This window comes from Papilio machaon, chromosome W, assembly GCF_912999745.1.
Source record: "Papilio machaon chromosome W, ilPapMach1.1, whole genome shotgun sequence".
In the NCBI taxonomy this organism is placed as follows: Eukaryota; Metazoa; Arthropoda; class Insecta; order Lepidoptera; family Papilionidae; genus Papilio; species Papilio machaon.
The window spans coordinates 7,571,695-7,643,783 of NC_060015.1; the positions used below are offsets into that span (position 1 = coordinate 7,571,695).

A 72,089-nucleotide genomic window follows, 5' to 3' on the forward strand; every position below is an offset into this window, starting at 1 on the left:
GTTAACGCGACCGCTCATTTCCATGGAGCTTGATCAGAGTAGCCTGCTTCAAGCTGTTGCTGACACTGCAGCTGCGGCCAAGGCGCTTGCTACTTCGCACCGTCATAAACATAAGATGGAATTGTTTCCTTTCGACGGAGACGCCTTAACATGGCTACATTTTAAACGTATTTTTGATTTAACCAAAAGCAATTTTTCAGATATTGAAAATATTAGTAGGTTACAAAATGCTCTTCGCGGCGCGGCCCGAGATGCAGTTGGGTCTCTGTTGCTGGCTACAGAGGACCCAAACGATATAATTAGAGCTCTGGAGGAGAACTTCGCTCGCCCGGAAATTATAGTATTTAAGGAAGTCTCCGCTCTTAAAAATTTACCACGTTTGGGAAATGACTTGAAAGAGTTAGTTACAATAACGAATAAGGTACGTAATTCTATATCTTCTTTTAAAATACTGGAACAAGTTGAGTACTTGCACTCTCCAGAACTATTTCACGCCGTCTTAGGAAAATTAAACCCGGTTACTAAAGTAAGATGGACGGACTTCGCTATGCAAGATACTACAGGGCGTCCTAAATTGGAGATTATGTCTGATTTTTTGAGGCGCGAGTTAGATCAACTTATTCGGTTCGGTTTATCACCGGAATCTTGCTCAATCCAACATTCACCACAAAACTCTCAAGTAAACAAACCGTATAAACGGGAAAACATTCACATAGTTACACACTTTAAACCTAATTCGAAGGTGGTGTCTATTCAAAAGCCTGAATGCGCGTTTTGCAAAAAAGATCACAATATTAAGTCATGTTCCGAGTTCAAAGCCTTATCTGTTGATGAAAGGTGGGTATGACTGCGTGAGGTAAAAGCGTGTTATAGATGTCTTAAGCGTTATTCACATCAATGGAAAACATGTAAAGTTAACCCTTGTGGTGTCGATGGGTGTTTATTACGTCATCATCCGTTACTGCATGGTAAACAACCCGCTTCTTCTATCAATACTACGTTCGACACGCAATCCGCCGAAAATGATCATTCGACTACGCAGCACGAGCCTACATCTGTCGAAAAGGTAATAATTTCTACCACGTCTACAGGTGTTCAAGAACCCAGCTCTATCTTAACTATGTGCCCACGTGTATTTCTGAAAATCTTACCTGTTACTGTCTCTGGTCCCTCAGGAAGTTGCAATGTTTACGCACTTCTCGACGACGGTAGCACTGCTACGCTCATCGACTCAAGTATTGCTGCTCAAATAGGTGCGACAGGGCCTCACCAGAAAATAACGGTCAATGGTATAGGTGGTCTTAGTAGAAACGCTACGATATCGTATGTAGATTTTCACATTAAGGGTAGGCACACACGAGACACATTTTTAGTGAAAAATGCGAGAGCTATGGAGTCTTTATCTCTGCGTCCTCAAACAATTAGGCAGGAAACTATTGCTTCTTTCGCACATTTAGCAGAATTACCTTGCAACGTAACTTACGAAGATGCTACTCCATCAGTTTTAATTGGGGCCGAGCATTGGCATTTGTCCATCAGCAGCGAGGTAAGGTGTGGTGGTAAGAATGAACCCGTTGCCTGTTTAACTGCCTTAGGCTGGGTGCTTTATGGAATCGCGAGCAGTAAAACTAAATTAGTGGAGTTTGTTAACCACGGTGTGTGTATCGAACCTTCCGATGACGAGAAATTAGACTCTCTTATTAGGGAACAATACAAAATTGATTCATTAGGTATTTCTAAAAAAGAAACTCTACATTCTAAGGCAGATAAACGTGCAGTCGAGATCTTAGAAAAAACTGCTAGACGTCTCCCCACTTCTGGTCGATTTGAGGTTGGTATGCCGTGGCGTGACGATATACAGCGCATTCCCGACAGCTACCCACAAGCCATGTCACGATTTTTAAGTCTAGAAAGGCGCATGGCTAAAGACGCTGACTTTGCAAAAGCATATGACGTGTTCATTTCAAACATGATAGCGAAAGGTTATGCAGAAGAATGTGCTCCTGAGTCATACTACGCCAACCACATTAAAGATAAACAATCTTCTTTTATGAGGCTCTATTTACCCCATTTTGGCGTGTACCACCCTCAGAAACGTAAGCTTCGTGTAGTTCACGACGCCGCAGCTACGAATGAGGGCGTCAGCCTAAACTCTTTGTTGTTACCTGGCCCAGACCTGCTTCAGCCTTTGTTAGGTATTTTATTTCGGTTTCGCGAGGGTCGTATTGCTCTCACTGCTGATATCCGGGAAATGTTCCCTCAAGTAAGGATCAGGGAGCAAGATAGGGACGCCCTCCGGTATCTCTGGAGGTCAAGCAGAGACCAACCAATAAAGGAGTTTAGGATGACAGCCGTCATTTTCGGTGCGTGCTGCAGTCCATTTATAGCACAATTTATTAAAAATAAAAACGCTTGTGAGCACGAAAGTTTATTTCCTAAGGCAGCTCATGCTATTTTGTACAATCATTATATGGACGATTATATTGACTCTCTCGATGACGTTCAAGAGGCAGCACAACTGGCGGCAGATATTGTTACCGTACACAACGATGCCTGTTTCGAAATACGGGGCTGGATTTCCAACGACCCATCAGCGATGAAATTTATTCCTGCTGATCTTAGGGCCACTCAACCGTCGTCGGAAATCAATGTTGGCAGCTGCTCTGCAAATAATATTAGAGCATTAGGAGTATTGTGGAATCCCACAACAGATAATTTAGGGTTCCGTTCAGGCTTAGGTGAAACATTTCCGAACCCTCTCACAAAACGCAAAGTTCTTTGTCACCTCATGCGTGTGTACGACCCGTTAGGCTTATTAGCTCCAATAGTTGTAAAGGGTCGAATATTATTCCAACAAACGTGGAGGTCTAATGTCGACTGGGACACCGAGTTCCAACCCACGGAAGCATTAAGGTGGTCTGATTTGTTTCAGGAGTTGTCAAAAGTAACATCTTTGGAAATTCCACGTTGGTATTCTAACTTTAAAAACTCTGAACCAACTCAAAGGGAGTTACACGTTTTTGCTGATGCAAGTGAGCTCGCGTACGCATGTGTCGCTTATTGGCGTCTTTTGTACTCAGACGGCAGCATCGAGCTTTCTCTCATCTCTAGTAAGGCAAGAGTTACACCCTTGAAACCTACCTCTATCCCACGTTTAGAGCTCCAGGCCGCTTTAATAGCTTCTCGTCTCGCGGTCACCATTAAGGACAATCATAGAAAACAACCGACACATACCTTCTTTTGGACTGATTCTATGACAGTCCTTCAGTGGTTACGTAGTGACGCGCGCTCTTTTAAGCCTTTTGTTGCCCATCGTTTAGGCGAAATTATTGAAAACTCTTGCGTCAGAGACTGGCGATGGGTACCAACAGACTTAAATGTTGCTGATGACGCTACCAGAACGCGATCAATTAACCTCGACGCGTCCCACAGATGGTTTCGCGGACCATCTTTTCTATTTAAATCCTTTGAGGACTGGCCTACAGAGCCGAGGTACGCCTCACCAAATACCGATGAACTCAAGACCAATAGTTTTGAGTTGGTCGGACTAACTTCCTTTGTCGAAGAGTTACCGACACCTGTCACAGCTATTTTTGCCAATTTTAGTAATTGACAGCGCTTATTACGTGCCACAGCCCGGGTACTTCAAGCTGCGGCAAAGTTTGGTGTAATTTTGGCTTCCTTTAGAAATTCTAAATTGAAAGGCGATGTTGTTTGTGCCCGCCATACTTCAGCGTCCACTACCCTACCGCCTCTTAGTGCAGATTTAATAAAGGCCGCTGAAAGGCAAATTCTGCAACGAACACAGCTCGAGGTCTTTTCCATAGAATTTCTTCATGTCCTGAATTCGAAGCCTATTCCTCCGAACAGTCGTCTTAGAAAACTGTCACCCGCTTTGGGAGAGGACAAATTACTACGGTTAGCCGGAAGAATTAAAGCCGCAGAAGGCATTGATCCTGACACACGCTTTCCCATCCTTCTTGACGGTCGTCACCCAATTGTACGTTTATTGGTACAGTTTTATCATCGAAAAGCGGGTCATGCAAATTATGAACTAGTCGTGAACGAATTAAGACAAAAATACTGGTTGTTAGGGCTGAGGAACACAGTGAGAACAGTAGCTAAAGAGTGTCTACTCTGCAGAATTAGAAAGTCCTTGCCGGTAAACCCGAAAACAGGAGATCTGCCACCTGAAAGATTAGCTCACCATCGACGGCCCTTTACTTTTACGGGCCTGGACTACTTCGGCCCCATAAGCGTCACTATCGGGCGCAGGCATGAAAAACGTTATGTGGCTCTTTTCCACTGTTTAACTGTCAGAGCCCTTCACCTGGAGATGGTACATAGTCTATCAACTGACTCAGCCATCATGGCTATTAGAAGGTTCATTGCAAGACGGGGCTCTCCAAATACTATTTTTTCGGACAACGGAACCTGCTTTGTTGGTGCCAATCGCATTCTCAGAGAGTTCTACGGGGTAAATGTCGAAGATTTCATGAGCACTCAAGGAATACGCTGGAAGTTCACCCCACCAGCAGCACCTAATTTTGGAGGATGTTGGGAGCGCTTGGTGCGATCAGTTAAAGTAGCTCTGAACGCAACATTAACCGAACGAGCTCCAAAAGAAGAAACCCTAAGCAGTTTACTAGCCGAGGCAGAAGCCATTGTCAATTCACGTCCATTAACTCATGTATCTACAGATCCTGACGACCCGACAACACTCACACCATTTCATTTCTTAATCGGTTCTTCGTCCATGCAGACCCTACCTACTGCCTTGAATGATCACTATTTGGTCAGCCGTTCTGAATGGAGGAAAGCATTGAGGCTAGCGGATCATTTTTGGTCACGTTGGATGCGCGAGGTTCTCCCGACACTACAACCACGTGAGCAGCCAAGAGGCAACCGCAGTTCAACAGCTCTTCAAGAGGGTGACATAGTGATCATAGCTGATTCTAACTTACCCCGTGGGACATGGCCACGAGGCCGTGTCGCGAAAACGTACCGTGGGAAAGATGAGGTGATAAGGGTAGTGGACGTAGCAACAGCAGGGGGTATGCTACGCCGACCCGTACGAAAGCTGGTTAGGCTCTCCACCTAAGGCCTTGACTGACCTTGGTTTGAATAACCAGTTTGTGCTTAGCTGCACGAGGGGGAGGATGTTGCGGACCTCTTTGCTTTTTTGATAGCCGATGTAGTTTTCTATTATTGACAATCACATTAGATATTTTTTCTTCTTGACGTTTGGCTGTCGATTACCCTTGTTCTTTCTATTTCTTAATTATTTGTTATTTTATTTAAATATAGTCATTTGCAGAGTTATTGGTTTGTTCAGTTCATTTTGTTCGTTTCATATACATTCAAAGTTTGTAAAAGTTTTACCATCAAGGGTTCAAAATAAAAAAAACGAATATGAGATGAAAGTTTGTACGGAAATATGTAAGGTTTATGTGAATGTTTTGTAAGTTTAATATGTTTTTTTGCAATCTTCTATAAGTTTAAGCTGATTATTTTAGCCTAAATAATTAAAAACGCAACCAGAAGACAGGATTTCACACGGACGAATTCGGGGACACAGCTAGTTGTATATAAATGAATATATGAAGGTTATCATTGCTGAAGATCGCAAACATGTTTCGAAACATGTTTGAATACTTACAGACCTGTGAAATATACTGTTTTAAAATGAATGCTAGTGCTAAATACTCACTTAAGTTTCTTAAACGAAAACCAACTACTTTCGTGAGGACGCCCAGTTTATTCAACAATGTGATATTCCTCGTTGCCTTCGAATAGTTTTCCATTCCCAGATCACTTGGGAATACGTTATTCCTCTTAACATCCGTAGATTTTTGGACACCTGCGATAGACGCCGCATTATACCTCGGTACTCCTTGTTCGTAGTATAAAACGTAAGCAATCTGCGTCAAATCTTTATGAGGTATATTAGCTGACGCTTTCTTTACCACTTCTATCGGTAATTGAAACTCTTCGTGTGTATCTTCTGGAACTTTCTCCAAATGTAGCCTCGGGTCAGTCGAATTACTATCCTGTCGTCTCTTTCTATGTCGATGGGAGCGTCTCTCTCTTAAACTTCGGTATGACTTGTCGAATAATATATCTGATGAAGCATATTCATCGTTGTACTTAGACTTGTCGTTTTTGTATAGAAATGGAGAGTAATCTAATTTCTCTGGGATCGTGGATGCGTCAGTTAGAGTTGCGTGTGATTCTACGTCATTAACGGGTTCGTCGGCAAGGGTTTCATGTTTAGCTTTCTCCGTGGCTTGGTCTGGGTCTGGTTTGGGTGCATCGTCACTGGCTGTTGTAAGCAGTTTGATATTGAAAGTGGATGGCGGGGTCGATGACAGATGAATAATTTCGCTAGTCACATTGATCACTGTTAAATTCAGCGGTTCGGACGGTACTGAAAAAAAAAAAAGAAACCGTTGTTTTTATTATTTAAAAATAATGATTCAGATATGTGTCATACATATAAAATGTACATATAACATGTGTTTCATTGTTAGTATCTCAAAGTACCTATCTAAGATAGTCTGAAGCCGCATGTGCAACTTTATATGCAAACAGTCGACAAGAATAAACTTCTACAGGTTAATTATCCACTTCCATTTGTTCAACATAACAATCAAACTTCAGACCAACAATAGAAATCTGCGAGCGCCCAAGGTTCAATTTCTCTACATTTCCGTTAGACTTTTGTTAAGAATTATAAACTGAAAGCGTACATCAAAAATGCCTCTTGCATATAAATAATCAAATGACATAGAAATGTTGTATTAATCTGCGGCAATTACCTTTTTATACTTTACACGCCAACATTAAAGAATGTAGGTATCAGTACAAAAATAAAAGGACTCCATTAACTTTATATATATCAAACTAAACATGTCTATATTTCAATAAGAAAACGATTTATGCTAGATGTGAGATCATTCAAACGGAAGTGCAGTGGCCGCAAGACTTGACTGCAATGTCAAAGTAATTATCAAGGGGAAGGAAAAGGAAGCTTCTCTTAATTTATTACTCTATATTTTATATTAACACAGACTAGTGATATCGTGTCTAGTCGCGTGACTCAGTGGTACTCTATCAATGAACTGGTATCGGTCACGCGACTCTGCATGTCTAATTAATGAATATTAAAAAGAAAGCTTCGCAGATTTCGGATTTGATAAAGCGTGCCAAGAGGCTAATAGGACACAAAAATCAATCAAATTTTTATATAGTTATCTTAGCGTAAAAAAACTACGAATCGATAATAGTTACGAACTATATTGACATAATACTATTTAGGATTATTGTGTTATTTTGTTTTATAAATAAATTTTTTAATATAACATACTTTTGAAGGAATGTAAAATAAAATAAAAGTAGGTAAAGTTATGTAAAAATAAAGAATGCCGACAAATAAATAGTTTTTATGAACCAAAAAAATACCCGGAAATAACCCGTATTTCAATTTAAAGTAAATTAAGTTATCGAACGCGATATAGTAACGTTGCAAAAAGCTGTCCATGCACGAATGCATCGCCTTGACCGTGAAAGGATCAAGGTTTTTATACACAACTAGTTGTGTAGCGTTGTTTCACTCGTTCTCGAAAACGCTTGACATAAATGTACAGAATATCACTTTGAGAATCACTGCTTCAACGTAACGTTTTTGCAAACCTTCCAAAGGTAAAACCAAAGATAATATGTTTTTATTCCGGTGTTTCGGCAGTGAAAACTCACGTTCAACATTACGATTATGTCGTCATAAATTATTACCTGACTGAACAAAAAAGACACAATCTAGATCTGTCAGCTTTAATGTCATACGTAATATCCAGAGCTGGGCATTAACTCGTTAATCCGTTAATCGTTAATTAACGAAGTTAACATTTTGCTTAACGGATTAACTTTTAAGTTAACTTCAAAAAGTGTTAACGCTTTTGTTAACTTCCGTTAAACTCAACTTCCGTTAATAAAAGTCCGTTAATCGTTAAATTAGAAACTTGGAGACGTGCTGTCATTTTGTTTAATAACGTGCCACACCACGCTGGTAAGTTCAACTATGTTGAGCGACTGTCGGCGACTCGAATGGTGAACGAACGAGTTGATAATTGATATATGTGAAGTTCGCGTGCAAGTGTGATGCATCAGAACGTCCGGGAAAGACGTGACCAACAGGACAAAATATAAAGAAGGCTCGAAATAGTATATTTCATTACGAGTATATAAAAGCAAGAGTATGTAATAGCCCACATTCCGTACGTTCTTCGTCCCTGCAATACCCTCCAATACCTTTTTGAGCAACTATATTAAAACATTTTTTTACTCGTGCTTTTTCTTTAGCTTTTCCAAACTCGTGCGTGCGTGCTATTAAAAAGAAAAAACCAACCACGAAGTTTTTACAAAAAAAATCATTGATGTTTTAATGATTCATGCAAATATTGCTAAAAAGAAGCTCCTAATTTATTACAATATCAGATTTAATGATTTTATTCAATTAGGTTAGGTTTCATTTTATTTCATCTCATTAAATTTCATTTTCATTTCATATCAATAAAAATAATCTACTGAAGACTTGGCCGTTTGGGCATAGTTCCCTTTGCCTACCCAGAATGGGTGAAGAAAACAAAAAAAAAATCTCTGTTTGTATTCTTTTACGGTTGGCCACTTTTTCAAACATTTTAGTCAGTTGAGTTTATTGTGTTTTTATTATTCTATTAAATTGCTTAATTTTTTCGCAACCGTATTAAAAATAGTTGTTCAGTGCACTTGCGGAACTGTCATGAGAACTTGTTCCAACTGTCAACCCTCACCTTCGGCTGCGCCTCGGCTCGGGTAGACATTATTTGTCGGAACTCTTTGCAATGACAGACTTTCCGCACTCGTAATGAAATATACTATAATGCATTCATACTTGTTTCTAATACTAATGTGTTATAGAATATATAGTCAAATTACTATTTTAAACAAGTGTCGTCACAAAAGTGTGAAATTAGTATGTATAATTTTGGTATGGTTAACTGTTAACGATTAACTTTAACTTGCGTTAAATTTTCGAGAATTTAACTCTTTAACGATTAACGAAGTTAATTTTTTAATTAACGAATTAACGATTAACGAAGTTAACTTTTCGATTAACTGTGCCCACCTGTGGTAATATCCATTCATAAACGCCGGTCTCGCAACTTCGTAGGGACGTAAAAAACGTGTTGTATCAACGATTAATTACATAACGTTTCATTAACATGAAACAAGTATCTTTGTACGTGTCGCATGTTTTTGTTCGGATTGCTTCCCATTGTGGGAATCAATACACATACAATGGTAGGGTATGTATGTTTTGTATGGCATAGGATTTTTTTTTCGCGTTCCATTTTTTCGCTCGGTTGCATGTCCTTTTATTCTACATTTTAATAAATGCATGCATGTTGTTATAAAATATATTCAAAAATATAGTCACTTTGAACTGTGTTATAGAACACGTTTTTTTACGAAAACTCTTATATTCCTAAACATTTCAGTTGAAAACAAATTAGCTAACTATTAAAAAAAAATCACTTCATTTCATCTGAAAAATTCAGAAAATAATTTTAAAAAAAATGAGCGTAGTGCTGCGTATGTCAAGAAAAACTCCAATTCATTGCATAGTGAATACTTTTATTCAATTTTCAACATTTCTAACGGTCAATTCTACTAGACGACTGTCTTTCCACTAGACGACTTATCACATCGACGGATATCCAACGACTGCCGAGCTCCTGACTCAATAATCAAAACGCTGTTTCAACCCCACCACTCTCAATCCATTCGCCGGAAGTTGTCACAAAAGAGTGGCGGGGTCGAGCAGTGCTGCCGTCTAAGAAAACTAAAACTACCTTTTATAAAATTATTACACGTATAATTTGAGGTTCCTATGTTCGCTAGATATCCTTATTTGTCTATTTAATCTTATAAGGATATTAACATTGATGGCGACAATCAAATAGGCACAAAATACAACTTCTTATAGCCTGTCCATGTATAGAGGTTAGGTATTAAAATCAGTTCACTTGTATAACTTGTATATCTACCTGGTATTGTATCCTCAGGCTGAGCTGGCTGACCAGCAGCGAGAGCAGCAGCGTGAGATGGAGGGCATCCTGGACGGTGTGCGAACTCTGCGCCGCGAGATACAGCTCGCAGACCTCGTACTTGACTCATACATACCCAAGGAGTATCAGGTAACATCAAGTTGATGTAACTTCAATTATAAGACCAACTAACGCCATCTAGTTTTATTTTTTGGTAAATTAAAAAAACCAGCCTCAATTATGACTCTGGAAAGCAAATTAAAAAAAAAGTCCTTGGTTTTCAAAATTTTGCGGTAAAAATGTAACTTACTTATTTGTGGACATTTTAAAGTAATTTGAACCGCTCCCAGGGCAAGAGTTTCTATATTCTCGGTTAGACTATACATATACACTTAGATAATCAAACACCATGAATGATGAATTAAAAAAAAAATCTAATCTACTATTTTCAGGCGTTGATCGACAAATTCGTGCACTGGAAAGAGCAGCTCGGTGAATGGCAGGTGAAGTGTGTCGCGTACACCGGGAATAATATGAACGCGCCGCACCAGCGCCAGTAAACATTGAGCGCGACTGTACACAACATATGTCACAATAAACTGTGCGCGATTGTACACAACACGTAAACATTGTGCGTGACTGTACACAACATATGTCACCATACACTGTGCGCGATTGTACACAGCACGTAAACATTATTGTATATTAGTGTGTATAGTGTGAGCAGAACACCGTGCACAACGCAAAGCATGCGTGTGCATATACCGTGCGCGACTGTACACATAACCACTTAATGTGACTATATAAACGACACATTGAGCGCGACTGCACACATAATACACGTGAGTTCCCACTGTACGTGACTGTACACAAATAACACGGGGGGATATTGTACACGAATGTATACTTAAGAACTAAATGCAACTTTAATTGCAACGTAATTCACTGTGCGTGACTACACACAAATACACGTGAATGCATCTCATAATGGCACTGTTCGTGACTGTACACAAGACACACAACATGAATATCTGATGTATAGACCGACAATGATATCTAATCCGGTGGACATAAGTCAAACTAAATCATAATAGCTCACTAGCGCCCTCCTGTTGGTGTTTAAAAAATGTCACAAAATAATGTTTTTTCTCTTATGTTATATACCCATGTAGATTTCTCTCATCAGGCTAGATATCCCTGTTTGACTATAATGTACTTTTTAGTGCAGGGTTATAATTAAAAAAAAACTTGAATTTCTTTTCGTAGCAGGTGGAACCTCCAGATCTATCAGACCGGTACCTGTCGTACTCGTCGGTGGGGGGTACCCGACCCGGTACCAGACTGGCGCGCCCCCAATCCGCGGTGCCCAGACCCAACTCTGTGGCACTGCGCCAGCGACAATAAACGTTACTTACTCTATGATGTACTCATGCCAGCTTCATTCACTAATCTTTTATAATTCGTTTTTCCATATTTAATCAAACAAGCTTAATTAACAATTTCCTCATAGAAATCGATTACCTTTAATTAAATCTAACACAATTGTATATCCATCTGGTTATGATAAAACAAAATATCCTTTAATAACCTATTAGTTTTTTTAATACATAATTGCATACTAATACAAGGTTTTTCTAGTAATATTATGTTTCATGTCACACTTCAAGTTGCGATACAAGTTTCACAAATCACAGTGAAAACATTTTTTTCAAGTTCATATCATCGCTTTTTAAAAAAAAAATCTTGATTTCACTTTGTAATTTGGTGTAAACAAAATTATCTTTGCGTGAATTTATTTATAATTTGTTTTTAGGTTTCTTAGCTCTTTACAATGGATTAAAACCTACGCTTATAAGGACAGTACCGGCGACCGCTGTGTTATTCGTGGTGTACGAATATTCCAAGAAATTTATGCATCAATCATTTGGGGATTAAATATTAGCTTATTATCATTTATAAATACTCTGTACAGCATTTGTGAATAGTAATTTAATTAAAATTAAAATTTTCACCGTGATTTCTGCCGAATAATACAACAGTATACTGTTGTCTATACAACAACAGTATACTGTTGTATCTTTTATTAAAGATAATGAGAGACCAACTGTATCGGTTAACTCTCTGTAATGTTGGTATCTACTTCCGAGAACAATAATTTATTTTATGTCAAAAACAAAGACAATATACTCGTATTTTACGTTGTAAAAATTTTATGACATGTTTAAATACACTGTTATTATTATTAGTGTTTTTTTTTCCCTTGTCCAATCGAAAAGGAAGGCCTTGACTATAATGAGGTTATCTGGATTATCTTCTGCAATACTTATTGCGCATTGCTGCTAGTTTTAGTATTCATTCTATTTTATCCAGTGTAGTGTGTATGAACCTTACAATTAAACATTAAGAACCTACTTTTCTAAAATTTTTAACATTAATAAAGGAATTTGAAAAAAAAAACCAATGATTACATGACTTAGGTACATTGAATTAAATCTCATTATATAATTACGGCATAAAGATGAATAAAAATTATGATGAAATATTAACTTCGTTTGTAGTGTATAAAATATCTAAATACAATTAAAAAATTTTAAAAGAATTATTTGTATCGTATAGATATGAAAATGTTTCGATTTAAATCGTGCTATCTTTTTGCGCGTCTCCTCCTTCGTTGATTGAGGGTAGGCAACGCATCTGCAATTGCGAATGTCTATGGACAGCGGTTGCTTCGCCATTTCGGCGAATTCATATGGCCGTTTGCTCATTTGCCACCTTGTAATATAAAAAATATTAGCTTTATGATCGTTTTATCCACCTACATAAATATAAGTATGCGTATTTTTATTATTAGAAACCCTGTGATGGTTCACTGAGCGCTTTAATGCTGTTACTTTATCAATGTGCAGTTTTTATTGCTGTCAATATATTTCTGAGATATTGTGGTTCAAATTTATCTTGTTAAAGTCTTAATGGTGCCTTAGACAAATAAGGGTAGTTGAGCATTACATCTTATGCCGCAATGACCACGATATTTCGTCGAAAGGAATTTAACGAGGCCGCATTTCATCGGATTGTGTTTGGAATCAAATTCATTGTACCATCAAATGAGGACCTTTTGTTCCACGCTTACATAAATCACGGCAGGAAAATTACGGACACCGTCATTTGGCAACCGTTGAACGAATCTCGCGCCCAAATTGTCGTCCGATCTTTGCGCTTACGTACATAATTTTACATTTACTGTCATTACGGTTTGCTTTTGATTTTAAAGCTGTAAAGCTATAAAACACGCGTACACATTCCTTAAAATTGTCCGCATGACATTTTAGTTAGAATGTTTATATAGTCGACGACGTTAAAAAGGACCTTAGTAACCACTTAACGCCTCTTAACTCAGTGGGCCTAACACAAAATATTTGTGGCAAACGCCTTCGTATCGTCATCGTGTAATATGTCAAAATGATAATGAGATTTTTGTGTACTTTACGCCCGATAGGGGGCGCTGCAAAAATTTTGGCAATGATGATGATACGAAGGACATTGTCACAAATGTTTATGCTAAGGCCCCAGTTCTGCACGGATAACAAAATATAGGTATTTATATTGAGCTTCGTTAACGAACTCTGCGGAAGACGCGCCGCGTGTTTTGGCCGCTCATTAATTTAACACCATAATTTGAGTTGTTACTACGCCCAGTGTTTAATCTTAACGCTTCCTAAGATGGCGTTTTTGTTAAAATATATGCTGATATTATCCAAATAATTAGATATTACTGATAAAAAAAACTATTTAAATGAAAGACACGTGATTTTTTCATTTACATTAATTCTAAAAGTTGCCGTAATCGGGCTGCTGCAAGACTATGGCACACTTCAAGCAGTTGACGTAAGATCGGCTGCATTTCTAGCGTCAGCAACAACAACATCTGTTGCTGTCAAGTGGAAGCATTTCCGTGTTTCGTGTGATGAGTGTGCGTGCTAGAGACCTAATTTTACCTTCCCCTTCGCACCCTTTTCTCATAAGGAAAGCATAGGAAGAGGAAGTATGTTTGCGATGAATTCAGCAAAACAAAATTGTACATAAAATCCGTATATTTGTAGAAAATTACAGCAAATTTTTAATACAAAAGAGCGTGCGTCTCGCGTCGTTGTAGGTTTGCGACTGCCGGGACGGGGAAGCGGCGCTCGCGGCGGTGCCAGCTCGCTGCGGTGCGGTGACGTCACTCGCGCGGGCTCGTGCGCGTACATACTCCCCCCGTTGAAAGAGTTGTTTCAAGGATTGATAGTTTAGTGATATTTTAATCTTGCATTTTGGGGAGCAGGCATATTTTATTAAATGCCCTCCTTATCGTTCCTCTGGAAGTTTTAATGTCTGCTACTCTGTTTACTCCGTCCGGCCCAGTAAACAATTGAAGAACGCGCCCAAGGCGCCATAGTAATGGAGGTAAGTTATCTTCTTTCAGAACGACCATGTCTCCAACAGCTAGATCCTGCTGCCTGGTCTTCCATTTCGTGCGTTCTTGCAGTTCAGCTATAAATTCCTTTCGCCATCTGTCCCAGAAGTGTTGTCTCATCTTTTCGATTGCCTCATATCGGTTGGGTCTTGTGCTGGTGACAGGCAGAGATGGTACTGAGACCAGAGGTCGCCCAATAAGAAAGTGACCGGGGGTTAAAGGATATAAGTCGGATGGGTCTGAAGAAAGAGGAGTAAGGGGCCGAGAATTCAGGATTGCTTCTATTAGGTCCTTACATATGAAATTGGCGTTTTTCGTACTGGCCACTTTAATCACGAATTTCTCCTCTTTGGTAAGGAATTCCAAATTCAAATTTGTACAGCTATAGACTCATGTATTTGTGGTTCGATGACCGTCATTAATTTGTTTTTTTTCTTCTGTTTTTTTCTGTTTGCGTCACTCATTTTACAAAATGGAAAACTTAAAATATCGCATTATTTACGAGTACGAGTTCCGCCGTGGCACTAGTGCTGCGGAAACGACTCGAAGGGTGAATGATGTGTATGGCGGTCGTGTTGCAAAAGAAAACACAGTTCGTTTTTGGTTCCAACGTTTTCGTTCTGGAAATTTTGATCTGCAGAACAAGCCCCGTGGACGGCCTGAGAGTCAAGTTGGTAATGAAGAGTTGAAGGCTATTGTGGAAGCGGATCCATCGCAAACCACGTCCGAGTTAGCTGCAGGCTGCGATGTTAGTGATAAAACTGTTTTAATTCACTTGAAGCAAATTGGGAAGATTAAAAAGCTTGAAAGGTGGGTACTTCACGAATTGACTGAAGCAAACCGGCAAACGCGCGTCGACTGTTGCGTTACATTGCTAAACCGGCACAATAATGAAGGTATTTTAAACCGAATCATTACCTGTGATGAAAAATGGGTTCTTTACGATAATCGGAAGCGCTCAGCGCAATGGTTGGATCCTGACCAGCCAGCCAAATCCTGCCCCAAGTGAAAATTAACCCCAAAAAAGTTACTTGTAAGCGTTTGGTGGACTAGTGCCGGTATTGTTCATTACAGTTTTCTCAAATCTGGCCAGACTATTACGGCTGATGTCTATTGTCAGCAATTGCAAACCATGATGGAAAAGCTAGCGGCTAAACAACCTAGGCTGGTCAATCGCTCCACGCCACTGCTGCTTCACGATAACGCTAGACCACACACTGCGCATCAGACGGCTACTAAATTAGAAGAGCTTCAATTGGAAAGTCTAAGACATCCTCCGTACTCCCCGGACCTTGCTCCAACAGATTACCATTTTTTTCGAAATTTGGATAACTTCTTGCAAGGGAAAAAATTCAACTCCGATGGGGCAGTCCAAATCGCCTTCAAAGATTTTATTGATTCCCGTCCGACTGGTTTTTTTAGTAAAGGGATCAACGAACTACCTATGAGATGGCAAAAGTGCATAGAAAATAATGGTTCATACTTTAATTAATTAAATATATTATATTAAAAAATATTCGACTTTTTGTTCCTCCCATACATAACGCCAATTTCATATGTAAGGACCTAATATTTGTGCAAATAGCGTCGCTAATTCCTCAAATGTTAGGGAAGCATTTCCTATAACGCGTTTTAAGTGACCCTTTGCCGATTTTATTCCTGCTTCCCATATGCCTCCAAAATGTGGAGCATAGGCAGGGCTAAACACGAATTTAATTTTTTCATTATTTGCGTAATCGGAAACACTTTGGCGGCTAGCTCTGATAACTCTACCTAGCTCATTCTTTGCTCCCACAAAATTAGTGCCGTTATCACAATAAATGACATGAGGTTTACCTCGCCGAGAGACAAACCTGCGTAGGCAAAGAAGAAATGCATCCGTCGACATTGAACTTACTGTCTCTAAGTGCAAAGCTTTGGTTTGTAAACACACAAACAAAGCAAGGAAACATTTGGTTATGTTATTGCCGCGACCCTTTTTACTAGAAATCGCGAAGGGGCCAGCAAAATCAACACCACAGGCCTCAAATACAAAGCTAGGAGATACTCTCGCGGCCGGCAAAGTACCCATTATAGGCTTGATAACAGATCCGCGCATACGAGTACAAATTACACACTTTCTAGTTACATTGCGGGCTAAGTTTCTGCCTCCGATAGGCCAAAATTCCTCACGCACCGCAGCTAGTAGTAGTTGAGGACCAGCATGAAATAAACGTATATGCTCGTGTCTCATAAGCAATAAAGAGAGGTGATGTTTGCCATCTAACAGTATAGGATGCTTTTTGTCAAAGTTAAAATTGGAATTCTGTAATCTACCACCTACTCGAAGAATTCCTTCAGAATCTACAAAGGGATCTAATGATAAAAGCCTAGATTTATGGTTCAACTTTTTATTATTTGAAATATTGTTAATCTCAGTTGCGAAAGATTCAAATTGGGCTTGTCTCACTAATAGATTCAGAGACTTGTCCAACTCCTCTATATCAGGAGCACCAGTCTTTTGAATAGCCGTCTTTCGACATTTGTTAATAAATCTTAATATATAAGCTACTATTCTTTTCAATTTATCAAATCGTGAGTATTCATTAAAGTCAATCAACGAACAACCCTTTGTGTCTATTTTCCCTTCATTTACTGTAAAAACTTTTAATTCCGGTAAGTTATTAATGGATATAGAACTTTGTTTTGGCCATTCCGATTCTTCCTTCAGAAGGAAGGAAGGACCTCGCCACCACAGTGTAGAATCCTGAAGTTGTTGTGGGTCAACACCCCTTGAAGCTAAATCTGCAGGATTCTGATCTGTTGGCACATGCATCCAAGTAAATCCCTGAGTAAGCTCATTTATTTCATTTACTCTGTTACTGACAAAAGTTTTTAAGTTTCTAGATTGCGTTCTTAACCAACCTAATACAATGGTAGAATCTGTCCATATAGTTTTACTGCGGATGTTACAAGGAAGCGATTCTAGTACTTTATCACATAACCAAGCTCCTAATAAAGCACCACACAATTCTAGGCGGGGTATTGTAAGTGCCTTTAATGGCGTAACTCGGGCCTTAGCACATAACAGTTGTATATGTATCTGGCCTTCTTTGTCAATAGCTCGCAAGTATACTGTGGCTCCGTATGCGTGTTGAGCTGCGTCTACAAAACAGTGCAAATCAATTTCGCACTCAACAAATTGTATCACATGTCTAGGTATTTTTATAGATGACAATCGCGATAGACTGCGCATAAAGTCTGACCATTTACGAGAATCTTCAGAAGGAATGGGATCATCCCAACCAATTTTATTTATCCAGAGTTGCTGAAGAAATATTTTACATTTAATTATACAAGCAGACAATAAGCCCAAAGGATCAAATATTCTACAAGTCATAGAGGTTACTATTCTTTTAGTGACTATGTCCTGCACTTTCATATTAGCACAGAAAAACAGCATATCCGATTTAGGAGACCAGTTAACACGTTAGCTGCGAGGCCATTTTGGCGGAACTTTCAGCCAGTGCGTTTGAGGTCTGTTCGTGGCAAAGTTGAACTTTTTTCCAGTGCTATTGAGGCCTCTCCTGCCTCACAAAATTATGTTTTCGAAAAACATTTTTAAAAAATCCAAATTAGACGATATTTGCTTGAAACTTCACTATTATGAACTTAAATATGTGCATAATATGAATCTAGCTTCGCCTGGAGTTAGGACGTTTCGTTAATGAATAAAGTAAAATTAAAAATTTGTCATCGGTTCTGCCTCAAATCGCACTGAAAGGAAGGTCAATTAATGCATCGACTAGTGATGGGATTAAAAGAGAGTCGTAGTTACGATAAATGTTTATTGAGTATTAATCACTGAAAATGTTTTTCATTAAAATATGGTAAACAAAAAGATTTGTCACACTGGACACAAAAAGTCACAATTTTTTTAGTTTTCTTAGCAGCTTGCGTGCCATTCAATGTCAATCTTAATTTTTCGTAGCAACCTACGCAGCGCTTTCTTTGTCCACCTCTTTGGAACAAATTATCAGCACATCTGCCGATAGGAAATCTTGAAATAAAATATATATTTTAGATCTCTTGTGTGTGTGTGTGTGTGCGTGCGTGTGTGTGTGTGTCTGTGTTTGTGCGTGCGCGTGTGTCTGCGTGTGTGTTTGTGTGTGTGTGTGCGTGGCTTTGTCTGTGCGTGTACTTATCCGTTCATCGATTTTAGGCATAAATAAATAAATAAATAAAAATAAAAAAATAAAAAAATAAAAATAAAAATTTTAGGCATATATGGTACAAATTATGCCCTAGCGCGTAGTTATTTTACTATACCTGAAAGGAAAGGAAATTTCCTTTTTTTTTTAATTTGAGTTTTGTTGTTTATTTTGGATTTCGTAAGTGTTTTTGCGTTTACTTCTTTTTTTTTTACTCACAAGTGTGTTGAAAAACATCGTATGAGGGAGCATGATGATTGTTGGTCGCTCGGTTTTCTTGTAGAGGTCGCCTTTGAACAATGCCACCTCGCACGCAATAATCAACTTTGCTACCTAGTAGCATAACATACTAATATATGTCTTGTTTGCGTTTACGTTACCGCGTAGTACATATGTGAGAGTGTGGGTCTGTGTGTATGTATGTATGTACCTAGTCTTACTAATTTCAGTATAGCAGCCGTGGCCACCGAAGAAACAACTCGAACTTTCCAAAAGAAGATAAGACTTCCTACTATTAAGGAATCTGGAATTGTAAACCAGAAATATAAATATAACATTAAAATATATGAGTAATAGGTACATCAAGTCCCATGCTGCAGCATTAGCAAAACAATCCACACTTAAAAAAGGGCAAAATTGCAAAGGGGATTTTTGTTATTGAAATATTGGATTTTAGTCATGGTGTGACGAGAGCAAGCTTTTGCTCTCGTCTCAGCGAATAATCAGCAAAAACATTCAACGTTCTCTGTACAAAAACGATGATCAGCACACAATGGTAAAAATTGCCACTATGGACTAAACTTCGAATGGAACTGTGACTTGCTTAAAATAACAGTGAAGAATAATCCACAACTGAGCACACATTTTAAGGCAACACCCATGTGCAAAAAAAAATAATGATGATAATTGAGTATTGTTAGTGGTGAATGTGCGTGCGTGCGTGCGTGCGAATATTATATTAGGTAAGTATAAGACGTATTAATCGTGCTATTTAAGTAGAATTAGTTAATAGTAGCTTGGCTATTAGTGTTGTGTTTCTGGCTCGTAAATACATTCTGTGTCCGATTTATGCACTTTTGGTTCATCATAGACATAGGCCACCCCCTTAAAATTCAAAGTTGCAGTAATTTAGGTTTTGTATGGTATAAGTAAAATTTTTACCGAGGTCAATATAGTTTCTCATAACTCCAATAAACATTTTCAAATAAGTCAGATGAGTTCTTCATCTGACTTATTTGGTATTATTGGTTTAAAACGTTAAGGATTTTAAAATAAAGTTCTACGCTCAATCTTTAATAAATCCTGCCAAAACGTCCTCGAAACTCGAAACGTTATCGAAATTTTTCACAACACTAAGCTAGGAAGCGCGGCGCCCGCGCCGCCCGCGCTTCGTGCAGTTCGGCCATGAGGCCTACAAATTTTGAGATAGATTTGACCTCAATCCGCACTAGGCGTAATTAATTTCTTTTCAGTGCGTTTGGGGCCTGTAGGACCTCATTTTTATCTAATTACGCCATTGGGCTAGATATCGCAAGAGAAACATTTCTATATATTTGACTCTGTCGTACTCATAGAAATACTGATCTAGTAGCCTCCCGCACAGAGCGAAACAACCCGATTTTGACTGCCGCACCAGCGAGAAGTCACGCTTTGGGCCTGTTCTGCCTCAATCCGCAGTTAACGTGTTAAGTCCTAAGACAGTAGATTCTTTATTCCAATCGCGAACTTCACAGACGTTATCTTTACTATTAAATAACTCAGGGCAATTTGTGCGAAATTTGCGTAAAGGAAAACAAGCTGATTTTAAAGTATCATTAACACCATTGTATATTCGCCTAAGTTCCTGAATAGTGTTTGAACCCGTATTGAGATCATCCACGTAAAAATCACGCTTTAAAACGTTGGCTATAGTTTCATCTTGACATTCGTGTGCCAGTTGTAATAGACATCTAGTGGCCAAAAATGGAGCCGATGCCGTACCGTAAGTAACTGTATTTAATTGCAATGTTTTGAGAGGCTGCTCATCACTCTCACGCCACAGTATAAGCTGCAAATGTCGCTGAGAAGCGTCGATTTCCACCTGACGATACATTTTTTCAATATCTCCTGTTAAAACAAATTTATGTATTCTAAACCGTAATAAAATTGAAAATAGATCGCTTTGAACTACAGGCCCTACCAATTGTAAATCATTTAAGGACTTGCCTGAGGAGGACTTAGCCGAAGCGTCGAACACTACCCTAAGTTTGCTAGTCTCACTTTGTTCACGTATCACTGCGTGATGAGGTAAGTAAAATCCAAATCGCGGCCGTTCAATTTCTGACAAATGACCTAAATCTTGGTATTCTTTTATGAAGTCTGAGTAATGTTTTTTAGTACGTTCATTTTTATAAAGTTTTTTCTCTAAATTAAAAAATCTACCCCTTGCACTGTAAAATGATTCACCTAAAGAGTGTTCAGGAGACTCTTTAAAAGGCATTTTAACTGAAAATCTACCACTGCTTAATCTAGTAGTATTTTGAATAAAGTGAGTTTCACATAACTGTTCCTCCAGTGAGAGTGAATTATTTTTACTAGATGCGGGTAATTCTTCCACCTCCCAAAACTTCTTCATTGTTTCATGTAAATCCGATTGTGTGAAATTGCATATAACTTTGCCTTTGGAACAAGCAACACCTACCGGACCAGATATAAGCCACCCTAGTTTAGAGTCTTGCAATGTTGGCAGGCATGGACCTAATTTTATCTGCTGGCTACCTATTATATCCCAGAAGACGTCTGCCCCTATAAGTATGTCAATTTCAGACGGTTCATAAAATTCGGGGTCAGCAAGCGTAATATTTAATGGCAATTTTAAGTTATGCAACTTAATTTCTTTACTAGGTACAGTCCCAGTAATGTTAGGAACAACTAAACAGTCTAGCTTAGTCGTGAAAGAGCTTACTCGAGAATTCAATTGAATATGACAGCGCTCAGAAATATTGAAGCCTATATTATTTATGCCAGATACGTTGACGGAGTTTATTTTATTAATAGAAAGATCTAATTTATTTTTTAGAGCATTTGTTATAAAGCATGACTGGCTCCCAGTGTCTAATAAGATCCGAGCTGGTTTACACACATTATTTTGTGGGTTAACTATATCAACAACAGCAGTACACAATAAAACTTGTTTAGTGCTAGACACTGCCAATGAGACAGGCGCAGAGGTTAAAACATTTTCTTGTTCTATGTGAAGTAGACTATTATGTTTACCTTTACACGAGCGACAGCATCCCTTTAAACGACATCGGTTTACATTATGCCCTTCGCGAAGACAATTTGCACATAATTTCAACTTATCAGTTTTATCTTGTCTCTCTTTTAAGCTCATTTCTAAAAATGTAGGACATAGGTAAACACGATGATCGTTTTTACAAATACTACATATACGTTTTTGAGCTACAGTACTAGTACTTGCGGCTACTAAAGACTTAGAAGAATGTTGTGATTTGAAATGTGACTTGTTATCAGGCCTATCGCACCGGGTACTTTGAGTTGTTTCCAAGACATCAGCGCGATTTCTCAAAAACGTATTAAAATCATTTAAAGTAGGCAATGTGGTAAGACTGTTTTTGTGCTCCTCCCACTTTCTATTAGTTGTAACGTCTAACTTAGATGACATCATAAACACAACCAAAACATCCCATTGCTCCGTTGGCAAGCCTAAAGTACCGAGTGCCCTTAAATTCTTTGACACTTGATCTATAAGGTAACGTAGGGCTTTAAAAGACTCTCGAGTAATAGGTTCAATGTGATACAACGCCTTTAGGTGATTATTAATTAATATATTTTTATTGTTATATCTTTCACATAATAAATCCCACGCAACCTTGTAATTCGCCGTAGTAAACTCTATTGATTTTATTACAACAGTAGCACTTCCTTCTAAAGCTGATCGTAAATAATGGAATTTATTTATAGTAGGTATAGAATCATTGGAATTAATCAACGAGTCGAAGGTATCCCTGAATTCCAGCCATTTGAGGTAGTTTCCGTCAAAGGTAGGTAATTTAATTGTAGGTAACTTAACAGTGTTAATAGCGTGAGAACAACTACCTGAAACAGCAGAAGCCATGGACCCATCGAAACGCTCTTTAGTAACTGGAATTGCGTCAAGGATATCTTGTGCAGTTGAAATAGAAGAATAAAATTGATTCTCTAATAGGTCCCTTTCTTTAAGCTGTTCATCATCATCAACGCTTAACAATTCAATTTGACTCTGTAAATTATCAAATGATGAAAACAATTCTTGAAATTTTGCCAATCTTAAAGTAACTTCTTTAATTTGTAAAGTAGTCAAATCCACAGGCTTAATTTGAGATAAAACGGTTAAATACTCTTTAAATTTAGTCAATCGACCTTTTATTGTACTACGTTTTTTCAACAATTCTTTCAATCCATACGATTCACTCTCCGGCATCGTGTAGCAGAAAGAATGAGCTATTTAAAAATTAAAAATGTGCAGTCAAACCGTGCGAGCCCCAAAGTGTTTGTTCCGTTGCTGACGCTGGCTGCGCCCCGCACGTTGTAAGCGTAATGATATTTCTTCCACAGCTGAAACGTTAGGCAAAACCGTTAAAATGTTTAAATAATATAATTTAAGATAACTGTTAAGAAAAAGAACAAAATTTTCAATCGAAATAAGCTTGGCAATCGTTTAAAAAAATTAATAAACGACGTGCTTGTAAGAGCAAAATGCTGATGTACTATTTATAATTTTACTTTAGCCCTAACTAAAGACTAAAATATTTGCTGTTAAGCTCAAAGCAATTTACTTAGCAATGTACTAAACTATAGTAATTAATTAAGCCTGTATTTAATTAAAAAGATACAGAAAAAGTTATTCTTGCGAGTCGTAATTAATTATTATGCACTGTAAATAGTATCGAGCGGCGAGACGTAATTGCAATATTTAAATAACTGTAGAAAGTTTTGTGCACTTAGCTAGTTAGCGGTAGAAGAACGCATAAAGCTAGATCCTTCAATAACACTCAAGAGAAATTAGCATTCATTTACACAAAGAAACAGAAGAAAGAGGAATTTGTATAAGGAACGAATCACCTCCCTTAGGTTGACCTCCAGAATAGTATTCAAACCAGTATTTCCGTCGGCCCTGTTGCGAAGTGAATTCCGTTATATTACGACGACGTTTAACTTCGTCTTCTCGTTGAATTGTAGATTTGACAGTCCTGTCACGGTCGCCACTTTGTTTGCGATGAATTCAGCAAAACAAAATTGTACATAAAATCCGTATATTTGTAGAAAATTACAGCAAATTTTTAATACAAAAGAGCGTGCGTCTCGCGTCGTTGTAGGTTTGCGACTGCCGGGACGGGGAAGCGGCGCTCGCGGCGGTGCCAGCTCGCTGCGGTGCGGTGACGTCACTCGCGCGGGCTCGTGCGCGTACAAAGTATATTTGGCGAAGGAGGGGATGCATAGGAAGGGGAAATATTCTCTTCCTGTGCTTATACTCCGACAAAACAAAGATGCCAAAGAAAACTTATTTATCCGCATTATTTATTCACACCAAAAAACCGGATCGGGAAAACTTCAATTCACAAGAAAGTGTATGATCAAAATAGGTACAGCGGAAAACATAAAAAATTCCATCCCTAGTAACTTTTGATCTCACGTTGAATAATTTTGTTCCTTAAAACCCGCGGGGCTTTGATAAATTAGAACCCTTTTTGTACACTTCGTTGTTTTGGTACGGTCGGTACAAGTATATGCGAATATTTACTTTGAGACTCTATATTTAATAATTTTCTCTAAAACAATAATGACCTTGCAACTAATAAACAACAATTAATTATAGAAAAGATAAATTAAAAATAAATAAAATTCACAGTTATTTCAGTAACTATTGTTATCTAATCACGAAAATCAAACATCTGTTATCCCTTAATTCTATCTACCCTTAATTGTTTGTAAGAGTTTGCAGTATTTAATTTCTGTTTTAAAAATACCGCAAGTGTCGAAGCTTCATTTACGGCAATACACGTTCAACTTTTTACGACTGTCTTAGAATACATAAAAACCTAAATAGATGAGTAAACCTTGAAAGTATAAAAATATGAAATATGTGACTGAATAAATAACTTTGTTGAGAAAATTATCAATTTTATAATTAAAAACCTTCTTCGTATTTTTACCGGATTGAATAAATCACATATCAATCACGGCTTTAACCTTCATAAGAACATAAATATTTTTCTATTTACGAACCAAAAACATATAAGATCACCAATATATTGACAAAATTATGTATGCAATAACAATATGGATTGGTATAACTCACGTTTTATAATACCACAAATCAATATGAAAATAAGGGTACGAAAAACATTTTCCATATGGCACCTAATACGTAGTGAACGTGCTCAATAATTGTAAGAGCTTATCTGGCAGTCAGCCAGTTCTGTTTTAGATTCAAATACACTATATTAGGTCCTTACATATGAAATTGGCGTTTTTCGTACTGGCCACTTTAATCACGAATTTCTCCTCTTTGGTAAGGAATTCCAAATTCAAATTTGTACAGCTATAGACTCATGTATTTGTGGTTCGATGACCGTCATTCATTGGTTTTTTTTCTTCTGTTTTTTTCTGTTTGCGTCACTCATTTTACAAAATGGAAAACTTAAAATATCGCATTATTTACGAGTACGAGTTCCGCCGTGGCACTAGTGCTGCGGAAACGACTCGAAGGGTGAATGATGTGTATGGCGGTCGTGTTGCAAAAGAAAACACAGTTCGTTTTTGGTTCCAACGTTTTCGTTCTGGAAATTTCGATCTGCAGAACAAGCCCCGTGGACGGCCTGAGACTCAAGTTGATAATGAAGAGTTGAAGGCTATTGTGGAAGCGGATCCATCGCAAACCACGTCCGAGTTAGCTGCAGGCTGCGATGTTAGTGATAAAACTGTTTTAATTCACTTGAAGCAAATTGGGAAGATTAAAAAGCTTGAAAGGTGGGTACCTCACGAATTGACTGAAGCAAACCGGCAAACGCGCGTCGACTGTTGCGTTACATTACTAAACCGGCACAATAATGAAGGTATTTTAAACCGAATCATTACCTGTGATGAAAAATGGGTTCTTTACGATAATCGGAAGCGCTCAGCGCAATGGTTGGATCCTGGCCAGCCAGCCAAATCCTGCCCCAAGCGAAAATTAACCCCAAAAAAGTTACTTGTAAGCGTTTGGTGGACTAGTGCCGGTATTGTTCATTACAGTTTTCTCAAATCTGGCCAGACTATTACGGCTGATGTCTATTGTCAGCAATTGCAAACCGTGATGGAAAAGCTAGCGGCTAAACAACCTAGGCTGGTCAATCGCTCCACGCCACTGCTGCTTCACGACAACGCTAGACCACACACTGCGCAACATACGGCTACTAAATTAGAAGAGCTTCAATTGGAAAGTCTAAGACATCCCCCGTACTCCCCGGACCTTGCTCCAACAGATTACCATTTTTTTCGAAATTTGGATAACTTCTTGCAAGGGAAAAAATTCAACTCCGATGGGGCAGTCCAAATCGCCTTCAAAGATTTTATTGATTCCCGTCCGACTGGTTTTTTTAGTAAAGGGATCAATGAACTACCTATGAGATGGCAAAAGTGCATAGAAAATAATGGTTCATACTTTGATTAATTAAATATATTATATTAAAAAATATTCGACTTTTTGTTCCTCCCACACAAAACGCCAATTTCATATGTAAGGACCTAATATTACACTTCTATGAATTAAGCCTTCCACAGCGTACGGAAATATGTTTCCATATGTGGTATACGAATTAATCAACTCTAGCCAAACTAGCATTTGTACTAACAGAAATTACATTTGTAGGTTTCCATTATCGAAAAACTTGTATAAAAACAACTCAAACAACAACAAAAATTGTTGTTGATACATAACCACAACTTAGTTGTAAATTTGCTAGAAACATTATCACCAGACATAACTACATATGTTTAACCACAGATTCTTCTCATGTTTATTGGGAATAAGTCATGGTTTTTTCGTAATCGCTTCGAGGTGTAGTTTGTTTTAAAGAAAAAATTTCACCTACAGTTATTAGAGATACGTCTCCACATAAATTCTTACTTAAGTTACAAGTACTTTTGTTCAGGCAAATTAAGTAAACATTATGTAACTAGCAGATCCATTAAATTATGGGTGAAACTTGGAAGCCCATATAAATATGTATAGGATTTACATTCGATGTTCATTCTTTATGTTATATGAACATATACCTATTAACATATATAAGTAAAGTTTAGACCTCTTATTTTCCGATATTTATATTTTAAAAATTATAGCTGCTGCCTATTTTACTGCTTTCGATATCAACCTTCTGTTTAAAAGTGGCTCAAATAATTAGCTAAATAATTGCTGCTTGTTTGAATTAACATGTGTCCAATCTGTAAATATAATTGTCCGTCCGTGAACAGATTTTAAATGTAAAAAAATTTTGCTTTTTTAAATTGAAATAAAATACAAGACACTTTATTTCTATGTAAGTTCAGTGTAACCCTATCGCAAAACAGTGTCAACAAACGAAGTGTGAATTCCGCACGGGTAGCCTGACCGACCCTACGGCGCTCAGTTGATCGATATCTTTTTTCTTTTACAAGTTTCAAACCCGTACTGTAACAATTTTATAACGTAAGCATATATAGTAAATGTTTAATTAAATGGAAAGCATTTCTTTATAAATGATACAATTTTATTATATTATGTTTGAGAATAATGAGCTGAAAAATTTAAGTAATCAAATAGCTACATCGCTGCAGGTTTGCTCGCTACGCTATGCTACGCAACGCGCTTTAAAGTTATTTGCCTATTTCTAATTTCGATGTTTAACATAAGTAGAAAAAGTATCATGGAAATTATTTCATCGATAGTACAGTCACGATATCAATTAATGATTGAACTTTACTATTAGTTACTCAAATATAATTGTATGTAAAATAAGAAAAGGTATAAAAAGATAACCAGGTATCTTTATCCCATTTCAATTGAACGCCTATTTGTTGGAAAATATAAATGTCACTTTTCATACATGGCGGCCATTACAATTTCAAATTTATATCCTACAAGTTGTAATTTTCAGAATATTTAGAAACAGAGTGGAGTCAGTCTAAGTTAGGTGTGTTTCTCCAAATATTCTAGAATTTATAAATTTAAGGTTGACTAGTGCGGTATGAATTATTTAGAAAATTAGGCTTTCATTTGGAACTGAGTAATATATCCAAATTATCCATCTGCAACTAAAATAAAATATCAATATGGCGGTTAATGACGCGGGCTTTTAGTGTTTCATCCTAATTGTTAATTTTATATTCTTCCTCGCCCCAGAAGTTTAACAAGATAGCCTTAGGAAAGTGGCATGTTTCACGAACACTGAGTGCTGTTAATGGTTTTGAAATAAACAAAAAAAATATTATAATGTTTAAAGAATATCTTATGAACTTTCGTCTTTAGTACACAACTTAACATTATCGACTTTTGACAACGAATCAGTTGATGACGAAATTAACTATATTTAATAATCGATTTTAATTATAAACTATTATTACCCATAAGCTATGATAAATTTTACCAAACTAGATTTAAAACGAATGAACGATGCGACTCTAATACTCGATAAAGGTTTTTTTTTTGTGCGACTAGAAAATTAATCAAACGTTCGATGAAAACTAAACAGTTTGTAGTATTGCGAGATTCTTTGTGTTCCAAATATGTGGTTGGCGAATATAAACACAAAAGGCACAGCTTTATTGAATTACGTGCTCTTTTGTTACGAAACAATAAAATTTTCTCTCCACGTTTCTTTATTTCTAAGTCCCTTTTCAGGTATTTCTTGTTTTTTTTTTAGCATACCATATACATGCTACATGACTATGCTAAATTACGACTATTGTTCTCTACAGTAATATTAAATTAATGTTCAACTAATATTCTATTCGGGAATTAAATTAGCCGGCCATTCGCTCTATATACACGATATATAGAAGCCTGATTCTGTCATTATTTAAGCAGAATCAACCTCATGTTGCTAATGAAGTAAGGCATCCACCATTGCTTTAACGTTAATCAGTTATAGGCGTGGCGCTGGGACCGCATTATTGACAATGTACCCATCGCCTCTACTTCACATAATTAACAAGCGTTACTAACGTTTAAATTGTGCGGATTTGTGGATGCCTCTTTTACCGTTTAATTGTGAAATAGGTTATTAAATTAATAATAGCAAACCAATAGCTTATTGGTGAAAAGTGAAAGACTAAAGATCTGTTAACAAAACTGACCAGTATTTCTTAGTGCTTATATAAAAGAGAGAAGATGTACCATCATATGTATAATTGTTCTGGAGTTATTTTTTTGGTGATTAAAATCTATGAGTATTTTTATATATTTCAGAAAAATAAACAAAAAATCATCATCAGCTTACTATTCGTCCCCACTGAGGGTCTCGGAGCCTACATAACTTAGGGGTTACTGGGCTTAAGTCTGATATGTGCAGGTTGCATCACGATGTTTTCCTTCAACGTAAGAACGTCGGATAGATGTACATATGTAAATCGAATATCAAAAAACACATTGGCACATGGCGGGATTCGCACCTAGTACCTGCAGATTAGAGGTCAAGTGTTTAACCCCTGAGCCACCGACGCTCTTTGTAATATTGGCGTGTCTTATATCATTATGTAATATTTAACACGTTTTGGATATTGTAATGGTATAAAGGTATAATATATAAGAACGATATTCGCTATCGTGAGGATCCAACGCAATTCACTTAAGTGACCGCTGTCGTGTAGTTTTATTAGAAATTTATTCTCAGACAACATTTAAGGAATCCGATAAATATATTCCATGTCTTAACATATCTTAGCCTTCTTGTTTTTTTTTTTATTTTGATAAAACTGAAGAGCTTTCTTTTTAATTAGACACTTACTTATTTAAAAACAATGATTTAAGATCACAGTTTGCAATATACCTAATCCGATTGTTAAGTAACGTATTTCACAATTGATCGGTGAAATTGTGATTTTTAAAAACCTATTGGATGGATTCATTATAAATAATAAAAACATTTAACTGTATACATATTTGACGTTATTAGAGTTCTGTAAGTGTAACTTATTCTTTAACAATATTTCTTAGAATTGAATCATATTTCCATCTGAACATTTCAAATGCATTGTAAACAATAGGGGATGAAATTTTGTTTGGCAATATGTGAGGTTTTGGTGAATGTTTTGTTTACAATGTTTCGCTGTTACCCTTACCAATATTTAGTCTAGGTCCTGAGGAAGGATATAGGCTACATTTTAATGTGTAAAAGGGGTTGTAAGGGGTTGAAAGTGGGGGTGATAGTTTGTATGGAATTATCGACATTTTTACAGTTAGAAGCTTGAAACTTATTTTTAAGGCTGCTAATTTGATATAAATAAATATGAAATTAAATTTCGGTAAAAATTTAGCCCCCAAGGGTGCTAAATAACAATAGGGGATGAAATTGATCCCCACAAAGTTAAAGAGTACGAAGTATGGACATATTTGATAAATTATATATAAATTACTGTATACACGTTGAAGGGGAAAGTTTATTTTCGTGGCTCGACTGGTAAAAGCAAAGATCCTAATTGATACATGCCGACATTGTTTGTTGATTGCTAGGTAAAGGTTTGAAATAACATATTATTTTAACCTAATTTGAAATCGATAGTCCATCGGCGTTCGGCCTGAAATATTCAATGGCCTTTCCATAAAGCACGAAGGTTAATTGAGAGTACCTAACTAAGCTATTTTATATTTAAAGTTTGTGTTGTTTGTGGTTTAATGGTGTCTATTGTTTCGTTACTTTTTTTTTTTAAATGGTTGTTCACTGAAAATATATATACTAAATACATAGCACATGCAAAACAAATAATACAAGTAGAAATTCACAAACGTCTTAGGAAACTATTCCACTGTTTGTGTTCGTATATTGTTTATTTAGCATTGAAAGGTAGATCTCGTGACAGACAAGAGAGGTGGCCGCCGCGACATTGCAGCCCGTTGCGAGCCCGTTTTGTATCCGCGTTGTACCAAACAAAAGAAGGGAAGAGTAAATAAAAATATCCACAGATTATTTTCCGCTTCGGCGAGATAGGCATCCAAATGAGAAAAGGGGACAAAAGATTAATTGAAAATCGATACGGGGATTTTACCTTTGCGAATCTATCAAAATACATTCAGTTTGCTTTCAAACGATATCGTCGGACCAAATTATTCTGTCAGTCATGATTAATGTCGACTTATGACGTTATGACATACTTTATTCACCGCACTGCATAGACCTGACTTTGCAACTCTGTCCATCAAAGTTGGGAAAGCCGAACTGGCGCCGTTTAACATTTTGCGATTGTATTGTAAACTGAATTATAATTTAATTTGAAAAGAAATCAAACAGGCGATATGAACTGGATGTTCAATAACAGATTTCATGTGTCAGAAATATGATCAGAACATCACAATACAACGCCGGAAATGATCTGTAAAGAATACTACCAGTGCCAATTTATCATCAATCAAAAATATCTGTTGTATTTTTTTGCCAAATTAAACAAAACACGAAATATAGAAATAATAATCACGTTCCGCTCAAAATAAGCCTACCTGTTTCGAACGGAAAACAAAAACAACAAAAGTTGATATCAATTAGTGCGATGTAACGCTTTTTACAAATTCGGAAACATTAGCGGTGGACTGGTTTATTTGAAAACCATTAGGGCGGCCAATGGATACTGCTCGGATCATCCAGAAGCGATTGGTACTTTTTATTTTTATCTGCCGGCCTTATGGGGAAATAAATTTTCAGAGCGGATTTTATTTTTTATATAAGTGATAAGGATCACGTTGACGAGTAATCGGCGACATCCATCAAAGCCGCAAGCAATCAACGCGACCCGCGCAAATTTTTAATTAGTTCTAATCCGATGCAAAGCCACCGAAAAGGATACAATCAACGTCGGTAGCGCAGTACTAAATCAAAACAAACTTCCAACGGAGATCCCTTTTACCAACTTTCTAAATAACGGCGAACGATCTTTTTCATTAAAAATCTCCATGAGCCTGATTATTAGGGAAGTAAAACGCCTCCGGAGGGCCCGTGCCGAGTTTGCGAGTGCTCGATTCTGGCCGTGATTCTCGCGGGGTCAAACTTAGGAATGTTAACAGATAATTATGGCCAAGTTTTAGCCGGCACGAGACATTTAACAGATGCTTTATTCGAGAGAGCGCGGCCGCGAGCGCACAATGAATGCTAATGAGATGCTTTGTCATGGCAATGGGGGTTTTATATTCTAGGGGAGAAGTATCAATTTGGCATGGTTAACGCTCCGCCCGAGCTTTTGGGAAGGTACCCGTTAACACATTTGGTCTCGTGTCTAAGGTTAATTAGATTAGAATTCGACAATACAATACTGATATTATTTGATTACATTCAGGTTATTCGACGTATTTAACCGGGAACCATAGCTAAATGCCAAAAGACTGAAAGGCTAGAATTATTTTATCCCCATTTTATTTATATTGTTTTTAATTAATTATAATTATTTATATTGTATGTTTCCCCGGTACGAGCTTATCGTAAACTTCTATAAATGTCTCCTGTTACATCAGAGTTATGTTCTTAGATTTAAATATTTTCGTTAAACTCTGCTATGCTTTTTCATACTACATTTAATATTATTTTAAGTAATTCATTAAAACTGGGATTATATAAAAAAATCAGAATTAAGATAAAAATATCTTTTTCTTTTACATGCATGCAATGTGCGATGTTGATGGAAGTTATTTATTATGCAGAATAAATTTAAAGCTGGTGACATTTTATGGAATTATTCAAAGACCTGATTGGTCATATCAATAGTAGTGTATGGTAATATTAATTTATGTGGTCCTATCCACCCCCAGCAGGTTGCGGGCGCGTGGGCAATTTACATGAGTTGTTGCTAGCGCGCATCCTTCCGCGTGTCACGGCCCAATTAATTTTATGCGGAAACGGATATATAAGCAAGGCGCAAACGGGTTCATCGTACGAATTAATGAATTACTATATGTATTAAAATTTGTCAGTCTGTATGTCAATTTAAAGCTTAGATATAAATGTAAAACGTTTGTGTTGAATGTTTACGTGTGAAAGATAAATATGGAGAAGTTTCTTGACATAAAATGTGGTGTTATTCTTCTAAGTGACATTTAAAACTCAGTGGAAAACACATATTCCATATGACGGTAAATTACGATGTATGAGTATACCGTTATTAAAATAACATAGCAACAATCTAACTAAAACCAATTAACCTCACAATTATTATAGTGAATTGAAGACAGGGTTCTAATATAATCTACATTTCAAATGAGGTCTTGACATGCCCGATTTTAGCGGGAGTATTGTTGAGACGGACGCGCCCCCTGTCGTCAACCTTGGCTTTGGCGAGGCTCATTAATTCTGACCAGGAAGGGCAGCGGGTCGCGTCATCGAATGCATTATGCAAACACGCATGCGCTTCGCATTCTAAACAATGTGTGCACATTGATGATGTAATAAAGTTGTAAGGACTCAGGCAGTACAGTACTGTCCGAGTCCTTCCAATTTTATTACCATTATTGCGTCGAATTTTTTTACAAAATTATAACATGTTTAACGATGTTAAGCGATATTTAAAAACATATTGGATAATTCTTCCAAATCGTTTGAGTTCCCAGCATAAAATTTTGGGCAATTAACAAATAACCGAAGGCTACATAGAACAGAAAAATCTAAATTAAAAAAAAATTGTAAGCCACTGGTTGGGTCTCGCACGCACTAATGGATTTAAATATCACGAAATCATTTCAACTAACATTAAATTGCTCGATCAAACTTTTTATTTTACTTATCAGTAATATTATAAATCTATATTCGCTTCGAATAAATAAAAAAATCGAACTCTATTGAATTTATGATCGTGAAAATCGAGCATTATTTAGTAGTGGCATATCAGAATAGTACTCTTCGAAATTAACAGCGGTATATATTGATAGGGCTGCTGGGTTTGATCGGAATTCTTCTAGTTGGTTTGAGATTGTTTTTTTGCGCCCGCTAATAATCAAGCTAAAGATCAAGGCATACATGACACTGGCCGCCATTTTTAGTATCGACTAGATGTAGAGTCATGGTTGTCGTTTTTTTTTTTTCAGCCAGTAGTCGTCACATTTATTGAAAGTTTGCAGCCCTGTAGAGCGCGATTGAAAAACGATAGCGCTGGCATGTTTCACTCGGCGCGTGATCTCTGTAAATCACCGCACGCCACTGCTACCTGTACACATCTAGCCCGCAGATACATGAGGTTTCCAAAATAAACCTCATGTAGTCGCATTTTGTAACATGTGACATTACTGCCTTATGTAAAAGTTGACGGACTTGCGAATGATTTGTGTAACATACTGTTATTACGGTATTGTTTTAACTAACTTTACATAATATAGGTTTGCAAAGTGGGAACAAACTTATATACATTGTTAGTGTTTTATTGACAACTTCAATTTGACCAATGGTGCAATAGTTTTTGTTAGTTATTTAGTATTACTCTCTGACTTGTTCCTATTAAATGACTGCCCTATATCTTTAATACCACCATGTATCTTTAATTCTATATAAACAATATATGTGTTAGACAACATATTCATTGTCCAACAACATACAACATCTGCATGTCTTGATATAGAACCGAACGTAAGTAACCGTAAGGTTTAAATAACATAACATTATGAAGTGTGACTTATTTTCGTAATTAAATTTTAATTGAATTTACCTTAGACCACAGTCCTGAGGCGGAATACACACGATGGTTGCGGGAATGTTACGAGGCAGCGCTGGCGAGGTGTCTAGAGTGTGTGCGGCGCGGCCGCCTCAGCTCCCGCCTGCAGGCACTTGTCACTGCCTGCAAGCTGCTGCAGGCTGAGGGCAGATATCCTTTAGAACCCACAAATGGGTTTTACTTCCCATCTGTGCGTTTGAAGGTGAGTTTTTGACAACATTTTTTTTTCTTTCTGTAGTGTATCGGTATTAATTAAACGGCGGTTGGTTTGGGACTGATTTATTTTCAAATATACAGACGGTAGGTTATACTAACCTTCCTACATTTACCACAATATATTACAATCTCTCCCTTAAAAGAATTACAACAAATACACAGTTTTCAAAACCAACACTTCCCTTCTTCAAAAAAATATACAATACACATTACAGTACCTACTTTACAACAAATTAAGTTTTCAACAACACATAGCATACATGACAGATGTTGATATACACATACATGTTTTACATTTTCGACCAAAACAATGAACCCGTACTAAAAAAAACTAAGCCATTGCAATTTAAAGAAAACTATCTTCAATCACAATCATCATTAACAAAATAACATTATCCTTGAATGAACAACAAATTATGGGGTCAACTTATGAATAAACAAACCGAAACATTTTAACACTTTTTTTTTAAAATATAATTTAAACATGTTTTCGTACCAAAAACTTTTAACTTTTTCAAATACAACGAATTTACAATTTTTTTTTTGTAATTCTTAAACATACAGTAACTTCAGATTTAAATACACCCAACATTAACTCCAGAACACTAAACAAATGAAACATTTTTAGCCGACTTCAAAAAGAAGGAGGTTATCAATTCGACTGTATTTTTTTTTTTTTTTATGTGTGTTACCGCGAATCTCCGCCCCTGGTGGTCCGATTTTGATGAAAAATATTTTAATCGAAAGGAAGTGCTTGCAGGTGGGTCCCATTTTTTTGTTTTTTTTTTAAATAACTAGAAGACTAGTAGATTTTGAATATAGCTTCAAAATTTGTTGCGAAAATTAGGGACATTTTTGCTTTCAGCGCTTACGTAGGCTAAACTATAAGACCTACATAAAAATGATGTATGGCGAATTGTAGCTGTTTAAATGTGCTAATTAAAAGTCCGCGATAGCATATATCTATCTTTTATAGTTTTCTCACAATAACCATTTTTTTCTTCAGAAACATCAATTAAATTCATGCCCTATTTCCGACGCTATTATTCGAGTTCAGTATTAACCCTTATGTAAATAAACATGTTCATTATCAAGAGAATTTAATGTAGATTATATTTGCAATTGAAACTATATCATTCTGTCTAATAGTTTAGGAGATATCGTAAGAATAAACTAACAATAAGCGCTGCCAATTACTAAAATTGGCAAAAATGGCTGTGACAGGTGTCGGTAACTCTTCGACAAAGGAAGTTAGTCCGACCAACTCAAAACTATTGGTCTTGAGTTCATCGGTATTTGGTGATACCTCGGCTCTGTAGGCCAGTCCTCAACGGATTTAAAACAAAAAGATGGTCCGCGAAACCATCTGTTACGCGTCGAGGTTAATTGATTGCGTTCTGGTAGCGTCATCGGCACATTCAAGTCTGTTGGTACCCATCGCCAGTCTCTGACGCAAGAGTTTTCAAAAATTTCGCCTAAACGATGGGCAACAAAAGGCTTAAAAGAGCCCGCGCCACTACGTAACCATTGAAGGACTGTCATAGAATCAGTCCAAAAGAAAGTATGTGCCGGTTGTTTTCTATGACTGTCCTTAAAGGTGACCGCGAGACGAGAAGCTATTAAAGCGGCCTGGAGCTCTAAACGTGGGATAGAGGTAGGTTTCAAGGGTGTAACTCTTGCCTTACTAGAGATGAGAGAAGGCTACTGAAACCAATCAGACCACCTTAATGCTTCCGTGGGTTGGAACTCGGTGTCCCAGTCGACATTAGACCTCCACGTTTGTTGAAATAAAATTCGACCCTTTACAACTATTGGAGCGTCCTTATCTTGCTCCCTGATCCTTACTTGAGGGAACATTTCCCAGATATCAGCAGTGAGAGCAATACGGCCCTCGCGGAACCGAAGTAAAATACCTAACAAGGGCTGAAGCAGATCTGGACCAGGTAGCAACAAAGAGTTTAGGCTCACGAAGCTTACGTTTCCAAGGGTGGTACACGCCAAAATGGGATAAATAGAGCCTCCTAAAAGAAGATATAGAATTACGTACCTTATTCGTTATCATAATTAATTCTTTTAAGTAATTTCCCAAACGTGGTAAATTTTTTAGAGCGGAGACTTCCTTAAATACTATAATTTCAGGGCGAGCGAAGTTCTCCTCCAGAGCTCTAATTATATCGGTCGGGTCGTCTGTAGCCAGCAACAGTGACGCGACTGCATCTCGGGCCGCGCCGCGAAGTGCATTTTGTAACCTACTAATATTTTCAATATCTGAAAAATTGCTTTTCGTTAAATCAAAAATACGTTTAAAATGTAGCCATGTTAAGGCATCTCCGTCGAAAAGAAATAATTCGATCTTATGTTTACGACGGTGCGAAGTAGCAAGCGCCTTGGCCACAGCTGCAGTGACAGCAACAGCATGAAGCAGACTGCTCCGATCAAGCTCCGTGGATATGAGCGGTCGCGTTAACACGGCCGCCTCGGACGCTTTTGTGACGTTTAAAAGTTGCTTCTGAGGAACAAAACGGTTAATAGGGAATGCAGTTGACCCAGTGGCCGGCAGAGATGCCTGGTGGCCGGGAGGCGGAACCATTACTTGCTCGCGCCCTACTGCAGGGATGCCTCTAATAACTGTATTTTCGCCAACGCAAACTGGCTGTCCTAAACTTTGTACCCATCTTTCTGTTCTTTCTCCGCTGATCCTGGCCGAACCACTGCGACTGCTGCGACTTGAAGCGGCTTCCGCGTCGAGAGCGGCAAGTTCGGCCTGCAGTTCGCCCTCCTCTACCTGACGACGGAGTGCTGCCAGTCGACTTTCACGTTGCCTCTCGCGTTCGGCCAGCTGTAGCTCACGCTGCCTCTCATTTTCAGCGAGCTCCTGCTCGTGCTTAAGACGTCGGCGCAAGGCGAGGGCCTCTAGGGCGGCCTTTTGAGCCTTAATTATGGACGACGAGCGTGGTGATTTTGACGTAGACGTCTCTCTCGGGGCAACGCTGTATACATGCTGGGAAACAGTACTAGTCGCAGGGTTTGACGGCATGATTTTACTTTTACTGCGGGTGATCATTAAGTGAGAAATAAAAATAAAATAAAGTAGTGAAAATGAAAGCAAATACTACGAAATGAATGAATAACTAAAGTTACGTAATGAAAAATAGGTACGCTGGAAACTTACGGGTGAAGGACCAAAATGAAACGAACAAAATGAAATGAACAAACTAATAACTCTGCAAATGACTATATTTAAATAAAATAACAAATAATTAAGAAACAGAAAGAAAAAGGGTAATCGACAGCCAAACGTCAAGAAGCAATATAAAAAGAATGATTGTCAATAATAGAAAACTACATAAGCTATCAAAATAGCAAAAAGGTCCGCAACAATTTTGATGAAATAAAACAAAAAAAAAACTCTATATATCTCTAGTATATTGAAGATAGATGGAGACTGAAAAGCGTCGCAACATATCAACATCTCCCTCGATCTCATTTCTTCTTATAATTGCGTAGAATGTACACTTTATAATATTCTGCACTCTCACTTTTATTCCGCCATGTTTGGTAATTTGTCTTGAAAGCGGAGGCCAAATTTTTATTAAGTTTTACAGAACTAAAATATCTTATATAGTAATATAACTAAAGGATCTACATTTTGAATGGTTGAATTAAACCTATTTTTAAAATGTAAATCTATTCAAATGGGTGAATTTTAAAAGAAAAATATCACATATACATGACAACAAAATATTAACTGGCTATAAATATATAGCAATATATGTATATCTGTCCGCAAATCCGCATTTGTTCTGGGCAATCTTCGGAGCGGCTGGACCGATTTTAGCAGGACCTGGGAAGGTAGCTGATGCACGCGGGCATATTATTATAAGCTACTAAATAAATCCTCGCTTTCAAGACAATGTTCAGTTGCTGGATAGATATTGTATAGAGTTTAAGAATTTTTAAATGAATTTTGATTGTGATGAAGTACCTCAGTTTTACATATTAATATATTGTAATGTGAAGCATTATTAATCTTTTATTTTTTATTTTATTTTATTTTATTAAGGTACTGAACAGCCATAATACAGAGAAGAAATAAAATAACATAATACACAAAAAGGCTTAAGAAGTACCATTAATTAATTACAAACTAATATAACTAACATATGACAAATCTTAAAGTATTAAGTATTCTAAAACATGCGACGCAGCGCAACGCAATAAAAGAAACACAACATAGATGCAATGAACAACGCAATAAAAAATACACAATATTGACATAGACTTTAACATAACAAGTTATCAAAATTATGCTTACATCTTAACACTTTTCAGAATATTACGTACTTTAAATTTGTAGACCGCAAGTTTAAGTAAAAATATGTCAACCTCGGAGAGAAATTTATTATAGAAATTACAGGTGCGGAGAAAAAAGGTGGACCTGAAGTGGTTTGTTCGAGAGAATGTGATGTGAAATGTGTCTCTGGATCTTGTATTGAAATTTGGAACTTTAAAGGAAATTTGTTCAAGAAGAGGGGGACAGTCGATATATTTGTTAATAATTTTGTAAAGAAACATTGAATCGAGATAATTTCTTCTAGTTTTTAGTGATTCTAGATTTATATTTGAGTTGCTATTGAGTTCCAATCCGGTTATTATTCGAGATCTATAGTTTAAGTGTCTTAGGAATATGTTTTGTATTTTTTCTATCCTAGCTGAGTGTACTTCATACTGTGGATTCCAGACCACACTAGCGAACTCCAAAATGCTACGGACATATGAGCAATATAGAATTTTAAGTGTTTCCAATTTTTTAAAAGGTTTTCCTAAACGCAAGATTAAGCCTAGTTTTTTATAAGCAATAGGAACTACAGAGTCTATGTGACTATTATATGTTAATTTAGAATCTAACGTGACTCCTAAGTCCCGGATACAATTGACACGAGATATGATGTTGTTACCAATACAGTAGTCATAGGTTAAAGGATTGCGTTTGCGTGTGAAAGAGATTATATTACACTTTTCACTGTTAAGGAATAATTGATTTGAATTACAGTATTGGCTGAAAGTTACTAAATCGTTTTGTAATATGTAGCAATCTTCTACTGATTTGATAATTTTGAAAATTTTAGTGTCATCAGCATAAAGTAAATGAGATGAATCGCTAAAACATGAACCAATATCATTTATGTAAAGGGTAAAAAGGAAAGGGCCAAGGTGAGAGCCTTGAGGAATGCCAGAAGGAACAGGTAGAAATTTCGAACGGTAACCTTTTATAACTACTGCTTGACTTCGGTTTCTTATATATGACTCAATCCATCTTAGCAGGTCTCCATGTATACCGAACATCTTTAGTTTTTGTAATAGTATTGAGTGATTTATTTTATCAAATGCTTTAGAGAAGTCAGTATACACTGCATCCACCTGGTGGCCATCATCGAGGGCTTTGGCAATAAAGCTGGTGTAAAGCACGAGATTAGTGTCAACGCTACGGCCACGGTAGAATCCATGCTGCTGCGTTGAAATATGATTGCAGAATTGAGTAGTTAATTCAGTAGTGATAATTTTTTCAAAGAGCTTTGCGAAGATACAAAGTTTAGAAATTGGTCTATAATGCTTGACAATTTGTTTGTTCCCACCTTTATGTATTGGAGTGATTAAGGCCATTTTCCAGGTGTTAGGAAAACATCCCTCTGAGAGGGATTTCCTGAAAATAATAGCGAGAGGAGTAGCTAATTCCTTTGCTAGTTTAGAAACTAAAATAGGATGGATATTATCGTAACCGGAACCTTTATTGATATCAACTGTCTTCAACAGCTTATGAACCGTGTTATCAGATATGCTAATGGAGTTGATATTCAAAGGAGAGGAAACGCCGGCGTCAGTCAGGTTTGGGATGTTGTCGTCTCGGCTAGCTACAAAAATCGAATTAAAATATTCATTAAATAAATTGGATATTTCTTCGGGGTCAGATGAACTACGGTCGTCATATGTCATATGTACAGGAATGTTGTTAGGGGAGAATTTAGATTTTATAAAAGACCAAAAATATTTAGGAGAATTGGTTATTTTATCTTCTACAAATGAGATGTAATTGCGATAACATTCTGATTCTAGTGACTTTACCCTTTTGCGTAAGAACTTAAATTCTTCTAAATCTAAATAATTCTTGTAAAGCTTCCACTTCCTATGGATCCTTGACTTTTCGCGCATAAGTTTTAAAAGAGGTCGAGAATACCATTGTGGGTATTTATTATTATTATTATACGGTTTTTTAGGTACAAATGATTCTATTAACTCATACAATACACAATAAAAATAGGAAACTGCATCCTCCGTATTTAAATTCTGAAGATCATGAGCCCAATCAATGTCTGTTAAGCCCTTTCTTAATCCTTCAAAATCAGCAGAGTGATATAAGTATTTAAAACGATCAATGTCCTTTATATGAATAGGGTTGGAAAGGTTTAGTTCTATTTCTAAAGACTTATGATGGGGGTCCTCCGGGGTGAGGGGCGAGGTGCACGCAGAGACACTAACATCGTGGTCGCTCAAGACGAGGTCGAGGATGCGCCCGTTAGAGTTATGACAACCGTTATATTGTGACATATGGCAAAGATTCATAAAATCACTCAGAAGTGCAACTTTATTACAATTGTTAACATTGATTAAACTAATTTGTGAATACTCGTTTATAGACCAAGACGCCTGGGATATATTATAGTCACCCAAAATTAGGAAAATGTTGTTTGCATCGGTTTCATGTGTTATATCGTGAACGTTATCAAAAAATGTTTGTAAGGATTGTAAATGGGCATTATTATGCGGGAAATAACTGCAAGCAATGTGAAGCGATCGTAATAAATTACTACGACTACACGGCCGACAGTTGTCAGAAAAGCGGGGCGCGTGCGCGGCGGCGGGGGGCACCGCGGCGCAGGGTGTGCGGGCGGCGGAGTTGTGTAATGAGGCGCGGGGTGCGGAAGCGGCGGACGGGGGGGGGAGGCGGCGTCGCGGCGGCGCGCGCGCTGAGTGTTTATCGTGGCCGGGCCTAGCTCAATAGTAAGCCACAGCTCCTCGGCGTCGGGTGCTGAGATCCACTCATCCCGCCGCCGCGCGGACAGGCCGTTACGCACCGCTATCAATACACCCCCGCCCCTCACTCCCTCCCCGGCGTTACAGCGATCCCTTCTGTAAACATTATAGTTGCTGAAAAAATACTCCGCGCTATCAAAATCTGCCGTTAACCAAGTTTCTGTTAGACAAATAATATCATAATTAGATCGGAGAACCCTAGAAAGAAATGAATGAGATTTAGTACGCAATCCCCTCACGTTCTGGTAATAAATATTTAAGCTGTTTAAGTTAACCATTTTTGATATATGTTAAAGTAAATATTAATAACGAAAAGTAACATATGTGTGACACACAGCTACTATAATAGTTAAAGGAAAGTAATGAAAATATTTGTAAGAAGTAATAAACGTTGTGTGTATAAACTATAAATAAGAGACGAGTTATATTGTGTAAATATAGAATAAACCAATGTAAATATACGAATATATGACAGTTTGATATTGTTGCGAGATATAACGTAAACATAAAGTACTGATAGGTTGACACATTTTTAATGCGTAACTTGCATGTTTTTATTACGATCAATGGTGTATTGTAGTCCATTAACCGTTTTAAGTTGTTATTATAATAGGAAGATATATGATCAATAGGGGATAACATGTGTTTTGTAACAAATAGATCTGTACCGAACTGACAAATACAATATAGTCACTTTACCTTTTGGAAATCAGTTTCTTTAGAGATACGAATAATGTTTGATTTATCATTTTTTCTCATAAATATCTTACAGTCCCTCACCCAGAGGTAAGAGTAATTATGCTGCACTTTAAGCTGTCGTGCGCGTTTCAAGAGGAGCTTGTTATGCGGGGTGAGGTGATCGCTGAGGTAGACGGGCAGCGCTGGGCCGTGCATCCCGAGGTCCGCCGTGGTGAGGCCACGACGCGCTCGCATAGCAGCCAGCAGCTCGTCCTTGCGCCGGCGCTGGCAGAAGCGGATCACGATGGCAGGATGTCGCAGCGGCAGATTAGTTGCGTCAGAGGCAGGATTGTTGTACGGCCGGACACGATGTATAGTGTCAACATCAGTGTTGAGCAAAGTGAAGCCCACAACATTACACAGATCACCTAGAATTTTGTTGAGGTTTTCTCCTCTGTGTGAGGGAACCCCAGACAGCTCAAGATTGTTTAGGCGGGAGAATTGGTCTTGATATTGGTTAGTGTTTTCCAAATCTTTCATTGAATCCATAATAACAGAGGTTTTTCCTTCCGCGATCTCAAGTCTGCTCTCCATGTTGTTGAGGCGCAACTCCAAGTCACTCCACTTATTAGTGAGATCCTGCACACTTTGAGCAATACAATGTATCTCTGACTTAAAAGAGTTGAAGTCGCTTTTCATTGTGCAAAAATCTTCACGGAAGCATTTAATTTCATTAAGGAGATCAGCCAAAACGGGATTTTCAGGTGAGGGGTTCCGACAGGAGGTGCATTTCCAGTTGGCGCGTTTCTCCTGCCCCATGCGTCGATAGGCGTTTTCAGTTATACCGGCACAAGCGTGATGATATCTATTCTCACACTCGCGGCACAGAACAAAGTCACTTACAGCTTCATGACATTTATTGCAGAGCGGCGATTTATTTTTAGCAAACATATTTAGGTAAAAAACGTTTGCGTAATAGTAACTATTCGTTATTTAGTCCGTAATGTGCGGTAGCGGTGAATAAAGATAATGCGCGCGACTGTCCGCTGCAAGTTAGACGCGAGAACTGAACTGAACTGAACTGAATCTTTTATTTTAACTTAGCATCTTTTCTAGTAAATTGTATTTGTGTTCGAATTCTTTATACTTATTGAAATAATTTTACTATAGAAAAAACTAATCATTCTAAGATCTAAGAATATAATAATTTTCTAACAATGATCGAAAGCTTGGAAAAGGTAAGTTTTTTAACAAGTACAATTTTATTACATAAAGTTTAAATTTTTATATAAAATTTGAATATATATAATATATATATATATCCAATTTACTCTATATTATCTTATTACTTAATGTATATAAATTCTACAATTATTTTGGTTATTAACTTACTATTATTTTAAAATTGTATGTTATTTAAAATACACAATATTGAATTGCATTATTATTTGGATATGTAATAATTTACAGAGATAAGCACTATTTCTAATAAAGAATCTGTAAAAATTTATAAAAATAGATAGGTAAATTTTGTATGCTAAATAATTCCAGGAAAGAAATGCGGAATTGACACGAGATATAACAAAATTACTAAATGTAACTGATAACGACAGAATTGATGTTTTAAAACGTTACAATGTGTCGTCAAAAGGATTACAAGATATTATTTATTCAATTCAAGAATGGTATGAGAAACAACCACATCTACCAAAAGGAAAATTGGGTACGTAATCATAAATATTAGTTATTTAAAATATTTAAACTGATACGTTATTTTACTACCTGCCCCAGAAATATTCTTTAAACCAGATCAATAGTTTTTGCATTTCATTGTATACTCTTTAGAAAGCGAAATGGAACAGAATCGAACCCAAATTTGTTATGAACTTACCATGACATTTTGTTTACTATTATTACCCGACTGACTCAGTATGAGCGATTTTTACCGTTCAGATTGATAAAATACCAAATAAGGGCCGTATTAAAAGCACCCGGAACCGAGGTGCATTTATGTGTAGATGTATGATTTTTTTTTATATATCATAAGGTGGCAAACGAGCGGACGGCCACCTGGATTCGCCGCAATAGTGAGGCGACCGTTGCCCATAGACATCCGCAAGTGCAGATGCGTTGCCTACTGCTGCCTAATCAACGGAGAAGGGGACGCACAGAAAGTTTCCACTAACGTCCTTCCATAAAAAGTACTCTTCATTACTCTAGTACAGGTTAAATACAATTTAGACATTGCCTAATATTGTAACTTGAATAATCTGAATTTAAGATGAAAACATGGATAGTACTTACTGTTTTGTTTTAAGTCTAGTAGAAGACTTTAGAATGCCTCTACGCAGAAACACAAGAGTATGTCTACTTAAAAGTACATCTACAAAACAGCGATTGGTAGTTAATCAAGATTCGCAGGCAGCACCATGCTGTCCGAATTGCGTTGCACCTTGAAGCGTGACGTCACATTCGCGCTATCCCGTGACGTCATATCCACAAAACTGATAAAGGCAAGAAACATACCCGGTTAATGTTACATTTTTTTTTGGCAAATTGAAAATTTCAACATTTTTTGAGGCTTTTATAAGTTTTTTGAAGCATTTTATAAATTTAACAAAACAAAAAAAATATACAAATAAATTTTTGACGGGCACTATTTTTGAGTCCATCAATTTGTGACTTTTAAAAAAAAATAAATTATGCACACTTCTTTCAAATTTATACTAAGACGAACGAAATTAGATACATACGCAAATGACACCCTCTCTCTATAGTGGAAAGCGGTGATAAGATATCGCAGTCGGATGCTGGGCCGCTCCTCAAAGATGAGCGCCTTGACGCGGTTGTCTTCGAAGTCGCTTACGAACGCGTCCACATTATAGTCATTTAAGTTCACCACCAACTTGTACGGGAACTTCCAACGAACGAACTCTGTAATTTTTGATTCTAGATAATTTGTTTCTGTACATGTCTTAACACAGTGGAAACTCAATATAAAATACCAGAAATTGTAACAAAAACCTATTTATTCTGCATGAAACTTTCCCGGTATTGATTAGATTAGTCTTGTAAAATAACAAAATTTACTAAAGAAAATTATTCATATATGAAGTGTGAACTTAATATATTATGTACAAAATAACAAGGATAATTTCACATTAATTATGCATAACAGTAATATCTACGAGTACATTCTTTATATCTTACTTCTTACTACTCGTAATATTATAAATGCGAAAGTTTAGATGGATGGATGTTTGTTTGAAGGTATCTCTAAAACAGCTCAACAGATCTTGATGAAATTTGGCACAAATGTACAACTTTGTCTGGAAGAACACATAGGCTACTTAGTAAGTTTTTTTAATTCCGCGCGGACGGAGTCGCGGGCGACACCTAGTCATTTCATACCAATACCAGTACCTTGTATCAAGTGGTGAGTATTTAAAGTGATGGAAACCTTTAGATAACGGCTGCAAAGTGTTAATGCATGTGTTATCGTGGAGGTCTCGAGCGGGCCAGGCACGGCGCGGCGCGAACGTAGCCTTACAAATTGCTGAGCCACGCGCTTACCTATACTGATAAATTTGACCACCATATTATACTAGTGGTCACCGATTAAGGGTTAAGTTCTTAAGGTTGTCAGATTCTTAATGTTACAAGTTTTTAGAATAAACAGTGTCCAGTGTATGTTCATAGAAATGTTAAACGATACTTTCACCTTTGTTTCTATTTGAGAACATTTAGTAATTACACGCATTGCGTATGGGTAAAGCTTTACAAGGTAGCTATTACGTGTGCTTATCACTGTGATATAATTGATTAGGGGACATTGTGTTAAAAATATATAGAGTATCACATTTACAACCGCGTTGTGAGACAGCGCAATGGACGTCATGCAGAGTGCGTATATACAAACAAGCAATAGAAGAGATACTAAAAAATATAAACATCACAAGACAACTATCCACATAATTTGAAAATGTATGCTACATAGTTAAACATAATCTACAATTCAAAGACACGAGACACTTTGTAGCAGTCCAAAACATAGAATCAAAGATCGAAAAGAAGATTGTGGAGGAGAGCCGCAGTTACTCTCTCTTTGGGAGGGTATGTGGCGCAGGCAGAACGCACACGGAGAGCGACAGGCGCCCCGATAACATTCCGATAACGTTAATGGATACGCGCGTTATCATCGCACGCCCGATACCAAGCCGAATCACTTAAAAACAAGCCGCTCTCGAGGCAAAAACACCCGAACACCCTTGCCCTTAACAACGATTATCCCCCGCCGTAGATGACCTGTACCGGTCAATGGGTTCCGAGAGTCACGTGAGAAATTATATTGCGCGGATATCAGGTTGAACGTGATGTTTCTTGAATGAAATGTCCATTATATGTCTATTTATTTATATTATAATACTAAGAAATTTACAAAATCCTTGATTTTATCATTACTAATTTTAGTATTATAAACTCCATCAGCTTTATATGCATATTCAAACTAACTTCCTTATTATAAAATATTTTTTCACATTAAACCGCTCTTGTCGTCAGGTAAATTTTCAAATTATAATTATAAACTAGCGACCCGCCCCGGCTTCGCACGGGTGCAATGCAAAATATACCTACTACAGAATAAATGCACAATTTATTTAAGGTACTTAAATGGATAAGGATTAATGCTGTATTGTTTAAAATCACTTCGTAAAAGAATAAAAATGGTTATGCTGGGTTATCCCTAAGAGATAGACATATACCATCGCGGACTTTTTTGTTGAACTTTTTAAGGTGAACAATACTGTAGTACATTATTTTGGTCTATCTCGTAGGGTTCAGCCAGCGTTTGCAATATAAGCGCAAAAAAACGTGCTTATTTACGACATCACATTAGAAAACTTTAAATTTATCAGTGTTTCTCTACTATATTATGCATTTATTATACATACAAACCTTCCTTAAGAATCACTCTATCTATTAAAAAAACCGCGTCAAAATCCGTTGCGTAGTTTTAAAGATCTAAGCATACATACGGACATACAGCGAAAGCGACTTTGTTTTATACTATGTATTGATTGATAATGCGAATAAAATTTGGGGGTCGAAACAAAGGAGTCGTGTTTTACGCATGGCAACAACAACATTTACAGTTTTATGCTTAACTAGCCTTTACCCGCGACTCCGTCCGCGCCGAAAAAAATATAGAAAACGGAGTAAAAATTATCCTATGTCCGTATATTGATTTAATTAACTTTGACATCTAATGAAGAGTCGTTTTTCGATATGTTATTTTGTATTGTAAATGATAAAACTAAGAAATTTGTTCCGGCGGCACATGTTGAAATACATGACATGTTCTAGACTGATTTAATATGTCTTAGTTTATTTTTTTCACAAAATAATGCTAGCCATAAAGCCTCAATTGAACGATATTAAAATGTATTCATTTTGTACGTAAGTATATTGATATAACAATAATGGCTGTAAGTACTTGACTTATATTGTGCTGGGATTGTCATAAATGCGAACAATAAATCATAATGATGAGTAAGCTCCGTCGTATAAAACGAGGGAATTAAGTATCATTGAAAATAATTAAAATAAGTTTCCAGTAGCAGTAGCACAGGTACATATGTACTCACCGAGCAGCACCATGCAGGTGTCCATGCAGTCCTGCTGCGTGAGGAAGTTGTTCTGTCCGCCGCGACATCCGCCGTAGTTGAAGGGCACGCACATGCCCTTCATCGCCACGAATGCCCAGCGCTGGTACAGGCCGCGGCACGGGCCTTGCTCCGGTGCCTCCATGCAGATACCTAGGGTGGGGGGAGCATATACATACAAACTCACAACGTAACACAGAAGCTGGATCTCTATATTCACGTTGTTAGCACGTTACGCGTAAGTTTTGTGTATGTGCAACTAAGTAGCAACAGAGACTTGTCAATATGTAACGTGACCTTGTCGAGTCGTATTCCCGGAGTAGCCATTACCATGAAGGCCAGCGGTACGACTTTGTTGTACGCATAAGGCAATAGTAAAAGCTTTTATCTATTGTTTTACCGAACAAGAAAACTGATAGCAAAGACCGCGATCAAAGGACTTTAATTGTAAGTAACTTAATAACTTAAAGTAACTAAGGTGTTAAGTATTGATTGGCGTGTCTGTCACTTAACGACCCATATTAATTCAAATGCAGTCCATTAAAACGGTTCTGACTTTGTGAGTAATAAGTTGAGCAAAAGAAGCCGCAAAGAGATGAGTATAATTACGCTTAGCTGTGGGCATGTCGATGGCGCAGTCGGCGCGGTCCTGGCAGGGCCGTTGCTGCAGCAGCTCGACGTGCGCCGAGCACTCCTGCTGGCGGTCCGCCGGTACCAGCGGCGGCCGCGTGCGGAACCTCACGCCGCGCCCGCACGACGCCGAGCACGGCGACCGGCCCGACCACGCCGCCTCCGCCTCCACGCACTGCGGCTCCATGCACTTACGATTCTCCTCTGACGACACATCATGTCGCATATTACAAACCGCCACCGACCTATTAAAATGTTCGATGCCGCTCAACAACCCAACGGCCCAATTGAAGAGTTGAGTTCGTACCGGTGGGCACCAACGGGCACTTCTTGAAGCCGATGCCGCACGTCACCGAGCACTCGCTCCACGGGCCCCACTCCGTCGTGCGGCATGCTTCCTCCGGCACTCCAACCGCCTCCGCCTCCGCCTCCGCCTCCGCCGCGCCGCGCTCGCTGATCAATGTTATCGACATAAAAATATTTCTTTGCACAAATTTTATTACTAAGAATATGAACAGTAAAAAGTACGTTATTGCACTCACGGGCACTCGGGCACGTCGGCGACGCACATCTCCTTGGAGACGAGCTGGCGGTCGCAGGCGAACATGGCGGCCTTCTGCGGCATGCGGTATTCGCGCGTGCGCGTGCGCATGCGCAGCCCCTTGCCGCACGACACCGAGCACGCAGACCACGCGCTCCACTCCGTCACCCCGCACTCCGCTGCAACGACACAACCGACAACAAGTCAAATAAAACCCAAACAAAGATAACCTTGAAAACAATAAGAATAATTATTTTGCACTTACGGCGATTGACGGCCTGCGTGTTCTCGGCCTCCTCGAGCACCAGAGCCTGCAGCGTGTCCTCGTCGCAGCCGCGCGGCAGCAGGCTCTCCCGTGTGATGTACAGCCGCGCCATGGGCCGCAGCTCGCCCCCGGGGTTGTAGAAGGGCGCGCGCGGGTCCTCAGGGTACATCGTCGTGATGCGATACATCTTCTCGCGGGGAATCGTTTCAGAGTTTGCCGACTGCGGGAAGTAACAGTTTAATCATTCATCCATATTTACTCGACTATTTTAGGGCCTTTATCAAATGAAATAGTTAAATATTGTTAAGGACTTAAAAAAATAAAAGAAATATACAAAGACAATAAACAAGTATTAGAGGCAGCGGTTTCGTCACCATGTAAGAGATGCCGTTGTCGGTGCCGGCGTCGTAGGGGAACAGGTCTATGGTCTTGCTCTCCGCCCAGCTACAGTCTTTGTTGCACAGCTCCAGCCCACTCACACCCACCACCCAGTCGGGGGAGGGGCCTGCGCGTGACGGACAAATAATTTTAATGACCATCACACCGGATTGCTTCTAAACTTTATACTCCAACTTATCGGTCAAGTGGACTCATGATATATTTTCGGCTTAACAGAACAACGAACAACAAATACAGCGAATATGAACTCTATTACCGTAGGATTAGTGTCGAGAGTGCCGAGCTCGAGCAGTGTGACGTCAGCGAGCGGAACGCGCTGAACTGACAGCAGACGGTCCGATGTCTCGTCGTAGTCAGTCACGTAGTACGCATCACTCGTGAGCACCATCACGCTATCCATCTCTGTCTCGTGCGGGTCTCCGGTACTAGGGGAGAAAGAGACGGAAGATATGCGTGTATTAACATCTCTCTTGTATTTTAGCCATACAACTAACCTATAATGTAATTGAGACCAAAGATATGACCAAATTTTTTCACAAAATTATTCATTTTTATACAGCAAATTACTTTAATATAATTATATCTTACTGTGGGTCAGCGTCTATGAGACCCCAGGAGCCTAGCACTGGTTCCGTGTCCACCAAAAGTTTCTTGCAATCGTCGATTAGGGACTTGACGTGTTGCGCCATCGCCGCCGTGTCCGGCTCCGTTTGTTCCTTTATACAAAATAATGACATCTATGCTATTAAAAAAAAAAAAAATTTGTATCATCGAAGAACATAAAAGTATAATCAAACTACTTAGATACGAAGAAAAAAAAGTATATAACTTTATTCAAAAAATACACAAAAGAGCAAACTCAACAAGTTACATACTATAAAGCGCATAAATTAAAAACAAAGCATTGCGTAATCAACTTTAATGCACCATGTATCATAGTTTCCAATAAAAAAAACTGAATAATTATGAACCTTATTCTCTAAACAACAAAGCACAACATTGTACAGATATTTCAACTTTAGAGACATACGGTGCAATCATAATTTTTGTAATAAGCCATCACAAACACATTATGACTAAGAATTGAAACAAGCCACAGTATAAATTGAAAACATCAGCAGGACAACCAAAAATATAAATATTACGTTGTTAAATCCGCATAATGAAGCTGTATACATACATATTTACACTAACAATTCCATCCAACTCTATTAACGACAACATTTCCTTGTTCACTCATCGATTTCCCGCGTGATTTACTTATTTTTCATATTTATTTTATTCTTAATAAAAAAAGCAAAGGTCTCAGTGGTTAGTATGCCACCTCTTTAGTAGAATACAAACTCCTTACCAAAGAGATAGAGTATATAATTCTGCACTAAACAGCCACCCCCAAAGCGTGGTCATAACCATAACCATAACTTGAAAATGACAACTTTTACTTCGTCCCGATTTAACCCTTTCACGCTCAAGGGAAATATTTTTCCCTTCTACAAAAATCGTTATTATATCAATTATTATTTAATCGATATTTTTTTACTGAATGTCAAAATAAAACGTATTTCCAAAGCAGCAATTGTGTTTCTGAACGAAAAAGAACTGGTGCTAAGCTATTGTAGCTAAAATGTTGTGTTGTATTGACATATTTAGTCAATACAACACAACATTTTTTTTAACAGTTATTTATAACAGTAAATACACTCAACCGCTACCATGATGAAAATCAAATAGGCACAAAATACTAAGTCTAGTAGCCAGTTCATTTATAAAGAGGTCAGTACCAGGGGGTCGAACTTAGCAAAACAAAATAAATCATGCACGCACATTAAGCATAAGAACCTTGACATTGGTGCAGCGGCTGCACTCGGGCACGATCAGCTGCTCCGGTATACTGTGAGACTCGCCTGTCATCACATCGATAGCCACCTGCCGGAGAGCATCCTTGAATGTCGACAAGTAGTACCTGCAACAATTACACTGCGTCAGTCAAAGGGTTAGCATCAAATAGTATGGAATTAACCCTTTCAACGACTTTAGGGAAATAATGTCCATTTACAATCATTACACACTATTACTATTACAATATGATAATAAAGGTTTAAAAAAATAAAACTTTTTGGGTCAGATTATTGAGATTGTTCTGGCTGAAATTTAAAAATTATCAAACGGTTAAATCTAGTTAAATTAACAAGACAAAAGATATTACTAGAATTAATAGGATAATGTTACTTAAGTGCTTTCCGTGAGATTAATATAATTCTATTGTGGTTATTGTATATTGAAAAATTTGAAGTACAATCAGTGCATTTGATTAAACATTAGTTTTTATTATTTTTAGTAAAAAAAAACACAACATTATAAAACATTTGTGCAATACAATAAAATGATCAATATTTATTCGATAATAGTGTAAAATAACGTGGCCATAAATTTTTTATGATCTATATTAATATTATAAATAGCGAAGATTTTTGTTTGTTTATTTGCATTGAATATGCAGGCTCAGAAAGTATGGAATAGATTTGAAAAATTCTTTCACTGTTAGGAAACTACACTATCCCCGGGCCCGCTGTCTGCGGGCCGCGTCTGGTAATCCCTGCCCTGACAAATTACCGCAACAGACCTTTCGACTGGCCACATTCATCACAGGGTTGTCAACTCAACTATAAATTTATAGATTAAGTAATTATTACTAATATTATAAATGCGAATGTTTAGATGGATGGATGTTTATTTGAACGTATCTTCAGAACGGCTCAACGGATCTTGATGAAATTTGGCTCAGATGTAGAACATAGTCTGGAAGAACACATAGGCTTTTAATTCCGCAGGAGGAGTCGCGGACGACAGCTAGTTTTACATAAATTTAACTTAAAGTATTTTAGAGTATTACATTTGAATTTAGTAACATAACGGTTTGATAAAATTATCACGAATAACTTTTAATATTATTCATCCGTTCCTATGGTCTTAATAAACTTAACTTTAAAGACTAACCGTGGGTTTCTGAGACCAAGATCTCAGTATAAAACATATCGTCATTTCTGTTATTAACTTTGACAAAACATAAATAATATTATGTTTTATGCGAGGATTTTGGTCTCGGAAACGGACGATTAATGGATTAACTCGCACTTCAGTAATTGCCTATTTACTTAGTTACAAACAAGCTATTACCTTTAAAGCTTTTAATTTGTTATTTCCGCAATTGTGTAAGCGTAAACCTCTACATTTGCTATCAATTAATTATCGTATCTCATTGTTATCTTTCCCGTATAACTTTTGCATTTCTCTGTATCTAGATTAAATTGCTAATTTTGTTAATTCGGTAACAGACGATCGCGTATTGAAATATACAATTACAAAATCTGTAAGCGTTCACGTGTAATAAATACTATTGGCACGTGACATGGGTTTTCAAAACCTTTGACCGGATTTTAATGGAAAGACTTTTTATATTAATGTTCTTTTTATTTCTTTTACTACTACGCTGAAGAAATCGCGAGCAACAGCTAGCTATATTAAAATAAAATGTTGATTCTGCCCCAGTATATTACTCCAGTAAACTAAAAAATAATAATTTACAGGACTAGAATATTCGAAAAATTTATTTACCGAATTTGAGTAACTTTTATTTTATTAAAGTGTGATTAATAACTACTGGACCTTGAACTAGAATTGAGGTTATCTTTCAAAAACACATGCAACTTTAACGTTACGTGTTACGTTCTTGTTCAAGGTATAGACGGAAAAAGTTAAAACTAAGGCGACGTGTGCTCGCTTTAATGGGCGAAAACTCGTAGGTTTTAAGTGTACTCGGTGTACGCTTAGTTATTTTAAACATTAACAATTTACAAAAGAAGATATATCTTTTATTTAAGTTAACTCTAAAATTGAACATCAAGAGGTTTTATTTCTATAAGATATCAAGTCAATTTATTAGTGGGAAGTGGGTCCGATTTTAATTACTAGATTTAATCTAAATAAACGAACAAGCCGTTAAACCAAACCGTTTGATTAACAAACTAAATAATATACTACATTCGTATACCATTTAATAATTTATCATATTTAACTCACAGGCACTACTTTACAACGTACGCTTTAGGGCCAATATTAACTTATTAAAACAAATCTTATTAATACGTTTTATAACTATAATGTACAATTGATATTACAAAATAATGTTTACCTTCCATTAAAATAATAATGGCACTCATTCAAAACACGCTTATTGTGTCATTTAAAACTAAAAAGCAATTAATTTAATTTCCTATAATAAAAGTAATCAAGTATTAGTTATTTGTCAAAACTTTTCCCAGGATTATAGTTTCCTCTTTTTATATTTTATTAGTGTTTATCTAATATTCAATTATATACTTTCCATCAAAATAAGTTAGTATATAGTTTAAAAATTTCCCGTCCGTCCCTTCCTTCGTCAATTCCACTTCCCTTTCCCATCCTCTCCTTAAAGTTGAAGGGGAAGGTTGGAAAGGGAAAGGGGACTAAAATTAGGCCTCCGGCACGCATACTCATTAGACAAAACGCTTGCTTCCAATTCACGCCTGTCTTCTGTGTGGTTGTAGTACTTCACCGGACGAGCCGGACCATTCGTATAACAGAAGTTATTTTTGCTGTCGTCTACCACTGTTGGAATAGCAATATCTACTAAATTATTACACTTAAAGTTTTAAATAAAAGTAAGTACATAACAAGATTTGTAATAACATTGGCAATGATTATCCTCCATGTATATTAATTCTGAATTAGAATTTCGCAGACCCTTATATGTAGCTTTTATTGATTATAAAAAAGCTTTCGATTCCATATCACACAGCAGTATATGGGAGGCACTAAGATCACAAGACATTAAAGAAAAGTACATAAACATATTAAAAAACATATACGCCAAAAGTTCAAGTAGAGTCAAGTTGGACAGAATAGGAGACAAAATCAAAATTAATAAAGGAGTTAGGCAGGGGGACCCTATTTCTCCGAAAACCTTCCTAGCGGTGCTTCAATATATAATGGAAAACTTACCATGGTCGACACAGGGCATCAGCGTGAACGGAAAACTTTTAAGTCATCTCAGATTTGCTGATGATATTATTCTTTTCTCAGACACTCCGCACCAACTAAACAACATGTTAAATGACCTACACAGAGCAAGCACGACAGTGGGATTAGAGATAAACTTAGACAAAACTAAGGTCATGACCAACCACCAATTCAGTCCCATTTCGGTGAACGGAGTACCTCTTGAATTCGTAAATAATTATATATATCTTGGCAAACAGATTTCCTTTAACGGAGAGAGAAACGTGGAAGAAGTAGACAGAAGAATTGCAACCACTTGGAGAAAGCACTGGGCTTGTTAAAATGTTATATAATCTTTGCATGTTGCGCCTTTATAATCTATGCCAACTTCCTCTCTCTCTCTCTGCTATCTACGTTCCTTACAAGAAGTGTTGTCCGGTGCCTCTCTGTAAATTCTTAATTAATAGTGCATACAATAAAGTATATTGATACACCACTGCCATTTTATTGCAACAGGTTATGGGCCCAGAGAGTCCCAATAACAAAAATAAAAGTTTTATTCAAAAATTGAAAGTGACAGCCGGCAACTTAACCTCAATCTCATCGTGGTCAAGCATCGTCGATAAAAATCAAAATGTCTACGAGCAATCCCTTAACATTAATAGAAAAATTAAGTGGAAGAGAAAACTATTCCACCTGGAAATTCGCGCTAAAGACGTATCTTCAGCATGAAGATCTCTGGGACTGCATCACGGGCAGCGGCGTCGTAGATGAAAAACGCGACACAAAGGCGAAGTCAAAAATAATATTACTTGTTGACACAACGAACTATATTCATATTCAAGACTGTAAGACGGCAAAAGAGGTATGGGATAACCTTGCCAAAGCCTTTGATGACTCGGGACTGACACGCCGAGTAGGATTACTGAGGGAGTTATGCACAACAACACTTCAGACATGTCAAAATATTGAGGAATATGTGAGCGTAATTATGACCACTGCTCATAAATTGAGAAACATAGGCTTCAAAGTTGACGACGAGTGGCTCGGTACACTGCTACTCTCCGGTCTTCCTGATACTTATCAACCTATGATTATTGCACTGGAAAGCTCAGGATTGAAAATAAGCGCTGACTCAGTTAAGTCAAAATTACTGCAAGATATCAAAATGAATGAACGGCAAAGTTCATCGGCATTTGCAACTAATAAGTCATTTAAGAAGACAGCATTTTATAAAAATAAAACAGGCAAGCAAAATTTTCAAAAAGGTCCTCGATGCTACTCATGTAATAAGTATGGTCATATTAGTACAGATTGCAAGACAAAGAAGATAACCAAAAGCTCAAGTTATGCTGCGGCTTTTACAGCAACAAACAATAACAGTGATGCTTGGTACATTGACTCGGGAGCCTCCGTCCATATGACAAGGTATGAAAATTTACTATCAAATACTAGCGAATCACTAATAAAGTCAATAAAAGTAGCTAATGATAAATCTTTGAATGTGAAATGCTCTGGACAAGTGACACTGAATGTCTCCGATCAAAGAGGTCAACACAGAAAAGTCTTATTTCAAAATGTACTCTGTGTTCCAGAACTGGCAACTAATTTAATATCTGTCAGCCAAATAATAAGAAATGGAGGTCAAGTCAAATTTAATAGCAAAGGATGTGTTATTCTCAACAAAAATAACAATGTTGTCGCTACCGCTATTTTAGTAAACAACATGTATCAACTGAATATGTACAGAGAACATGCCTACATATCTGATGTTGATGAAAATGATCCATATCTATGGCACCAGCGCATGGGTCATCTGAATTTTAATGACTTAAACAAAATTATAGAAAACACAGAAGGAATGAAAGTTCTAAAGAAAAAGGAAACTAATTTAACATGCATAACATGCCTAGAAGCCAAGCAGACACGATTGCCCTTCAAACATAAGGGTACGGGAACCACAAAACTACTTGAACTAGTGCATTCAGATGTGTGCGGACCTATGGAGACAGAATCTCTGGGTGGAGCTAAGTATTTTCTGACTTTCACCGATGATTACTCTAAAAAGATTTTTGTTTATTTCTTACAGAAGAAATCAGAAGTCATAGATAAATTAAAAGAATTTAAGAAGTATGTAGAAAATCAACTGGAATGTAAAATCAAGTGTCTCCGCACTGACAATGGCCTTGAATTTATTAACAAGAACATCTCTGATCTTTTGAAAGGTGATGGAATCACACATCAAACCACAGTGCCTTACACACCCCAACAAAATGGAGTCGCTGAACGATTAAATAGAACATTAGTAGAAAAAGCCAAATGCATGTTACTTAATGCTAAATTGTCTAAACAATTCTGGGCAGAAGCCGTGCAAACTGCCGCTTATCTATTGAATAGGACTCCGACAAAGTCATTAAAGTACAAGACTCCTGAAGAGATGTGGTCTGGAACTAAACCAAGCGTTAGTCATTTACATATATTTGGGTGCGAGGCTATGGTGCACTTACCCAAAGAGAAAACAAAGAAATGGGATCCAAAAGCTAAGAAGGCTATATTTACTGGTTACTGTACTGATACAAAAGGCTACAGATTCATAATTCCTTCTTCAGGATTAGTCATAAAAAGCAGAGATGCAGTTTTTCTTGAATCTACAGTTGTAAGAAATTATGTTCCGGTGGATTTGACTCACTCAGAAGATAAGTCTGTAAGTGAAGAGCTCCGTCACAGTTCAGAGTCAACCTCCACAAACACAATTACTTCACCTGAAGAATCTGAATCTGATGAATCAATGAACAGCAGTATTTATGTACCAGACAGAAAAATTGAATATCCGATGTCTTCAAATGTGACATTAAGACCAAGAAATAAACAGTCACAACCTAAAACAAAAAGTTTTGAAAGCTATTTATGCTACAATGATGGAATTCTAGACGTACCTTTAACATACAGTGATGCCATTACTTCAGCTGATTCTGACAAGTGGAAAATGTCAATAAGTGAAGAGTTACAAGCTCATAGTGTAAACAAGACATGGACATTGGTAGAAAAGCCCAAAAATGCCAAGGTAATTGGATGTAAATGGGTGTTTAAAGTCAAAGATGAACCAACAGGTCTCCGGTACAAGTCTCGGCTGTGTGCAAAAGGTTATGCACAAACTAAAGGTATGGACTATGATGAAACCTTCTCACCGACAGTCAGGTATGATTCTATACGTTTACTTTTATCTGTAGCTGCTGAACAAAACTTAGAAATATTGCAATTTGACATAAAAACAGCATTTTTGTATGGTGAATTAACCGAACAAATATTTATGGTTCCACCTGATGGTTTACAATGTGCCCCTAATATGGTATGTAAACTGAATAAGTCTCTTTATGGTTTGAAGCAGGCTCCGAGGTGTTGGAACACTAAATTTAATGCAATTTTAGAAAAGTTTGGTTTTGTCAAAAGTTTAGCTGATCAGTGTGTTTATGTTGGTCAAGTTGATGAAATTAAATGTTACCTATGCCTTTATGTAGACGATGGGCTTCTAATATCAAAAGAAAGGCTGATTTTAAAGAAAATAGTAAATGAATTACAAACACACTTTGATTTAAAAACTTGTTCATCTAATAATTTTGTTGGTATGCAAATAGAAAGAAATAAAGAACATATTTTTATTCATCAAACCAAGTATATTGAAAAGATATTGGAAAAGTTTAATATGGATAGTGCAAATCCAAATAGTATTCCATCTGACCCACACATTAAACTACAGAAAGGTGATGCTGTGCCAGCGAGAAACCTGCCCTACAGGGAAGCAGTTGGATCACTTATCCATTTGGCAACAGTGAGCAGGCCTGATATTGCATATGCAGTCAGTGTGGTAAGTCAGTTTTTACATAATTATAATGAGAGCCACTGGAATGCAGTAAAGAAAATTTTTAAATATCTCAAAGGTACCATAGAATTTGGTTTATGTTATCAATCAAAGCCACAGTCCACAGAGTTGATTGGCTACAGTGATGCTGACTATGCTAATGATATTGAAACAAGGCGTTCAATGACAGGATATGTTTTTATTAAAAATGGAGCTGCTGTTACATGGTCTAGCCAACGGCAACAAAGTGTAGCACTTTCAACAACTGAGGCAGAATTCATGGCTGCTTGTGCTGCCACCAAAGAAATAATGTGGTTAAAACAATTATTATGTGATATAGGACAATATAAACAAGTGTCTGTGTGTCTTAATATTGACAATCAAAGTGCAATAAATGTGATCAAAAATAGTGAATTTCACAAGCGCTGTAAACATATTGATATTAAGTATAATTTTATAAAAGAAAAATATCAGCAAAATGTTATTTCTTTAAATTATGTCAATTCAGTTGAACAGTTTGCAGATATTTTTACTAAGTCTTTGCCTAGAGAAAGATTCAAATTGTTAAGAAGTAACATTGGTATGTTAAGCTTTAATACTTAAATTTTCTTTTTGTTTAGTGAAGAAGTTCTGAATTTAATTTTAAGCACTTGTTTCTGTTTCATAAAAAGGTATGGTTGCTGTGTTAAATCTCCATAATCTTTGTTATATGAAAAAGTAATGTGTTAATTTAAGTACTTAATTTTGTTTATATGAGATAGTATTGTGTTAAATTTAAGCACTTAATTTTGTATAACAAAGGAGAAGTATTGGCATGTAAATTTGCATAGTATTGTTTAATAATTTGTTTTGTGAAAGAAGGCTTACATGCGAAGGGAGTGTTAAAATGTTATATAATCTTTGCATGTTGCGCCTTTATAATCTATGCCAACTTCCTCTCTCTCTCTCTGCTATCTACGTTCCTTACAAGAAGTGTTGTCCGGTGCCTCTCTGTAAATTCTTAATTAATAGTGCATACAATAAAGTATATTGATACACCACTGCCATTTTATTGCAACAGGGCTCGCAAAGAAATATTCAAGTCACAACTCCCGCTATCAGTGAAGAAGGTGGTTATGGATTCTGAAATTTTACCATGCCTCACTTACGGTTGCCAAACCTGGACATTTGATTCAAAAACTAGAAATAAAATTCAAACTACTCAGAGAAGAATGGAGAGAAGCTGTTTGGATTTAAAATTAAAAGATAGGGTCAAGAACGCAAACATCAGAAAGAGCACAAAAGTAACTGATGCACTCACTTTCTCTCTTAGAATGAAATGGAGATGGGCAGGTCACGTGGCGAGACATGTCGACAACAGATGGACGCAAAGAGTAACCAGATGGTTAGGGCCACAAGGCACTAGAGCGAGAGGACGGCCGTATGCGCGATGGTCAGACGAGATCGCGGCTGTGGCGGGTGCAGGATGGCAGGACGTGGCGAAGGATAGGGAACATTGGACAAAGTTGGAGGAGGCTTTTACCCGACAGGGATCCATACAGGAATTTTTTTTTTTTCTAAGCTGCATCTGCAATCAGTCTTTAAAACTTTAAGCAGATATGAGGAACGAGTAATTTTTCAGAATTATTTCTCCATCAAGAAACTTCTTCTTTTAAACAGACCTTAGTGAGTCTTGTTTGTTACATAATAGTGGCCCTTTTAAGCCTCCTTCTGTGGTCACATTTAGGTAAGGTTGCAACCAGGGGATTATAGTGGTTTGCAATTCTTGCTTTATAGCGCTCAGCAATCACTTTGAGCTCCTGCTGGACGGTGTTCACTTTTAGTACGTCATGCACCTCTGAGTTTTTAATAAACCAGGGGGCATTCGAGATGTTCTTAAGTATACGGTTTTGCACCCTTTGTATGATGTTTAAATTTGAAGCACTTGCAGAACCCCAAACTTGTATCCCATATGTCCATATTGGTTTAAGAACAGCATTATAAAGTAGAAGCTTATTATCCAAGCTTAGAACAGACCTTCTTCCTAGGAGCCACTGAAGGTTTCGATATTGTATGTTAAGTTGATCTCTTTTTGCTATAATGTGTGCTCTCCATGTGAGTTTTTTATCCAGTCTAATACCTAAGTATTTGACGACGTCACTGTGTGGAAGTTCTTGATCTCCTAGTTTAACTGCTGGGCAGTTTTCATGGCGCAGCGTAAATGTCACTTGGACCGATTTTGAAGCACTGGCTCTTATTCTCCATTTTTTTAACCATTTGTCTACTTCATCGAGTCCATTCTGGAGCATTACAGTAGCAGTCTTTGGGTCCTTGTGACTGGCCAAGACAGCTGTGTCATCCGCATATGTTGCTGTGGTTAAATTATTACTTTCAGGGAAATCTGCAGTGTACAATGGACTGGACCCAAGACCGACCCTTGAGGTACACCTGCTTGGATATCGTGGAATGAGGACGTACTGTCATTTTCTCTGACTTGAAATATTCTATCGGAAAGATATGATTTTAAGATTTCATAAAAAGTATGGGGTAAAAATTGTTTTATTTTGCATAGCAATCCCCTGTGCCAAACCCTATCGAATGCCTGCTGTATGTCTAGGAATGCGCATGAGCAGTATTCTTTATCTTCTAGTGACTTTCTTATCTTGTTGCATACTCTATGTACTTGTTCAATGGTTCCATGTTCTTGTCGGAAACCAAACTGATGGTCTGGTATTACATGTTTTTCGTGTAGTATGGGCATTAATCTTCGGAGGAGAAGTTTTTCAAATACTTTTGAAAGTACTGTGAGCAGACTAATAGGCCTATAGGAAGAGACCTCATTTTCAGGTTTACCTTCTTTATGAATCATCACTACCTGCGATATTTTCCAGAGTTTAGGATAGTATTTGACTCTTAGAATGGAATTAAAGAGTGCGGTTATGTACATTATAGCTTTCTTCGGTAGCTGTATTAGAACTTCTTTTGTTATTAAGTCGAACCCTGGGGCTTTTTTATTCTTTAGGTTTTGTATTTCACGCCGGATTTCTTTAGGTGTTATGTGTTTAATGGGTAAGTCTAGTTGGTAATCTTGATTTAATATAGTTTCAATGTCTGTTTCATCCATCCCCACTTCAGGCATATTCGGCACAAATACTTTTGCCAGGTGATCTGCGAAGACTTTAGCCTTCTCGAGACTTGTTCTCGCCCAAGTGTTTTGGCCACTCCTTATTGGAGGCTTTCTATTTTGTGGCTTGTTCATTCCTCTAAGAGCCTTCCATAGAGAGTAATTTGTAGCCTTACTTGGAGAAAGAGATTCCAGATACGTCTGCATAACAGAATTATTTGCGGTTTTGAGAGCTTCCTTTAAGTCTACTATAGCTTTGTTAAGTGCTCTTTTGTCATTGCTACACCGACTTTGGTGCCACACACGTCGTAGTCTTCTTTTTTCTCGAATTTTTCTCTCACTTCGATAGGGATACTAAACTTACCATTTGTAGGTCGGTTTTCGGACGTGCTTCGCCAGCATGCCGACTGTATGATATTTGTTAAATTTTTGGCAGCCCTCTCAATATCTTCAGATGTTTTGAGTGGTATTTTTAGTTCTATATCCCTCTCTATTATTTCACGGAAAGAGTACCAGTCTGTAAGAGAGTTATACAGTGGCGAATATTTATCAGTCTGAAGTGCAGTAGTGCTAGCTGTTAGTAAAACAGGAGTATGATCGGATGATCCGTCTAAGCATGACTCGATCTTGAAAGATAGTTTCGGCAATCCACCAACTACGAAGAAGTCGATTACGTCCGGTAGCCTAGCTGAGTCCGTCGGCCAGTGCGTTGGTTCTGCAGTCGATAGGGTTATGAGCTTGTTGGTAGATATACATGTCATTAGTTCTCTACCTCTTGTGGTGATGAGTCTAGATCCCCAGTGGGAATGTTTGGCATTCCAGTCGCCACCAGCAATGAATTTTTTTCCTAAAGTTGAGAAGAGTTCCTTGAAATGATTCGCTTTAATGTTGTGTTTTGGTGGCCATACAGGAATAAAAAAAAAAAAATAAAACAAAAAAAAAAAAAAAAAAATTGTATAAAAAATAAGTTAACATAACTGTAAGTCAGTGTATGGAATTATATAAAGCTAAATAAATAAATAAATAAATAAATATTAATTCTGAACATATCATTTGTTACATAGGTTAAGATTTGATGAAAAAAGTATCCAGATGGCCGTAGCTATGTTTATCTCTTCTATTATGAATACGTGGAAGTATCTTTATAAACACGCTTACATTTACTCAGAGACATTAACATTCATTTTACAAACTATTTATAAATAAATTACGAATTAAAGCGCCGATTTCGTCTTCTTATTTTTCTCCTTGTCTTCTTTGGATGACTGTAAGCTACCATGTTTCCAGTCTGGTGGGTAGCCATATTGTCTGACGTCATCCCACCACTGCTGTTTGCCATCTGCCCAGATGCAATAGATCACATTGGTGCCCACCAAAACGGCAAAACACACCCAGAAAGCGACTCGCCATTGCACCAACGTCGACTGAAAATAACAGCTTAGCTTACAAAACTATAAAATCTTCTAAACAGTGAAAGTTTTCTCGTGACCTTTACACCTCACCCTTCGTGGAAGCGAACCGTTTAATTGATTAGGTACCTAAACAAGTCGATAAAAGGAAAAAAAATGTTAGTACTACTAATTTTTATTTCTTACGAAGAAGATTGAATTAAGATGTTAAATCCGGAGAAAAATACATTCATGCACTATTTTTTAAAGTTTAACATTTAACCTTTTTTTATATATAAACGCACAAGAAATGTGTAGTGAACATGTTGAATTTATCAATAATCAAAGATAATTCATACTTTTAACACGTTCCACGCAATGATTTCGTATGTTAACTCGCCAGGCGAGTCGATGGAGAGCCATGACGTAAAAAAATACTACATTGTAGAGTCATCTCATATTTTTTAAACCACATACTAGAAAAAGTTACCGATGAAAAATGTGGGATCACAAGATATATCGCGTCACGTGCGCGCCACTTGACAGGAGCGCTCTCGGCGCCCTCTAGTGCTAGTCCCACTCATTTGTCCATTTATCGTGTCATTAGACACCTGATGATGCGCTTTACTAACAATTTCAACGGTTTTTACGTGATTTTTATCTCGACTTAATGTATTTAGTAAGACAATCTCATACACCACCTAATTCATGAGTCGTTAGTTTGGATTTTTATGTGGAGTTTACAAATCCTTCCTTGTTCAGGCAACTAATTCAGTAGAAATCTTTCTGTCTTCATTAAACGTTGTATGGACTATTTCTTAAAACTTTTGGAAAAATGTTAATAAAAATAGTTTTATCTCGCTTATTTATCGTAAAGCTGTGAAGATAATTTATACCTTTGTATTCACTTGCTGTCATTTTTTTTTATAATACATTTTTTTAAACAAAAAGAATAACTAACAATGGAAAGCAAGTGAATTTAATTCAAAAGGATTGCGGTAAAGTGAAAGCTTTGAAAAGCTTTCAAAAGCAAGCCTTCAAATACCTCGGATCGCACAATGGCTTTGCGAGATATATATGTAGATATATAGTGCCATTCAAACGTTATTACAGCTCGTGGTTAGCTGTGAAGATATGTATGTCTACGTAGATTAGTTCCAAGTGGGTCTACAAAAAAGTGTGCCAAGTGTCCCTAAACTGTTGATTTTATTTTGTGCAATGTGTCGTACGAAATTGCGAGCCACTATAAAGTTTTAATTTTGACGATAATTTAACCATACTGAGTATACTGTTAGAAATATATAGAAAATGCATTAAAAAAGCTGTAAAACTATAAGTTTTCAAAGTGTCCACGTAAAATCCAAAACATTTAAATAGTACTTTTTTTTTAAAAGTCCAATGAAAAATTACATTCTATATGACAAGGTTAAGTGCATGAAACGCAAAGAAACTGGTTCTTAACATTCGCTCGGCCGTTAGAGCATAGACAAAAAAATGGCGGCCATCTTGGACGATGGCGGACGGATGATGACCTTTCTTGCTTTTAAATCGCTCGCGCAGATATTATGTTACTTGTGCTAAAGAAATATCATTCACATGTATTTCTATTTCGTAATCTATCGTAAAATATCTACACAAAACAAAAAAAACTTAGACTTTGTAAATAAAATGATTGGTTTTTCATAGCTTTGTGTTGACCGTACCCCTGGTCACCGCTGGTACCTTGCACGAATCATTTCCATCAGCATTTCATGTTGTGACCAAAGCGCAAGGCATTTCCGTGACAAGCTCTAATAGCGGTTAGGATAAAAAAAACTCAACGTAAACCGACCGAAAGCCCCGAATCGCAAAGCCGATAACGTGCTAGCGTGAAACTAAATAAATTTTTTATTAACTTGACTGGAATTTGATAGGAAACAATGAAGCTTTAATGACCCAATGGTTTTAAATACATTCATATATTTCATAGAATTTGTTGTTCGATTATCTCAAACAACAAACTATACTTTTTATCCGAACTGTACCAAGTATACAAAACTTAGGTTTATGGACCCTAAGAGAAAAATAATCTTACTAATATTATAAAGGCAAAAGTTTAAGTGGATTGAAGAAGGTATCTTCGGAAGATAGATGTAGAACATAGTCTGGAAGAATACACAGATTTTTTATTAAGTTATTTTTTAACTCCGCGCGGACGAAGCCACGAGCAGAAGCTAGTTAATAAAATAATATTTTCCATTGTAAACAATATTTTAACAATGCCTCCACAAAATCCTTGGCCTGGAAAATAGTAACGTCTTTTCCCCTTTAAGTTGTACAAATAAAAAAGAAAACATGTATCTATTTGGTATTTATTGATAAAACTAGCTGCCGCCGGCGACTTCGTACGCCAGGAATTAAAAAAAAAACATAGTAAGTAACCTATATGTTCTTCCATACTATGTTATACATCTATGCCAAATTTTTATTCAGATCTGTTAAGCCGTTTCGGAGATACCTTCAAAAAAACATCCATCCATCTAAACATTCGCATTATTTATAATATTAGTAAGATAAGATAAACTCTTTCGTTAACAACAAATAGAAAAATTGCAAGCATAAAATGAAATTTCACGAATTGAATGTAATTAAAATAGGTTACAGCTGAAAGTAATATTTCGCGTGTCCACGTTGCCGTGGGTCGTTGATCGATAGCTAAATAACCACCAAACGGTGGACGGAGGAAAACTAAATTTGGTGTTCACGAATCGATGTCCGCGAAACCAAGTGAAATCAAAAATTTACAATAGAAAGGAAAGAAAAACTTATTGTTATGTCAATTTTTTTCAGAAAGAAAGACCGATTTTTTTTGTGTAACATTAGCCTTTAAATTTATCATCATCATCAGCTTTTGTCTGCCTACTGCTGGATATAAACCTTCCCCGATGTCATCCTTACCGTCTTACGTGTGGAATTAAAAAAAAACTTATTTAATAAACGTATGGATTATACCAAAGTGAAATCTATTTCTGTTCCAAATTTCATCTCGATCCATTCAGTCGTGCTGGTTTTATGTGGTAACAAACATCCATAATTCATACATCCATCCATACAAAGAATACCTTCACAATACATACTTCATAATACATACATAATATGTTTTTTTCCACCAGCGAGAGGTGAGCTGGGCCGGATGGTATGGAGGCCCTTGCCTCTCTCACTGTGCGTAGCGACGCGGCCACCTCGGTCTCGGCTAACTCCGTATTGAGGGGCCGGCCCCGTCCTCGTTTTGATTTGTGGGCTGCCCCCTTGGCGGGAGCAGCGCCATTTGTATCTTCCGGGTCAGAAGGGCCCCTACCTCTTTTGAGGAAGGCCCTTCTGTTGGACTCTCCAGACACGACCGACATGTAGCTGGCGGCCGAAGAGTCCGAGTCACAATCGGTGTTGGACGCCGTAGCGCCCCGGTCCAATACAAGCGAGTCGCAGCGCGTCAGCATGACCCTCAGCGTGCGCCCGGTGTCTGCGAGAGACTCTAGCCACTGACCACTCCCACTCTGCGTCGGTGTGCTCGAGCCCCCGTTATCCTCCTCTCTTAAAACTATGTCCCTTTCACTTGCTTCAATGTCCATTTCCGTTGCCAAGGTCGTCGTGTATCCACAGCAGTCTTTGCCCCCCCCCAGAATACGCGGGGCTGCCCGCGGCCGAGGCCGCGGGGAGGGATTCTCCTCCGGCGATGCCGGAGGTACCCTCCTGGGGTATGTCTGTTTTTAAGCTTGCCATTTCATACCGTTTTCCAGTGTTGTCGGACACCGGAAACCGCCTTTGATACGGGGTGTGGTCCCCATGACGCGCGGCCTACAGGCCGCCATCCTCCGACCCCTCAGGGTCCACTGGTGTTCCCCGCGGGCCTGTCCGGTATGGGAGGCCCTGTCCGGTTTAGCCCCACAGACCCTATCTCCCTCCCGGCCAGTTGTTAGCCTCCTCCACATAAGGTGGGGAGTTTCCAGGGTGCACCACGAGGAGGTCACCGGCCACCGCACCCCAGAACGAAAGTCACCTAACCCAACCTTGCGAGTCACGCGCCGCCCGCCCTGGCACCACCACGCGCTCAGAGTTGCAAACAGACGCTCCGCGAGTGAAAAAAGTGTAAAAAATCTAAGTTGTGGGAAAGTTTTCGCAAATATACCAGTGCGATATATCGTTGGATGCGGAAAAATCATACGAGTGCAACGGTGCCAATATCTTGATGATCAGGCGAGGAATAAAGAAGATATAGACAGAAAACACAAATATTGTTAAAATTTCCAACTTTAAAAATTCCCGCCATCGAAATAAGATCGAGAACATATATTTTTTAAATTACTACCGGATAGGCCTCGTCAAGACCTAGGTTTTTGAGTGGTTTTCGGAATTTTTCAGACCCGAAAAGACCACAAAAACATCAAAATTCAAAAACCACGTGGACACGAGGTCCAAGATCCCGGTTTGCGAGAGGGGCGTGACACACCTCTGAAAGCCCTCGACGAGCCGAACGAGGAGCAGCTTTCAGAAATAAAATCGGACTACCAGCTGCGAAGCTACAGGACGAGAAAGTGGGGCCAAAATTTGACCGATTTTCAAAAATCATAACTCGTCATTAAGATCTGTGACATATACTTTTTATTGTCTTACAAGAAAGAGCGATTCAAGACGAACACAGTGATACCCCATTTGGATTTTTCGGCTCAGAAATAACGGTGCGGTAACGTTTTTAAAAAAGGACTAAATTTAGAAAAACTTTAAGTGTTAATTAGGAACACTAAGTGAAAAATAAGTGTAGTTTTTAGTGTCGTAAACTTAAAATTAGAGACAAATAAACAATATAAATTAAAAAACAAAGTGAAAAAGTGACGTTTTAAACAGGTTAATTTGGAAATCAAATTACGTAAATCGACAAAGTTAAAACGTAAACAAGTTGCGTCATCGCGCACCTGCACCGCTCGCACACCGGCGTCGTTAATTGCACTGCGGCGCCAACATTCCGGCACGCGCCGGCCGGCGCTAACATTCTTTCACACGGGGTAATTAGCGTGAGAACCGGCGCACCTGCTCGTGGGAAAATAAACATTTAATTAATAGGACATCGACTTGACGTCTTAGTCATATTGTAAATAGACTGTTTTTATTGTTTTATCTTTTATTGTTTACTTTTATTATATTATCTAACTATTATTATTATTATTATAACTGGTACTTTTGTGCATATAGACTAAGACAAACTGTGATATACTGCGTAGTTAATAGAGTTAAGCCTAGAAATAAGTTTTAATGGAAATTTTGGTTTTAATATTTTAAACATTTAATTAAATTTAATTATTCTTATTTTATTTTATATTCAGTTTATTGAGATTTTTAACTTTTTAGTAGAATTAGTCTTAAGTTAAACTTACTTATTTAGTTTAACTAATACTATAAAAATTTCAATTTACTTAAATTTTAATTTAAATTCAATTCAATTCATTAATATTCCTATTTTATTTTGAATTTTTAAAATTATAAATTTGTTTTTAAATTTTTATTTTTATTTTATTCTCATTTTAATTTCATTTTATTCTTTATTATTTACTAAATTATTTCATAGGCGAAACTCTCGGAACTGGCAGTATAAATTAACAAAGTCGAGTGTCCGACTACTATATTGACCTGGCTTTTGCCATCAATATTAGATTTAAGTTTTAACTATTATTTTATGACAGGCGCTTTTGCCCAAATAGTTATTTAGATATAAGTTAGTGTATTGTAAGGGTTATTGCCCACAATACTAGTGTAAGTTTATTGACAGGGCCTATTGCCCCTTAGTATTGTAAAATTAGTAAGGCTTTTAAAATAAGACAAATTTGTATTTTACAAATTTAATTTATTTCTATTTTTATATTATATTGATATTGACTTTATTTGATACATTGACACGATCCCCTGACGAAAATATGTTTGGGTTTCGCACGCCCGAAAACAAAACTGGACAAGCTGGACAGGCATCCTCGTCTGGAATGGCACGGCATACTCCACCTGGGGAAAAAACACAAGGCATTTTAGTTAAAGAGGCCCATAAGAAATTAAAAACAACTAAAGAAATAGCCGAAAGCTCGCCAAAATATCGTACTAGGGCCCTAGAGGCCAAGTCATGGGTAGTTAAGGCAAAAATACATCTAAGTCAGTCGAGAAATATAAAAACAGAAATTAAGAGTGAAGTCACGCTGGCATTAGATAAACTCTATCAGATAATTAAAGAACTAGAGGGGGGTAAACAGAATAGAGAAGAAAGTGAAGAGGTAAATAATGATGAAAAAGGGAAGAAGAAAGAGTTAGAAAAAGCGGGAAAGGAAAAGGATAAAGACCACGAACTGGAGAAAACTCTAATTCGTAGGATAGAAGAACACGCAGAATTAATAAAACAAAGTAATCAAAAAATCAATGACTTAAAAGAAACAATAGAAAAACAACAGGAGATTCAGAAACAGAATTACACGTATGCCAGCGTAGTGACTAAAGGAGTGATAAGACCACAACAGACTGCGTTACACTCTGTTGTTATAACGTCTAGAAACGAGATAGACACAGGTGAGGAGATTTTAAGCAAGATAAGGACAACTGTAAACGCGAAGGACGGTGGAGTTGCAGTAGAAAAGATACGAAAGGCAAAGGATAGAAAAATAATTGTTGGATGCAAGACGGTGGAAGATAGAAACGTGTTAAAAGAAAGGTTGAAAAAAGCCGAAAAACAACTAGAGGTTAAGGATATCATAAATAAAAATCCTCTAGTTATACTGAGAGACGTCCTAAATTACAGCACAGACGAAGAAATTAAAGGAGCTTTAAAAAATCAAAATAAAAATATAATTAAAGTAGAAGACGAAATAGAAATTCTATATAAGAGACGGGCTAGAAATCCCCATGCAAGCCACATTGTGTTACGAGTGCCCCCGCAGGTGTGGAAGAACATGACTGAGGCTGGGAAGGTGCAGATCGACCTGCAGAGGGTGCGGGTGGAAGACCAGTCGCCCCTTGTGCAGTGTTCGGTCTGCCTTGAGTACGGACATCCGAAAAGGTTATGCTACCATAAGATTGAAACGTGTAGCCACTGCGGGGGCGCGGATCACAAAAAAGCGACGTGCGAGGAATGGCTTGCGGGGAAGGAACCTGTGTGTACCATGTGCAGACGGGAGAATATGGACAAGCTAAACCATAACGTCTTCGACCGAGAATGCCCGGTGAGGCAGAGATGGGATGCAATAGCGAGATCCGCTATTGCATACTGCTGAGGACGCCCCGGGCACTCACAAAATTTGGAAAGATAATTATATATTGGGGATAGTGGTCGAAGATGTTGGGGGCAATCCTGACCGGCGAGAATATGAAATAATGCTCTTTGACTCTGGCAGAAATGGGTTTAAGTATGAGGATCCGCCCATCATAGAAGATGGGAGGGCCTCAACTAATGAAAAGTCGATTAGGGACCCTCTACATATCTGCCACCATAAAAACCAACGATTTGAGGAGTGCGTGGACCACACGAAGGCAAAAACAAGAAAGATGGCAGTAAAAGTGGGGTTGTATGATGATCCATACAATCAGACATTTAAGGAGGGCGGGCCTTCGGCGTCCGCGTTGGACACGCAACTTTCCGATCCGAGGAAGAATAGAAATAGAAAAGGCAAAATGGTTGATATATGGGGAGCAAAAAAGGGTATTGGGAAAACAGGAACCGATATCGGGACAGTCACAAACACAGAATTAGATAAAACTAGAATTAAAATTAGAAAAACAAAAATGTACTTACCGAAGAAGGCATTAGACAGGAACGCACAGGATAGAAGTAGAATTGGCCCATCAGTCCTGGAAAAGAAATGTAATGGTGCAAATGTTATGGTAGTAAGGCTGTGCTCATGGGCGGCTTCCTTGTGCGTATGCTTACATACGCAGAGTGAATGCCGCACACCGCACCAAACACAACATTTGCACCATTACAAATTAGTATTAACAAACTAAATAAAAATGTAAAATGTAAAATGTACAAATGTAAAAATTTGGAATAATAAAGTCTCCGACCAAAATATGTTGGGGGATCACGGGAAAAAAAAAAAAAAAACCCAACCTTGCTAGTCACGCGCATGCCCTGGCAACTTGGAACAAAAAAATATTAGTGTTAAAAGTGCCATCTATCCGTGATACATAGAGTTTTTATTATAGTGCTACCATTTTACCTTGCAACCATAGTTGGTTAATTTGTCATAAATATTTATTAATAATATTTTCTCGACTTTGGTGCCTAAAAATTCATTTTATTGTTTTAAATGAATAAAACGATTTTTTTAGTTGCAATTATAGATTAGATGCAATTATAACTTTTAAAAAAAATTATTGATGTCAGACTTAAGGCAGCAGTCATTGTTGGCAATGGCAACTCTTCGTTAACTTAACATCACAAGAAAATTTTCTGCCGGTGTGTTTAAAGGGAGGCAATAATGTACAGCCACGATAATGCACGACCTGATAATGTGCGGCCCAATAATTCATGTACAAACAATGGTTTGTTTGTACAAGAATTATCAGGCCGTGCATTATCAGGGCG

The 72,089-nt window shown here is 37.5% G+C and overlaps 4 protein-coding genes across 4 annotated transcripts; all 4 read right to left on the reverse strand.

Annotated features, from left to right (window-relative positions):
* Positions 1-16,857: 16,857 nt before the first annotated feature.
* LOC123723057 lies at positions 16,858-23,459 on the reverse strand. The gene is made up of 3 exons (XM_045685598.1): positions 21,075-23,459; positions 17,090-17,181; positions 16,858-16,881 (listed from the first exon to the last, which is right to left on the reverse strand). Exons 1-3 carry the CDS (start codon positions 23,188-23,190, stop codon positions 16,858-16,860), a joined length of 2,232 nt encoding a protein of 743 aa, XP_045541554.1. The 5' UTR covers positions 23,191-23,459.
* A 19,167-nt stretch (positions 23,460-42,626) lies between these two features.
* On the reverse strand, positions 42,627-43,565 carry LOC106707831. The gene has a single exon (XM_014499276.2). It carries the CDS (start codon positions 43,563-43,565, stop codon positions 42,627-42,629), a length of 939 nt encoding a protein of 312 aa, XP_014354762.1.
* A 4,609-nt stretch (positions 43,566-48,174) lies between these two features.
* LOC123723058 (spondin-1-like) lies at positions 48,175-50,291 on the reverse strand. The gene is made up of 6 exons (XM_045685599.1): positions 50,088-50,291; positions 49,714-49,933; positions 49,450-49,627; positions 49,215-49,360; positions 48,887-49,111; positions 48,175-48,430 (listed from the first exon to the last, which is right to left on the reverse strand). The coding sequence occupies exons 1-6, from the start codon at positions 50,250-50,252 to the stop codon at positions 48,213-48,215; spliced, it is 1,152 nt and encodes a 383-aa protein (XP_045541555.1). The 5' UTR covers positions 50,253-50,291; the 3' UTR covers positions 48,175-48,212.
* A 2-nt stretch (positions 50,292-50,293) lies between these two features.
* Positions 50,294-55,171, reverse strand: LOC123723059 (phosphatidylinositide phosphatase SAC2-like). Its single transcript, XM_045685600.1, has 5 exons — positions 55,153-55,171; positions 54,645-54,759; positions 51,937-52,075; positions 50,701-50,828; positions 50,294-50,537 (listed from the first exon to the last, which is right to left on the reverse strand). Exons 1-5 carry the CDS (start codon positions 55,169-55,171, stop codon positions 50,294-50,296), a joined length of 645 nt encoding a protein of 214 aa, XP_045541556.1.
* Positions 55,172-72,089: the final 16,918 nt, after the last annotated feature.

Excerpts from the sequence above, each read along its gene's own strand:
- LOC106707831 (XM_014499276.2), bottom strand. The coding sequence starts at position 43,565 with ATGTTTGCTAAAAATAAATCGCCGCTCTGCAATAAATGTCATGAAGCT.
- LOC123723059 (XM_045685600.1), bottom strand. Across the intron at positions 52,076-54,644 it reads GCAAGCGTTTTGTCTAATGA|GTACTACTTGTCGACATTCA; the intron begins GTATGCGTGCCG and ends TAATTGTTGCAG. Across the intron at positions 50,538-50,700 it reads CTCATAGACGCTGACCCACA|TACCGGAGACCCGCACGAGA; the intron begins GTAAGATATAAT and ends TTTCTCCCCTAG.
- LOC123723057 (XM_045685598.1), bottom strand. The coding sequence starts at position 23,190 with ATGCCGGAGAGTGAATCGTATGGATTGAAAGAATTGTTGAAAAAACGT. Across the intron at positions 17,182-21,074 it reads TTACTCAGACTTCATAAAAG|TTTTTACAGTAAATGAAGGG; the intron begins AATACCAAGATT and ends CGGAATTAAAAG. Across the intron at positions 16,882-17,089 it reads TTGATAAATTGAAAAGAATA|ATTCTGAAGGAATTCTTCGA; the intron begins GTAGCTTATATA and ends ATCCCTTTGTAG.
- LOC123723058 (XM_045685599.1), bottom strand. The coding sequence starts at position 50,252 with ATGGTCATTAAAATTATTTGTCCGTCACGCGCAGGCCCCTCCCCCGAC. Across the intron at positions 49,934-50,087 it reads ACAACGGCATCTCTTACATG|TCGGCAAACTCTGAAACGAT; the intron begins GTGACGAAACCG and ends TACTTCCCGCAG. Across the intron at positions 49,361-49,449 it reads GCCGACGTGCCCGAGTGCCC|CGAGCGCGGCGCGGCGGAGG; the intron begins GTGAGTGCAATA and ends AACATTGATCAG.